This window comes from Impatiens glandulifera, chromosome 5 (assembly GCF_907164915.1).
Source record: "Impatiens glandulifera chromosome 5, dImpGla2.1, whole genome shotgun sequence".
In the NCBI taxonomy this organism is placed as follows: domain Eukaryota; kingdom Viridiplantae; phylum Streptophyta; class Magnoliopsida; order Ericales; family Balsaminaceae; genus Impatiens; species Impatiens glandulifera.
In genome coordinates this window covers 5,731,888-5,803,976 of record NC_061866.1, presented here as the reverse complement: position 1 = coordinate 5,803,976, position 72,089 = coordinate 5,731,888, and the positions used below count along the sequence as shown (strand labels likewise).

Sequence of the window (72,089 nt, the reverse complement as noted above, 5' to 3'; positions counted from 1 at the left end):
CACAAGTATAACTCTTGAGATAAAATCCTCCTTCTCTCTCAAAAACAAACATGAATACCAACCCCCTAACCAAGAAGATCCTATTGGCAGATTTTGAATCAATCTACCAATATGAGGATCATGAAGTAAAGGAAATGTTCATAGCCATTGAAAGGAGTGGGCTAAGAAGTTTTCTTGAAAACAGGTTCATCATCGACTACCTTGTAGTCGAAGAACTGTTTGAAACCGTGAAAGAGGTGCATCGAGATATACTCGTCGCACAGGTCTACGGTCAAAAATTCCTATTCAGCGAGACGGATTTCGCTGTATACTGCGGCTTACCCAATGAAGGGGTAACCGACCTAACCTATTCCCCGGTGACAATGGAAGAAATGTGTCGCCGGTTCTCTGGATCTGACATCCCGGTTAAACCCTGGGGTGCTAAGAGTCAACTTTCTCACAAGTACCAGATTCTCTACGAGATTCTGGGAAAATCTGTCTTGTGCAGAGAGAAAAGTTACTATTACACTCAAAGGGTCTTCGAGATGATGATCGCCGTAACGGTTGGGACACCGGTCAACTGGTCCTGGATCATCTTCAGCAACCTGAAGAAGATGATTCTCTCCAACAAAACCGGCTACGCTCCTCAGCTGAGCGGTTTCTGCGCAAGTCTGGAGATCCACTCCGGAGCCTTCGTCACTCTTCACCCAAGGCACGTGCTCACCAAAGAACGAGTACAAGAGATGATCGACCGGTGGGAAGCGATTAAAGCCAGAAGAATTCAAGCGGCTGAGGCTTCAAATGCTCAAGCGGCTGAGTCATCAAATGTCTAAACCTGTCTTTCCTATTTTCTTTTATCTTCTCTTTACAAAACCGGTACTTTTGCTGTACTACCGGTTTTGTACTTCAATTAATGAATCGGATTTCTTTCCTTTCCAAGTCAAAATCTACAATATTCAATGCGTCGTATAAAAAATGAATCATTTCACTCTTGGAAACATAAATTCTCATTATCAAGGAGCATGCCTGACTTGATTTGACAAGACTTGCCTTTATTCTCTTGGAAAATCACAAAAACATTAATGACTAAGCATAAACGGCTAGATTTTCAAATTCTCTCATTAAATGCTCTCATTCACTCCAGGCTATAAAAGGGGGTTCAACTTTCATTTTTCAAAACACGCCCTCAAGCATTACTCTCTCTAAAAACTCAAAAGCTCAAGAACTCTCTTAAATCTTCTTCATTCTTCATCATCATGTCTGCCGAGATAAGAAACACTCTGATCATTGATTTTGAAGACATCAAACACAGCTCTTACTATGAATGCATTTTTCAGCATATCATAGAGTGTGGCCTGAAAGGCTTTCTCAAGGGTTCGGACCTCATCCTCGTGGAGGAGGTGTGCGAATTCTACAACAACGGTCATGTCTTGGATGATGGCAGCATTCGCACCATCATCGACGGTCAGTTCCTCCAGTTTTCTGAGGAGGAATTTGCCACTTTCTTTCACCTTCCAACGGAAGGTTTCTCTGATTTTCCAACGCCGCATTTACCGGCTAAGGAAACCTTTTTCAAAATCTTCTCTTCCTCATACACTCCTATTAAGGACTTTGGGAAGAAAGAAGATCTCGCTCCCCACTACCAAGTCTTTCACGATTTGGTCCAAAGGTCTATCATAGGCGGAATGCCCAATCAGAACTACAGCCGGGAGGCATTCGACATTATGATAGCCATCATCCGTGAAACCGCCATCAACTGGGCGTCCTATCTTTTCAATAAGCTGAAACAGCTTATGACCGGTAAAAGAGGAAGGATCAGCTACGCTCCTCAGATCACCCGGTTTCTCATGTCCAAGCGTCGCAACCTTGGAAAAGGCGTTCCGGTTGGATCCTTCAACACCATCACTATAGATATGATCTATAACTGTGTGTTAAGAATTCAGGAACGGTCTCCTCAAAACACCATGGAGAAGTGGTATGAAAGGAGGTTGGAAGGAGGATGGTTTACTGAATAAATTCTCTTTCTTTTCGCTTTATTTCCGGTTTCTGGTCATTTTGCTGTACGACCAGAACCGCTCCTATGTTAATCATTTCCTCTCCCATATTAATGAAATATTTCAACTTTTAAAAAAGTCTCCGGTTTTTCATTTTCATTATTCCTTTCCGGTTTTTCAAACTTATACAAAAACTTAAAGTTAACTTAACTATCTCCGGTTAACAAGACTTCAAGAGAAACCGGAACTTCGAGCAAAGATAAAAATTTGAAAAATCTTAACCGCCCATGGTTTTACCTCTCAAAATTTACCGCCCATCGAATTTCCGCTTTTACCGCCGAAAGTTACGGCAGTAACTTTTTGGAGGGAAAGTTGGCGCCAAAACATTAAACTGACGGTTCATCTTCAAAACCGCTTGAAACCGCCATCTATATAAACTCAAATCAGCCCATTCAACACACGTGCTTTCTCTCTCTAAAATTTCCAGAACTTCAAAGATCTCCTCTCTCCGATCATCATCACTCTTCATCTTCTTCTCTTAAAACTATCATGGATCTAGGCAAAGCTCCATTTCAATGGATGTTGCAGGTAGATTTCGCAGATATTGACGAGCATGCTGACGACAAGAACAAGGCTGTTCTTCAACTTCTACGAGAATCTGGGTTGGAGAAGTTCCTCTCTGGTCCGTTCACCATTTATCCGGCGGCGGTGACGGAGTTCTTAGCGACGGCGACACTGTTGAAGAGAAAGATCTCGGCTACTGTCAACGGGAAGGCCGTCCTCATCACTGAAGAAATCTTTGCGGAAGCCCTTGGTCTGCCCAACACAGGTTCAAACCTAAAGTTCGACTTAACCGAAGCAGAATCAAATGCTGCCCGGTTGGTTGTATCTTTCTCAGGTCAGGATCTGGTGATCCACAACAGCCGGAAGATCAAGCTAAAACCGGAATACAGATGGCTAGTGACCGTCATCGCCAAATCGCTCCAAAGAAAGGGAGGTAATTTCGATAACCTCACAAAGTTTAAGCTCAGAATGTTGTTAGCCATTGTTCGCGGCGACAAGGTGGACTGGGGGTACGTCATCTATGAAGAATTCTGTCAGATGGTGATTAAGAAAGATGGCCGGGTGCAGGCCTATGCTATGCAAATCGTCAAAATTCTTGAGTTCCTTAATGTGGAACTAGGTGAAGGCATACCGCTTCCGATCTCCAACATTCTTGACTCTGAGTCAATGGCAGAAAAACCGGAGAAGACGATAAAGCCTAAAACCTCAAAGACTAAATCATCTAAGGGAGCTAGCTCATCGGTTCCAGTTGAAGAAGAAACAAGACAGAAGAAACCGTCAAGAAAAGCGGTTGAAGCAGAAGCTCCACCAGAACCGAAGAGGAGGAAGAAGGTATCAGCAAAGAAAAGCTCAAAGAAACCGGCGGACTCCGAGAAAACGCTTTCCTCGGACAATCCACCAGAAAGAACCGCAGATGTATTTCAGCCCATCCCAATCAACACCGTTATCCCAACTCCCATCCCATCCAGTTCTCCAAGGCAAACCGAATCTTCGGGGAGCAAGGAGAACAAGTCAAACTCAAAGGAGGAGGCAGAGGGAAATGTTCAATCTGCAACCTCCAAGTCACCCAGTAAGCAAGCCGAAGAGGTATTAGCCGATGTGGGCTTGAATGCCTCAGAAGCAATTCAGAATGTGGTCCAAGAGATCACAAGAGAAACCGAAGAGGACGATGTCTCAAGTCGTCGGAAGCCAGACAATCAGGCTGGAATACCTGATCAAACAGAAGTTCAACCGGTCGATGAGACGACCAAATCAACAGAAACTGCACCTCCGGCTCAGGAGGGAAATATTGAAGAACGGGAACCTTCCGGTTCCGCAGGAGGCAAGACAGCTCCAGAAGGTCCCACTCAGGTGGACAAAGGCAAAGGCATTCTTGTTGAAGAAACAACTGAAACCGGAACGGGCACGTTGCAAATCGACCCTCAAACTGAAGCCATAACCGGAGACGAGTTTCCATACACCATAGAGCAAGAAAATGAGCTATTTGAGGAATTTATTCAAGACATGAACAAAGGTGCAAGTGAAGCGTTAGCTCCATACATCCGGTGGGTGAAGCTCCGATGCGAAACCAAATTATCCGACATGCTTCCAGGTTTTAGTGGAAACAGACAGTGGGACAAACTCGTCCAGCTAGAAGAAAGGGCACTCGAGCTAGCTAACACCAATCTAATCCAACCGGCGTTCAACAAAGCTCCGGTAATCCTTGAAAATGTTCGGTTACAGGCAGTTGAGAATGCCTTTCAAGAAATCCAAGGAAAGACACTAGAACCGATTGAAATGAAGATGGCCGAACGATTTCTTGGGGTACGAGAACAGCTTGTGCGAAATTTCGATCGTCTTGACAAGCAATGGTGGAATAGTTGCCAACGTCAATTCAACAATCCTGAGTTATTTCAAAGTAAGCCCTTCTTTATAAGTGGTGAAACATCCGGCACCTCTGAAAACCTGGAACAAGAAGCCTCTCAACCGGTCAAAGCTCTGGACATAGATCAAATCAAGCAAGCAGTGGTGGAAACAGCTGATTCATGCCTTGGGAACTTTAAAGCAGTAACCGACGAAAGAATTTCAGTGGCTGAAGATAAAATGTTAAATTCTCTACAAACCATGATGGACACGTCCATGCAAACAACAGTTAAAGCCATGATTTACGAGTCCGTCAAAGCCGCAACCGCTCCACTTTTGGACATGTTGCAAGCAATGGCAATTCAAATCGGGGAAATGTCCAAGGTTCAAGTCGGCTCAACCCAAACTCAAATCGAAAAGGATGCTGAAACCGCACGGAAATTGCAAGAAGAAGAGATTGAAAGAGAACGGCTACAGAAGGAACTTGAAGATAAAGACCATGAGCTTGCCCAACAATGCAATGAAGAGGAGCAGGCCAACGTCCAGGAACAGGTACTGGGTCAATCATCCCACTCCATGAGTACAAGGAACAAGAACAAGAAGAAACGAAGTGCCGTTAAAAACGTGATGAAGCGGGCAGAACAGAAGACAGCCGCACCGGTTGCGATAAATGCGGAACCGCTTGATGAGGAAGAAGAAGAAGATCCGGAGGAACTTAACAGACGGAAAAGAAGGACAACCGGAGAATCCACAGCAACTCCAAGCTTCAGACCTTTGACTGTTCCACCTCATCCACCGCCAAAGCCAGTTTGCGCCAACTTCAACCTTAAGAAAAAGGTCACCGGTCATTCAAGTGTATGGGCCGGTGTGCTGATCGATGCCGACAGACGTGCCAGAGAACACAGAGCAAGGCAAGAAGAAGAAAGAAGACGGTTGGAAAAAGAGCTGGAAAAAGAGCAACACAAGGGGGATCATTCAAGCCCTAAACTCTACTTCTATAAATATTTTTGAACAATTATGTTTTACTGTGTTTCAGAACTTGGTTACTTCGCTATATCTTATGCTTTTCAAACATATCTTTTATGTTTTTCAAACATAGTTTTCTTAAAAATCTTACTTATTTTTCTTCAAAACATACATTTATCAAAAATCAAACTCATGTTTTTCAAACACGTTTCTCTCAAAGCAATTGAACTCATACTGTTAACCGGCCACACATTACAATTTTTGAATATTTATTCTAAATAATCAAAAAGGGAGAAATTGATAGAAAAATTAAGTAAGTTAATTTTCTTAAAACCGGCCACACATTACAATTTTTGAATATTTATTCTAAATAATCAAAAAGGGAGAAATTGATAGAAAAATTAAGTAGATTAATTTTTGAACCGGCCAAACAAACTAAACAGAGATTAATCTTCATGTGCAGGTACTTGACAAACCGGAACCGGTTGAGGCATCAAAAACCGGTTGCTAATACTTCAAAGAAACCAGCCTCAAGTGATCGAGTTAAAAGATCACAGGAACCGGTTTTACCTTCTCAAAGCGACCGGTTAACGAAGAACAAAAGATTACATTCCAACCGGATCATAATGCACAAGACACAGAAACCGGACAGTACAGATCAAAAGTCAGAAGATTCAAATCTCAAGAGTGACGTACTATGACGGAAGAAACGTGTCTCGAAAGAATAAAAGAAGATCGGATCCGATCAGAAGCATGCGAGGAAAGCAATGATGCTTTGTTGATCCGATGCTGACAACCGGAGGCGGATGTTCAACACGTGTTACAATCTGAAAAATCGGCTATGTCATCATATGCTCAGAGTCACCTGCATGAATGCCAGGTGTTGAGGAAGTTGAGGCGTGCAAGCAACCTTTCTGCAAACAAGCGTGATGACGATCAACCAATCCAGAAGAGAGAGAAGAAAGTAGTCGTTAGCTACTTTCAGCTATAAAAGGAAGACGGATCGTCTTCATTCAATGCAGATGCAAGTTACGAACGCAGTTCGAAGAAGTTCAGAAATAGTTAATGAGTTGTAAAAGCATTAAATTCTAGAGAGATAAAGTCTTATATTCTAAAACCGGTTTGCCTAAAACCGGAAGCCTTTGTGTGTTATTGAGTTGTGTTGTTGTATTACATCAAAGTGTGAGTTTGGTGTAACCGGCGAGTAGCGAAGTTGGGCTCGACCGGAAGTGTAATTGTAACTATAAAGAGTTAGTGGAGATCCTTCTCATAACCTGAGAAGAAGGGGTGACGTATGAGGGTTTGCTCCGAACATCCATAAACAAATCTTTGTCTCGTGTTCTTTCCTTCACTTTCATTTCCCGCTTTCTTAACGTAAACCGCAAACCAATCATACTTCCAAAACCGGTCACTCACCTCCATTAAACCGCCTCCTTCTTAAACATCATCTAAAGTCGCAAACGTTGCTTCAACCTGAAACAGACATTTCCGCCCTTGAACCCGGTTCAAGAGTTTGTGACAGGTTGTGTAGTGCTGAGAACGGTTTTAGTCTCTAACCGGACTATCACCAAAAGAGTTGTGTGTTGTTGTAAGCGGCCACCCTTACCGAAACCGGAAAAACACCCCGGTCCTCCAAGGGCGTCCCCGATCCTAACAGAATCACCATATGATGTCTTCTTAACACAATCTTTGTAGAGAACCTGTTCATTGAAGATAACATTTCTGCTACGAATGATCTTCCAATTTTGATTATCCCATAAATGATAACCAAACTCAATATCACCATAACCAATGAAAAAACATTTATTAGACTTTGGATCAAGCTTGATCCTATCACATTCATTAATATGAACATATGATAAACAACCAAACACTTTTAAATAAGAAAGGTTTACTTTTTTATTGCTCTAGGCTTCTTCAGGAATTCTGAATTCAAGAGGAACAGAGGGTCCCCTGTTCATCAAATAGACAAAAGTATTGATAGCTTCTGCCCAGAATGTTTTAGGCAGCCCTGCATGCAATCTCATGCTTCTAGCACGCTCGTTCAATGTTCGATTCATTCTTTCAGCTACTCCATTCTCTTGAGACGTTCGGGGAACAGTCTTCACCATACTGATCCCATTCTCAGCACAATACTCTTTGAAATCTGAATTGATATATTCACCTCCATTGTCGGATCTCAAGCACTTAACTTTCTGATTTGTTTCATTTTCAACCAAAGTCTTCCACTTCTTGAAAATAGCAAATACTTCAGACTTGTGCTTCATAAAATATACTCATATCTTTCTTGTCGAATCATCTATAAACGTCACGTAGTATTGTGATCCGCCAATAGAAGAAACAGGTGTAGGTCCCCACACATCAGTGTGTACCAACTCTAGCCTTTCTTTCTTGAGCTCCTTTCCAATCTTTAAGAAACTCACATGTTTCTGTTTTCCAAGAATGCAGTTTTCACATAACTGATGTTCAACAGACTTCAGTTCTGGAATCTGTCCATTCTTCAAAAGAATTTTCATCCTTTTTTCGCTCATATGGCCCAACCTGCAATGCCACAGCTCACTATTCTTCAAGTCATCAACTACAACAGCAACTGTTTCTCTACAAGTTGAATTCGTGTATAACGTTCCAGTTTTGTAACCTCGAGCAACAACTATTGCTCCTTTAGTCACCTTCCATGCACCATTTCCACAAATAAAATTGTGACCTTCTTCATCAAGCTGTGTAACAGAAATCAGATTGCGCATTAAACCTGGAATGTGTCTCACCTTATTAATCTTCCAAACAAAACCATTTGTCATCTTCAATTTGATGTCCCCCATGCCAATAATATCCAATGGCTCACCATCTGTGAGATAAATTTTCCCACAGTTTCCAGCCACATAATTCTCCATTAATTCTTTGTGAGTAGTGATGTGGAAAGACGCTCCTGAGTCCAAAACCCATGAATCTATCGGGTTATCAACAGACAGAAGTAACGCATCAGTGACAAATTCTGTAACAACGTTGGCTGCATCATTTTTATCATCACTGTTTTTCTTCGGTGCTTTGCATTTCCTCTTTAAGTGACCCTATTTACCACAATTCCAACACTCAAATGTCCGCCTAGACTTGGACTGACTCCTTCTGCTCCTTGACATAGATCTGCTCTTATCTCGGTTGAAATTTCTATCATTACCTCTACCCCTGTTTTCCACATTCAGAGTAGAACCTTTGAATTTTTCACCAGAATCAATTTTACGAACCTCTTCAGCAAAATACGATCTCTAACTTCAACAAATTTCAGTTTAGCATTTCCAACTGAATTACTAATTGTCGCCCCCATAGGTTCCCAACTATTTGGTAGAGATGCTAACAAAATTAGGGCACTAACTTCATCCCCAAAATCAATCTCAACAGATAGCAATTGATTCACAATTGCATTGAATTCATTCAAATGAGTAGTGACAGAAGTACCATCAACCATTCTTAAGTAAACGAGTCTTTTCATTAAGTGTACCTTGTTGTTAGCAGATGGTTTCTCATACATATCAGAAAGAGCTTTCATCAGATCCATGGTGGTCTTCTCCTTTTCTATATTGTGAGCAACCGTCCTGGTTAGCGTCAATCGGACAACTCCCAAAACCTGTCTATTAAGAAATTTCCATTCAGCTTCATCCAACTTCTCTGGTTTCTCACTCAAAGAAACATGAAACTTTTTTCCATAGAGATAATCTTCAATCTGCATTCTCTAGAAGGCATAATCTGTCCCATCAAATCTTCCAATCCCATGTCCTATACTGCTCTCACTTGCCATTGTTTCTAATGCTCAGATCTAGCCTAGCTGCTCTAATACCAGTTGTTAGGATTTGTATCTCCCAAATCCGACCAGCTTAAAACAATCTGTAAAAATGCAAGAAAGAAAAACACAAGAAGACACAAATTTATAGTGGTTCACTCAAATTGAGTTACGTCCACTTCAGCCACCACCAGATTTCACTATGAAGAAGAAGAAGGAATACAGAGTTTTTGGCTCACACTTTATCTCTCTAGAATTATGTCTTTTCAATGTAAACTCTTAATAATCACATATTTATAGGGTAAACATTCAGGTAATAAACCTAAATAACTCTTGGTCAGGCCCAAACCCAAAACCTAATACAAACCCAATAAACTCTAATTAACACTTGTAGAGTTTATTATAAGTGTAAACTCCATAACTCAACAAAACACAATCAGCTCAATCAGCACAGTTGGAACAACACAATCGACGACACAATCGACGACACAATCGACACGGTTGGCACAACACAATCGACGACACGATCGACACGAACAACATGATTGATACGAACGACGCGATTCGCGAAGTAAGTGTCGATAACCCTAAATTTCTCAGAATTTCGTTGGTAACTTTTCTGGATGTTTATTTCCTAATTGCGAGCGTTAGTGTGTTCTCTAATCTTTGGTGTTTTCAGAATGTTGTCTTTCAAAGCAATTTTGTCGCTAAATCTTTAGGGTTTCTAAGTTGCCATATTTATGCATTTACTCTACTTTATTATTGTGTTCTACTCTTGAACAATGGGGAAAAATAAAAGTAATAAAGTCAAGGAAGTCAAAGAGTTTGTTATGGAAGGTCTCAAGAAAATTATTGAAGAAGTCATTCAATAAAAATAGGACAAAAGCAAAGGAAAATCAAATATTTTGGAAAATTCTGAAAAAAATAATGTAGGAAAGTAGGGGAAGAAGGTTTTTGAAGAAAATAATGTAGGAAAGCAAAGAAAGAAAGAAAGAGTCTAGAAGGTTGGTTACAATGAAAGAGTCAATCTGTGTGGCCTTAAAAATCAAATCACCAAGTTTCTGATGCAACTAAAAAAAGAGAGATTGTTCTTAATAAGGAGAAAGTTGAACATATAACAATTCAACTCAATATTCATTATCTTCAAGACTGGAATTTGCTAAAAAAGGAAGAATATGAAGAGATAGTAAACTGGTTAGTGACTATAATAAAAGAGTTGATGAAGACCCCTAAACCGATGACCTATATTATCAAGAGTAACTCTACCTGGAAAGTAAATAAGGTATGAAATAAAAATGCAGAAAAGAAAACTGAAGACCATGCCTACAAAGGGAAAATTTTCTTGGGGGATGTTAAAACAAAAATGGAGGTACTTAATTCTCCTTTTGAATTTAAACTTCCAATGACGTAGAAGAAAAATGCATAAAGGAATGGGAAAATGTGGTGGTAGGGAATTATATTGGAAAAAATAGAGTATCATTCTTAATCACTAAAGAAGATTTAATGAAATAGTGGAAGGAAAATGGGTTGGAGAAGATTTCTGCAAATATTAATGATCTCTACTTTCTTCAATTCAAGAATGGGTCGAATCTGGATGAAATTCTGAAACATGGATATACATATATTGGATCCAACTACATGAAGTTGGAAAGATGGTCTGAATATTTGAACCTATTAAGTAAACCTAAGGAGACATCACATATATGGTTCAAGCTTTGGAATATCTCTACACACATGTACAAAGCAGAAGTCATTAGTCATTTTATAGGGTTATTGGAAAAATCATTATACATGGACTCAATAACATAAGAAGGAGAGCATCTATCTTTTGCTAGAATTAGCATAGAGGTGAATCCTAATAGCACATTGCCAAATAATATGACAGTGGTCGACATGAAAGGAAAATCTAATGTCATGGGAATCACTTATGAGTGAAGACTAGGCATGTGTGTATTTTGCAATACTTTCCAACATGCTAGCACAAAATATGCTCAAGCTATGGAAGAAAAGTAGAAGATATTGAAAGGACAATAAGCAAAAAATCATGAAAAAATAGGGGAGTCTAAAAGCAAAGAACAAAATGTGGAGGAAGAGAAAGAAGTAGAAATCAATGAGGACTCTAAAAATGAAGAAAGCAATTAAATTGAAGAAAAGATGTTAAAGGAATTTCTGTTGAAGAAGAGAATAAATGTAGCAATGAAACATAGAATGAAGAAGATGAATTAAGTTTATTCTCATAAAAGTCAAGCTGAAATATAGGAAACCAGAGAGGAAGATACTTATATAATCAAGCTGAAGTAGATGTTACCAAGGTTGTTGCAGATGATATCATAGATGAAGCTGAAGGAAACAAAGACTAGAATCATGAGACTAATCTAGAAATTCAAGTTAAGAACAACAAGGTGAAGAGCTTGAAAATCCTGAAAACTAATTATTTTTATCAAATCAGAACAGATTCATATAAAAAAAGAAATCAAAATGAGAATAAATAGTATTCATCAACTTCTTCAGTTCATACCCTTTCATTATAAGAGGAAAGGGAAGAGGAAGGACAAAGGGAAGAGGAAGACAACTTGTTGATACAACATATTGGTATGTAAATAAAAATCCTAATTGGGATAATTAGAATTTGATACCGTTTATAATCTTTATTTGTAATCTATGTTTGTATGTTTGATTATTACTAATCAGGTTCTTTAGGGTCGTTTAATTGTTATCCTTTAATCATAGATAATATCTGTCTAACTTTGATTCTTGACCTTCCCACTTTTGAAATTTAATTGAAATGTTTTAACCGTTTTCCTAAAATATTTAGGTAATCATTTATATAATTTATGTAATTAGTAAAGTAATGTATAATTTAATTATGTGCGATTTGAGATTAAACTCAAAAAATTCCAACTGAATAAGGTTAGTTATTAGACATATTTCTAATTTTTTTTTTTTTTTACAAATTAATATTTTGTAACAATTATATTGCACAATTGTGATTCATTAAAGTTTGTCTTATTTTTTTTTTCTTTTTATCTTAGGAAAATAAAATGATCCATAACTTTTCCCTCCATTCAAGATATTTTTAGTGGAAATTAAATTCGTCATAATTTTTTTATCATAATTAATATATTTTTTCTATTTGATACAATACTAATAAATCACGTTTCATCAAAATAAATAAATATTTTATTTCTAATTGATACAAGACTGGTGAATCGTGTTTTATATATATATATATATATATATGGTGCTGATGAATCTAATTTATCTTTATGTATTTCACTTCACATGCTTCACTTGAGCTAGTTCAAAGTCAAATCTTATATAGATCTCTTTTTCCTTTAATACAATTGTTTTGGAGGTCACTTTTTTTTGGAATTCAATTCTAAGCCAGTTTACCAATTTATATAAAGCTAGAACCACTTTTTTTTATTTAGCTTATTTCAAAAAATTAATTTTTATTTTGTATTTTTTTTCTTCATAATCAATATACATGACAGTATAAAAACGCGATTTAGTACGATAACTAAAATGATAACGCCACCTTAACTTAAAGTAATCTTATTGCAAATAATTTAACGTTATAAATAGAATTGAAGAAAAATATGCATTATTAAATATGTTTATAATACTCTTTTTAATTAAGTTATTAGTGTGGTTTTTCTTTTTAAAAAAAAGAATATTACTTATGTGAAAATAGACTATTCTTAAAAGAATGGATGGTCATTATTATCTTCTCAATATTGCTCATGGATATGTTTGATGCTTGCTTTACTCACATGCTTCTTGCATACTCTGAAATAGTATACATCACCAAGTAGTGCATTTCAAATTGATAATGACAAAAGTTAAATTGAGATATTTTACTACACATATAATATTTTATTTTAATTTCAAAAGAAGATTAGGGTTTTGATAATAGAAATTACAATTCAGAGAGTAATGAAAACAACAAAGATTAGTGTCATTTTACCTAGTCTAAAATGTTCACAAAGCCATAGAGCTCAAGGTTTAGAAATTGTTTTCAACATTTTCAAAGGTTTAATCAAAATTGAAAATAATTGACTGTGACAATATAATCTAAACATCATTAAAATGCCACACAACAAAACTATAGACTTTAATCTCAATAAATAAAAGAGTAATAATAGAGAGCGATAATTTTATGTCATGAATGATGTGACAACACGTGATTGAACTAGAAAATGAAATTTTTTTTTACTATTAGATTTAAGTTTAATCACGAGTTACCACATCATTTCTGACACCATTCATGACCAAATTTTTCTGTGTTGTATCATTACTCAAAACAAAATAGAGTTAATATAATTCAATAATATCATTTGACAATACATTTTCTAATCAACTACAATAACCAAATTTACTTTTTATGTGGAAGAAATGATAAGATATATGAATGACTAATTTATTTGAGTGCTTAGAAATTAGAACTCATTATTCTCAAAATATATATTCCTTTATGAAAGTTATATTAACAACATTATTTTGTCTAAATCTATTGCGATATTTTATCATTCAAATCCATCTAGAGAAAGAGTTTAGAATCGATCACATGACTTATTTCAAATCCATCTAGAGAAAAGGTTTAGAATCGATCACATGACTTGTTTCAAATTAATTAGTGAGACCCGCATGAGATTTGAGATATGTACTATAATGAAAGTAGCCATCAAATTTACTTCAAAGTTGAAACCACCTGCGTGAAAAATACTCCACCATTGCTTGAAAATGACAGATAGACAGCATTGCATATATAAATAAAGAGATGGATCATTGAAGTAACAATAGTTGATCATTATGGTGAACATAACGTCGATCAAGACGAGTTCGAATGGTATATGGCAAGGAGACAGTCCTCTCGACTACGCCTTCCCTTTGCTCATTCTCCAGACCATTTTAGTCGTCGTTCTCACCCGTTTCATCGCATTCCTACTCAAACCCCTGCGCCAACCAAAAGTCATAGCCGAAATCCTTGTAAGTAATTCTTTAACTCCATTGCCTCTTCTCTCAATTTCTAACTTTTTATGTATTCTTAGGGTGGAATTCTGCTTGGACCATCAGCGTTTGGAAGAAACAAACAATACTTCAACAACGTTTTCCCCACATGGAGCATCCCCATTCTCGAATCCGTCGCAAGCATAGGCCTCCTATTCTTCCTCTTCCTAGTCGGCCTCGAACTCGACCTCTCCTCCATACGTCGCACCGGCCGCCACGCCATTGCAATCGCCGCTGCTGGCATCTCCCTCCCATTCCTCTCCGCCATCGGAGTCGCCTCCATCCTCCGTTCATCCATTTCTGCCACCCATAAAGTAGGTTTTGGACAATTCGTCGTCTTCATGGGTGTCGCACTCTCCATAACAGCCTTCCCCGTGCTAGCTCGGATACTCGCGGAGCTCAAACTCCTTACCACGCGAGTAGGCGAGACCGCCATGGCAGCTGCAGCCTTTAACGACGTAGTGGCTTGGATTCTCCTTGCTCTCGCGGTTGCACTTGCCGGGAGTGGGACTCACGAGAGCCCGTTGGTGTCTTTGTGGGTCCTACTCTCGGGAGTGGCTTTTGTGTTATTCATGATGGTTGTAGTCCGACCGCTTATGAGCCGAGTGGCACGTCGTTGCTCCCCGGAGCACGACACCATCCACGAGCCCTACATATGTCTCGTGCTCGTCGGGGTGATGGCGTCCGGATTCGTAACGGATTTCATCGGGATTCATTCGATATTCGGCGCTTTCATATTTGGATTGACAATTCCAAAAGGAGAATTTGCAGACAGATTGATGGAGAGGATCGAGGATTTCGTGTCCGGGTTGTTGTTGCCCTTGTATTTCGCATCGAGCGGACTAAAGACCGACGTAGCCAAGATTAGAGGCGCGGAAGCTTGGGGACTTCTCGCACTTGTTATATCAACCGCATGCGCCGGAAAAGTCATAGGAACATTTGTAGTGGCCATGATGTGTAGGATTCCGGCGAGGGAGTCGATCACACTCGGTGTGTTGATGAATACGAAAGGCCTCGTGGAGCTTATCGTTCTCAATATCGGCAAGGAGAAGAAGGTCCTTAACGACGAAGTGTTTGCGATAATGGTCTTGATGGCGTTATTCACCACCTTCATAACCACTCCAACAGTCATGGCTATATATAAGCCCGCCCGTAGCAACTCGGCTCAGACCCACCGTCGCCTCCAATCCTCTTCCCCAACATCAGATAACACGAAAGACGAGCTTCGGATCCTCGCTTGCCTACACGGCCCGGGAAACGTTCCTTCTCTCATCAACCTCATTGAGTCTGCCAGGTCCACCAACAAGCTCGGCCGAGTGAAGCTCTACATCATGCACCTCATGGAGCTAAGTGAACGCTCCTCGTCCATCGCCATGTTCCAAAGGGCCCGTCAAAACGGCTTCCCTTCCTTCGTAGTGGGGCGACGAATTGGGCGAACCAGTAACTTAGGCAACGATCTTCGCGATCGAGTAGCCGTGTCCTTCCAAGCCTACGGGCAACTCGCTAGGGTAAGTGTTCGGCCCACCACTGCCGTATCCCCGTTATCCAACATGCACGTGGATATTTGTCATGTAGCAGAAGATAAGAGGGTGACGATGATCATCCTTCCTTTCCACAAACAATGGAGGAAAGGGGGGGAGTCGGGTGATGACTTGGAGGAGGAGAATGTAGGCCATGCTTGGAGGGGAGTCAACCAAAGAGTGATGAAGGAGGCTCCGTGTTCGGTTGGTTTACTCGTGGACCGCGGATATGGAAGTGGGTTCCAATCACAGACACCCGGTTCCACTCAAAGAGTGTGCTTCCTATTCTTTGGTGGACCGGATGACCGGGAGGCACTCGAGCTTGCCAGCAGAATGGCGGAGCATCCTGCGGTTAAGGTCAATGTGGTGAGGTTCGTAAGGAAAGAAGAGTTGGAACGTAACGACATCCAACTAAGACCGGCACCAAACAAATGTAGAGAAAAGAGTTACAGTTTCTCAACTGCCACTATGAACCGCGACCCTCAGAAGGAGAAGGTATCGTATACCGGTTCATCTATCGCATACACACAATTTCTAACGACTAATAAACATTTTTGCAGGAACTAGACGAAGAGACGATATCAGAGTTTCAAAAGAAATGGGAGGATGGTACAATTGATTACAAACAGAAGACATCGAGCAACATAATCGAGCAAGTTTTGACAATAGGTAGGAGCGGGGAACATGACCTAATAGTTGTGGGAAAGGGTCGGTTTCCTTCCACAATGGTGGCCGAATTGGCAGAACGACAAGCCGAGCACGCCGAATTAGGTCCCATAGGCGACGCTCTAGCGTCGTCCAACAGGAGAATCGTGTCATCGGTCCTAGTGATTCAACAACACGACATAGCCCATGTCGACGATGTCCCCGTGTCGAAGAACGAGAATAATTCGTCCGAGGTTTAACCTCGGTATAACTAATACCCTTTTAAACTCATGTAGCTATTAATAATACATATGCATATCAATTCCCAACTAAAGAAAAATAATCCTCGTTTCAATAAACATAGTACACACACGATCAATACTATTCTCAAGAATAATGTCAATTTACCACACCATTTAAAAAAATGAAAAAAGTTTGGATCAGATAGTATTGCATCTAACCTCAAAGAAATCCGCCTTCAGTCCATTTCACATTGGATTTGCCATTGTGATCTGTAATGCCATTCTTGGAAGATGTAGTATTGTTGTAACTATAGTCATCATCCTTTTGATCATCCCAGCCTCCCCATCCATCATCATCAACATTATTCTTTTTGGGTTCTTCTTTCCGATACCCATCGTTATCCCAATCATCCCAAGAGCTCGAGGAGTTTGTAGTAGTAGCAGCAGCAGCTGAAGACTTCTGATATCCTCCGGAATTAGAATTCCATCCTTTATTATTAGTAGAATCGTGAGAGAATGACTGATTATTATAACCGTTAGCTGCTGCAGTGGGAGTTTCTTTGGTGAACTCGTCCATCTTCTGGGTTGCCAATGACATGACTCCTTTCATGATTCCCCACGTTTTCTGTCCAATCTCTGTTGTTTTTGCAGTAACCACACTAGTATCGTATCCTCCCTCTTTCATCTGTACAAGAACAAACCATGTGGCCAATATACCATAAATCTTACAAAAACTGAAAGCATTGGAAACAAATCAATCAGAAAGAAAGAAAAGAAGCCAATGGATTTTGCTATAGAACTTGAAACATTGGAACCAATGTCTATAATAATGACTTCGTTTCTTAAATCTCTTCTATTTGTATCTGGATGCGAATAACAAGGCCTATCTGGACTAAGTTTAGATACAGCTTGTTTCCATACATAATCTCATATAGATCCACACCCAAATGAGAAAATTGGATCAAAATGGTGTCATAAAGAAACCATCAAATATGTTTATTTGGAACCCTTTTGTTTCTTCTGGATGTTGACCCAGATAAGATCACGTTCTTACAGTTTCTCGGCTAGATCCAGATCTAGATCGAGAAAACATTCAGAAGACAAGTAATGAAGCTGAAACAAGTAAACTATAAACTGATATACCTTGGAAGAGAACTCCATAGTGCCTACTTGAACAGCATTTGCAGCAGATTGAGCTGCAGAAGCTGCAACCATAGATAGCCTACCAAATCCCTTGAGGAAAATATGTTTGTTAATTGAAAATTCTTGTTAAGAACGAACAATGGAAACATAATCAATCTCACCTGAGTTACAACAGAAAGAACATCATCCTGTTGCGCATTCTTTCGAGGAACAGGAGCAGGGGTTGATCCAAATCCAACATACTTCCCACCTTGGGATGGAGCTAATCCTTCCGGCCGTGATTCATTCTCAGCCAATTTACGGGCGAAGAAGTTATCCTTATCCGCAGCCGACGCCTGCAATTGGTCTCTCGAATAAACATTATCAGTTGATTTCGATCGCGGTGGCATACCACCTCCATTTCCACCACTCCTGAAATCACTTACTGATTGATTCCTCCTTACATCAACCGAAGAAGATTTAGACCCACCATCATCAAAATTATCCCAACTATCCCAACCGCCGTCATTTCCACCTGAATTCCCACTCTTAGCACCACCACCAAGCGGCGGTTTCTTCTGATTTAACCCTAGATTCTCCTTCACTACAGGAGGATCCCGCCATGGCCGACCCTCAGCGATCGCTTGAATGCGATCGCGATAAACTGCGGCGGCACTTGTGTTGTATTTCTTTACAATATCCGTCTCCTTAGGAACACCATACGGTGAAAAGAATTCAATTAACCTATCGTTTCCACCGGCCTCCATCTTCTTCAACTGGATCTCAGACCAGGAATCCATTGTAACAGATCGAACGAAACTGATGTGAACACCGAGACCCCTATGCTTTCCAGAACATTCAAGACACATGAAGATTCCATATGAAACAGATGCCCATTGTGGGTTCTTTTGAGAACAATCGACACAAACCTTGTTACCAGATTTTGCTTGAAGATCCCTCAATCGTCTTGATGCCGCCATTTTTGCGATTGTGCCGCCAAATCAAGTTCAACAAAGAATTCACTCCTAACTTATCAAGAAAAGAAAAGAAAAATACTATCTATGAATTCGTCTATATCTTCCGATCGCAGATAGAAGAAATAAGAAGCGATCAGATCATCCACAGATTAGTGATTTATAGATCTAGAGAGAAGAGAGTTGTCTTCATTAGACTAGAAACCCAAATTGGTCCAAGTCTATATAACAAAGACCCTAAATCCAAATTCTGATGAAATATTTATTTTGTCCTTTAATAATTCCTTAAATCATAATTATTTTTTATTTTATTTTTTAAGTTAAAAGAGTCCAATTTTATTCTAAATAAATCAATGGAAAAATAATTGACCAATAACTTGTTTCCAAAATTATGAGATATTAACTTATTAACACTTAAAAAAAAAATTTAAGATAATCTTAATATAGTGTGGATCTACTTTCCTCTTCTAAATATTGAATCAAAGTCAATTATGAATCTTTGGAGATTCTTAATAATATATTCCATAGCTATATATGTTTCCAAGTTAATTTTATTTCTACCTTATAAGCGATAAGGATTCCTTTAAAGTTCGAGAGGCACACGCCCGACAAAACCCTTGTATAGCTTCTTAAATTTCTCGATAAAGAGAAAATACGACTAACCTTAGTTCGAATATATATAAAGAATTTATTTTCTTATACTTGTAAAAATTAACATTATTATTTACTTTTCAAATCTCAAATTTCTATATTGAAATATGATGGTTGATAATAAATACATGTTATTAGTTTTGGTTAGTTTAACATAATCTATATATATATATATATATAATGATGTTTAATTTTGAAAGTGTCTGAATTGCAGGGTCGAGAGTTGTGGTTAATTTGAATATATATGTGAGAGTAAATGGATACTTGGGTCGAATTGTGGGTTGACCCGCTCATAAACTTAAAAATATTAAAAATAAAATTAAAAATGTTATATGTATGTTTCGAATTTGCAACCTAACAAAAAAAAAGTATAATTTTTTAACTAACTAGGCTAATAACACATTATATTTTAAATTCAACACCAAATTTGATGAACGCGAGACATTTTTAACTAACTAATATATATATTATGTTTAATTTTGAAAGTGTTTGGATTTCCGGGTCGAGGTGTGTGGTTAATTTGGATATATATGTAAGAGTAAATGAATATTTGGGTCGAATTCTAGGTTGACCTGTCCATAAACATAAAACGGTTAAAAATAAAAATGTTATAGGTATGTTTCGAACTCAGACCCAAACAAAATAATTACAATTATTTAACCAACTATGCTAATAACACTTTATATTTTAAATTTAATACCGCATTTGATGAACGCGGGACGATATAACAATATATTTTTATCGTGTGCATCACAAGAGGATCTTCCTAGTTTTGTTAATATTCTTTACCAAAAATAAATGCCTTAACCCTTTTATCTAATATTTTTTTTAAGAATATTATATTAAATTATTTTAACTTTCTAAACTAAAAATATATATATTAACATTAAAAAGAAACAATTGTAATAAGTTTTATATCAAAATGAGTATGATTAATGATGCATATACATAAGAAGAAAACTTACTTATTATACAAAATTCTGTCAAAAGATAATGTTATTCAAATAAAAAATAGAGAATAATCTTTTCTAAATAGGCTCAATAATAATATATCAACATAGGTGAAAGTTTTAGTTTAAAATCGGGTTGCTCAAAATAGTCGAAAATCCAAGCCAAACCAAAACCCGAAATTCATCGATAACCTCTATAGGTTTGTTGCCGGCTCGTCAATAATCCCCCAAGAATACCCAAACCATCTTGAAATTTCCTAATCTTAAGAAAACCTCTGATCATCGTCTTATCGTCCTCAAACAACTTCGCTTTCACCATAATCGACTCGACCAGCTTAACCAAAGTATCCTCCATTGCTAAAGCCAAAAGCCCTTCGGCCAACATAGAAAACGACGAGAATTCAGGTACAAATCCTTTCCCAATCATTTCCTCCACGAAATCAACGGCCTCTCCAATAGGTCCCCCACCCGAACATATCCCACGAAGGACCACTTTATAAGTGAACGCATCGGGCGAAGGACTCCCTTTCTCCTCCATCTCCCTGAAGAACCTAACCGCTTCTCGAGTCCTTTTCCTCTTAAACAACGATTGTATAACCGGATTATAAGCTTGAGGAGTTATAACCATACCTTTCATTTCAATAGTTCTCAATAGTCTAGTGGCAACCTCGGTCCTACCCGCTTTACATAGCCCTTGAATTAAGGTACCGTAAGTTACAATATCGGGTTCGCAGCCGTTCGATGTCATCGTTTGAACAACATCGGCAGCCTTCTTAATATTACCCGCTCTACAAAAATGTAGGAGGATCGAGTTATATGTGAACTTATCGGGCTTCAAGCCTTCGAATATCATCTGGTCGATCATCTGAGAAGCTTCCTCCAATCGATTACTCTTGGAAAGACCGTCGATAAGCGAGTTATACGTGACTACGTTTCTCGAAACTCCTAAAACCTCCATTTGATCGAAAATTTCCTCAGCTTCTTCAACCTTCCTGTTTTTACATAAACCGTCGATTAACGTGTTGTAAGTGATCACGCTTCTTGAACAACCGCTGGATTCCATTTCTTTCAAGATACCCATAGCCCCGTCGAGCTTCCCCGTCGAACATAAACAATCGATCAACATGTTGTAAGTGAACTCGTCCGGTTTACACCCTTTGGTCTTCATTTCGTCAAATAATTCCATCGCGGAGATGAGATTTCGGTTCAAGCATAGACCCTGTATGAGGGAATTGAACGTGCATACGTCCGGGAGAAACCCTTTTTCTGTTAGGAGTCGAACAAGGTTCATCGCTCGTTCGACTTGATTCTCTTTACACAAAGTGCTGATTAGGGTGTTGTAAGTGACAGTATTAGTGGAAACCATCCGATCTAGAATTTCAACAGCTTCTTCAATTTCTCCCCTTTTGCATAAACCCGAGATCAATGTGTTGTAAGTGAAGATATCAGGGTCGAAACCTTCGCCTCTCATTAAATCCAAGATCTCGACAGCGTGAGTAACATGGCCTGCCTTAACCAAACCATTAATCAATGCATTGAACGTGAATTGATCAGGGTAAAAACCTTCTTGTGTCATCTCTTGAACAAAATCCAAAGCTTTCTCAATTCGACCTTCTTTGCAGAACCCGTTAACCAAAACATTAACAGTTATGTTCGTCGATCTGCATCGAGACGCGACCATTTGGTCTCGAATTCTCAATGCCCCATCAAGATTTCCTTCCTCTATATAACCTTGCATTATAGTTGTATAAGTTTTCTCATCCGGTGTCAATCCATACTTAGCCATATCTTCCATTAACAAAATTGCAGGTCTAATCTGATGAGCTTTACAAAGAGCCTTAATCAAGATATTAAAGGTTGAAACATCAGGTTTAATTCCAATAGAAGACATCCTAGAGTGAACATTTTCAACTAATCTCAGCTTATTTCCATCAACAAGAACATTCAGCAAGAAATTATAAGTAAAAGTGCCTGGTTTCAAACCAAACTCATTTTCCATCAAATCAAGTACGTTGATAGATTCATCATACAAGTCGAATTTGGAGTAATTCTCAATTAAAATCCAGAAAGTTCCTTCTCTTACCTCACAACATTTCGAAACCTTCAATTCCTCCAGGATTTGCTTCATGGAATCAAATGATCCTGTTTGCCCTAGCTTTTTCAGAACTTCTTCGTATATCGACAAAGTCGGTACAAAACTAGGCTGATTTTTAGCCCAATCGAAGATCCGAACCGCGGAGGGTTCATCCTCTTGGCTGCGAATTGCTTCCAAGAGCTGCTTGGATGTGAAATCTGGCGGGAGTTTGTTCAAGGAAGGGAGTGAATCATTGGTTAGAGAAACTGAGGATGCGGAAACTACAGAGATTCGCCGATGAAGACGACGATTGGTGAAGGAAAGGAAGTTAAAGGAGTTGGATGTGGTAGAAATCGGCGTCGTTGCGTAGTTTACTGAGGATATGGTCCATGGATGGCATCCGAGATAAGAAGAGAACACCATTGATGCAATTACCAATGAACATATGAAGAATTCCAAATCACAGATTCTGAGTTTTACTTCCAATCTAGAGAAGGGGTTTTAGCAGTGAAGGGTTTCCAAAGCCGATAAGACGCCGCCTTCTTGTTCTTATATTTGTTTTTAAAAATCAATTAAAAACTGAATTATAATTTTGGGCAATGACTAAGGTTTGATGTAAAATTTTTTTTTTTTTTTAATTTAGCTTAAAATAAACAAAATATATTTAAGATACCTTAATAAAACAATTAAAGTTTTTATTTTAAAGTTTTTTTTAATATATTTTATAATTTTTATATCCCTTCAGGGAAAAATGCTAGTGTTGGAAAATCTTTTTTTCTAGTTAGGGGTAGGTTTTGGTTTGAGCCGAAAACTCGAGAGGGTGACAGTAAAAATAATAATATAGTTAATTAGTTACTAATTAAAATAGTTAATTAATTTGAATAGTTTGTTAGATAGTTTTATGAATTATAATTAGTATCGAAACTCATAACAAGGGAAAGATGTAATATTTGAATAATAACTTTCTTAATACAATTTCAGTTTACACTTTTTTTTGCGGTAACACGTCACTCTTCCTTTTTTCTTTTATGTCTTGGCGCTATCTGAATTCAATTCATAAACTCGAAACTTCTTATAAAATGATTAACACTAAGAAAAGAACCTCAGATATATTTTACTTAATAACCTTCCATTCTATTTCGATTTTAGAAAATTTATGTGAAACATCGAATATATATTATAAATGGGAGTGGTCACAGACAATGGTCTAATTTGCCACAGCCTACATCGTTTTACAATAAAAATGACAAGGGATAGAAATATTATGACAAGAAAGTTTACATGATCAATAGAATGATCAGGATTTTGCTATTAAAGAAGGAGGTCTTGTCAAGCGCACTAATCTAGATGTTCCTGCAGGAAAGGGTATGCTAAGGTGTGTGGTCGAGGGTTAGGAGTATCAATTGATGGAAAATGGGCTCTAAGCGATCACGAGCAATCTGCAGTACGCCTATGTAATCTCTATTGGCTCGGCTGAACTGTGCCATTCTTTTAATGAATTAAAAATTTTGAAAATTTTATCACCTATAAATCTTCAATAATTTTTAAATAGTTTTATGAATTGTAATTAGTATGAAAACTCCTATATAAGAGAACATGTAATGTTTAAATAATAAATTTCTTAATACAATTTCATTTCAGTTTACATTTATTTTTCAAGATTTTAACCTTTGGAATCATTCGCGGTAACGCGTCACTCTTCCTTTTTTTTATGTCTTGGCGCTATCCAAATTCCATCGATAAACTGGAAACTTCTTATAAAATGATTAACGCTAAGAAAAGAACATCGAATATATTTTACTTACTAACCTTTCATTCTATTTCCATTTTAGAAAATTTATGTGAAACATCGAAATATATCATAAATGGGAGTGGTTAAGTAACCTTTCATTCTATTTCCATTTTAGAAAATTTATGTGAAACATCGAAATATATCATAAATGGGAGTGGTCATTCATAAATGGGAATGGTCATAGACAATGGTCTAATTTGCCACACCCTACATCGTTTTCCAATAGAAATGACAAAGGATAGAAATATTATGATAAGAAAGTTTACATGATCGATAGAATGATCAGGTTGGGATTGTTGTTTTTGATAGTGATTATGCTATTAAAGAAGAAAGTCTTGTAAAGCGCATCGATCTATTGTGGATGTTCATGCGGGAAAGACTATGCTAAGGCATGTGGTCGACGGGTTAGGAGTATCAATTAATGGAAAAGGGGCTCTAAGCGATCACGAGCGATATGCAGTACTGAGCTACGAAAAGTCTATCGAAAGGACCAAAGCAAAGGCAACTACGGCTATAACTGGCCCGCCTATGGAATCTATTGGCTCGGCTGAACCGTGCCATTCTTTTAATGAATTAAAAATTCTTAAAATTTTATCACCTATAAATCTTCAATAATTTTTCAATCTAGTTAAAGAATGATAAATAATTTCTGTCAACTTTCTTTTCTATATTATAACCTTCCCCTATCATTTCTTGCTTTAAAAATACTTAGGTCAATCTGAATCTAAATGAAAAAAAAGTCTACATATTTTCAAACATGACCCATCTAAACATACATACAAATGAGATACTTGCAAAATATATTTTTTCCAAATTGAAAAGTGTCATAAAATATCTATTTTGAATACCAACCAATCTCTTATTTCATTAAGATTTTTCATCTAAGTGTTGATCCAAAATGAGGCTCAATCAGATCAAAACAAGAGTAAGTATTCAATATAAGCAAAAGCAAGAAATTCAATTGAGATAATATGTTAAAATTAGAATTCATTTCCAATAGAATCTCATACATATACCACCCCACACCAAACTCATATAAAAGTAGCATGTAGACAAAGAAACCGACCAATTACAAGTGATGTTTGTAATCAGTTCTACAAATAATAAGCATAACATTCTGGAACAAACAAAAACAAACAAAAAAACAGCAATCATTCTCCCAAAATAAAATATAACATAACAGTAACAACACCTTGAACAATAATGAATAAGAGATTATGACCTCTACCCAAGTTTTACCATCCTCTATTAACTATAGACATGAATGAACACCTTACAGTGGGGACGAGGAGGAGGAGGAAGAGGAGGAGCTTAAGCATATCTTCAGATGACACGGCCCTTAATCACATCAAGACCCATCTCAGTTGGATCCGTAGCTTGCAGTTCTATCTGAATTCCATCAAGTTCCCTCTTAAATCTGTCCTTTGAGCTGGCGTAAATCATCTTGTTTCTCACCCTTGCTGTATCAGGTGACCTAGATTCAACAAAGCACACAGCAGTTTTAGTTTAGTTTATAGGTGATGATTAAAAGTAAATCGAGATCATGATTATGAGTTTGTTTAAGATTACCATGCAATGAAGAAGATCCTGCTTTTTGGGACATTCTCAGGAGTCATGAAATCGAAATCAAAGACTGTATAACGACACTCATTTTCAGGAAGACAGGCAGTGAAGTCTTCGTAGCTTTGATCGGGAACACCAACCTTTTCCACTATAACTTGTTTCAGTTTCTCCTCGATCTTGTAAATTATATATCGGTATGTCCTTTTTGTCTTCAGTTCCATAAACTTCAACTTGCACTCATCATCCACAGCCATACCAGAAGCTGCATTTGCCTTGAAATCAAATCAATAATCATATTAATATTTCCTCTTTATTGAAACAATCCTTCAGCAATGAAAGTTTAAGAATTACAAATTCTCAATGAGACAAACCAATCATGCTTCATGTTTATTACTAACCAAACAGGCATGAGCAATTCTCAAATTGAGCTGATCTAAGGCTGTATATCAATACAGTGCCAAATAACATCAAGTTAGCATTTTGATACTAAATTTGAATTGCAGGTCTACGGATCAATAACAAAAACGCAAATAAATGTAAAAAATGCATCTCAAATCTCAAACAACCACGATCCGCAAGTCTATCTCCGGAATATAATCAAACAGACATCCGATATCAAATTCAGGTAAAAGCATTTTAAAACATCAAAGAGCTTGATCCGTTCAAACTCGAATCAACAAGCGATAATATACATGATCAAGCCGAAATGATCTGAAACAGAGGTGTTAATTAGATGTTAAACAACCGATCGGAAAATTTCAACGATGAACACTTGAGCTAAGCAGATGTAGTGAAAGTCAGATCGGTGGAAGATCGAGCAATAAATCGAAGAATTATTCAAACATAAACAGGATCAAAGAATAGCAGATTGATTATACATTGAAATAGATTCTCACCATTTTTGCTAAATTAGCTTGATGCAAAGAGAAAGATCGAAGGAGAATTTCAAGGAGAGAATTTAGAGAGAGGAAACCCTTGCGTAGATATTAAAAGATGAGATTGTAATGCACTTTATTTGATGCGCCTTTTACGGTCCGATCCGGTTTAGATTTGGACCGCGCATCGTATTTATAAAGCGGTCCGATGGAAATCTATCTAGTTAGTGGCCGCCACATATGGGTCAGTTGCTTGATTATATTTATTTATTTTTTTGTTTAAGTTTTAAAACAAATAAATATTTTGTACAAATAATTCACATTCATAATAATAAAAAAAACAAAACCTAAGAAAAATGTTTAGTTCAGAGAAAAGTAAAACACATTTTATTAAGCAAAATCTGACTAACTTTTTAACATTTTCTTGACCAAGCAAATTCACTTTTTTGTTAATTTCTTATTATTTATTTTAATATAGTATTTAACTTAGTAGGCAACTAATTACTCTTACATTCTTCATGGTGACTAATTTTTGGTGTCTTTTGTGCATTATTATTAAGATTTATTGGGTGATGCTTCAGTCTTTATGTAATTGTTGAGAAATTTAGATTGATACGGTTAATATGGCAGACTTGCATAATTGAGTTATCATCCTAATTTGTTTATTTTTGAGTATCTGGTTTGAGAGAAATCGTCGAATTTTCATTGATCGTAGTCGTTCGATGCGTATCATTCGTAATGCTATTATTATGATATTTTCTAAGATTCATTCTGGAAATCTGGTAGAGTCCGTCGGAGAGTTTAATGTTCTTCTTGAGGACTTACGAGCTCGATAACTTATTGAGTAACGTTTTTTTTTCATGTCATGTTTTTGTCGTTGTGCTCAAACGATTTTCATCATTCTTAATATATATAGACTTTTTTAAAAAAAAAATAAAGAGTATTTAAATTATTGAAATAGCTAATGGTATTTTTGATATATTTAATCTTTTGTTTATGCATTATATTTGTTTAATTTTATTATAATTATTCGTAAAATTTAATGTAATAATTTATTAAGTAATAATGATTTATTCGTAATTATATGTCAAATCAAAATAAACACTAAATATTATGTTGTTTCATTTGAAAAAGATAGACATCTATTGTCATTTACCCAATAACTAGATTTTTGTATAGAAATTTAACAATATGATGAAATTTCATAAATACTTATCCTGGGAAAATGTAGGGTAGAGAGAGTTTGAAATATTTTATGTCTCTTTTTTAAACATGTTATGTTATGATTCAGAATAATATGGATTCGCCCAACTGTCATCTAATAATATGTTTTGTCATTGAGATTGAAGAGAGGAGCATAACTTGCCAATGATCTTTGCATTTTAAGACATATTTTATTGAATCTCTTTCATGTCCAAGAAGAAGTTATTATTGATTGTTGCCTTGATCACTTTCCAAAAATAATAATTTGGGAAGTATAATTAAACCTTTTCAGCATGTTTGGCCAATGTACCCTTTTTTTTTTCTCTTGTGAATGAGAAAATGGTGGGAAATTATTAGGAAATAAAGAGGAACAAGTGCAACTAAATGAAAATCAAGAAAGTTCAAAACATGTGGACCAAGATCTTGGCAATGGGTTTGGACTACACAATCCAACACTTGATAAGGAACAATTTACCCATTTAATACATCCTTCTCAAAAGATGCGCAATTTTTTGAATTTTAAAAATAAATATAATTTTTTTTTTCAAAATTTTGAAATAAAATAAATTAAATCATATCGAAAATTTTATTAAAATTCAGTTTGTTGTGACCGTTTAATTTTTCCCACAAATTTTGGAAAAGTAATTTTTTTCTTGTAAACAATAATGGCATCCGAAAAGATTCAATATTTTGGTACACATGAGAAAAATTATCGAAATCATCTCTACTTTTATAACTTTTGTCATTTTTTTGAAATATTTTATACTTATTTTAATCTTTTTATTACTTGTCTATTCTGGTCTAAATTATTTAGACCTATACTTTATGGGCTAAAACTAATCTAAAAGTGATAGTTATTAAATAAAATAATGCTTTTAAGGATTATAATTATTATTTATATTAATTAAAACTATTGTCTCCATTAGCTTCAGTAGCATTGGCAGCTTTCGAACCCGAGGAAATGAGAAAATGTTTTAAAAAGTTCATAAATTGATTTTATAAGTATAAATAAATCAACTTACAGAATTTTAGAGTTATTATAATATACTTATGGACACAAAAAAGAAAATTAAAAATTAAAATTGAGTCAAACAGACCCTAAGGAAAATAAAATTTTGTTTTTGTTAAAAATAAAAATAATTTTCATAATTTTTAATTTTTTATAAATTATTTAAGGCATTTGAAATGTTAAAATAAAAAAATAAACTAAACTAAGTAAATAAAGAAATCAAATAAGACATTGGGCTGTGTTGGGCTAGTTGTCCATAAGATGGATCAATTTGTTTTATTTAAATAAATTCATTTATATAGCACAACAAATTAATAAGTTTTTACACAATTAAAAAATATATTTTACTTAGTTTGAATTCAGTGATCCAAAATTTATAAATATATTATTTTTAACACTTTTAATGTTAAGATATTATATACATTTACATTTTATATTAAAAATATTAGTAATCAAGTGTCTGCAGGCTAGTGGACATCTAGGTAATGGGCCTGATTTTTATCAGGAAGCTTAGGCTTTTAATATAGAGCCATTCCAGAATATATAACTTATTATTTATATATTGACTTTTTTTTTTCCTGTTTCTAAAATATCAAAAAATAATTATCACTCATTAATAATAAATTAATTATTTAAATTTAACCTATATATCAACTTATTTATTAAAAATGGTCGGTTAAATATTATTTTAGGATCTAATCGATATGGAATCTCTAAAATAATTTTATTTTATAATTCTCGTACAATTAGCCCGTATTGATTTTAAAAATATTTTTATAGGTTTGAATTATTTAAAAACAAATGGAAAGGAGAAAATAAGTATCTACACAATGCCACTGAACAAAGTTTGAAGGATTTTGATTTTAGTAAAGAGCATATTAAGCTTGTCTAATAGACACTTCATTTAATCTTCATAATTTATGATTTTTCTCGGACTTGTTTTATTAATGAAAATAATTAAAATATAGAGATAAAACTTGATGTCTTGATGATGTCTATGTTTACGATATTTTCAACCTGATGCACGTTTGGCGTTTGTTGGAGGACTCAGATTGCAATGACTATTAATTTGGTTATTACCTCATTGTCATTGTTTTAAAACGGTGATGTCGAGCAAGCACTCGTGTGATTCTAGACATGACATGTCTTGATAATCATACATAGCCAATGACTAAATACTTAACGTTTTAATACTCATACATTACCGATGACTATCGAAATACTCAATATTTTAACACTCATACATTATCGATGATTATCAATCGTTTTTAATAGTCATACATTGTTATTGACTATCAATCATTATTAATAGTCATACATTGTCGATGATTATAAGAGATAACGTTGAATTGATTGCTCGAAATGTTTAGTGTCTTAATAGTCATACATTGTCAATGCTATCCGGGATAGGGCTGCAAATGAGTCAAGTCGCTCGCAAACTGCTCGGTCAAAGCTCGACTTGAGCTTGACTTTGACCGAGTTCGAGTCGAGCTCGAGCCGACTCGTTTATTATTCGAGTCGAACTCGAGCTCATATAAAGTTTGTTCGATGGTTTGTCAAGCTTTTTCGAGCCTCAAAATAATTAAATATTTTTTATTTATTTAATATTAAAATTTTACAAAATATTTTTTTTTATTTCCCTATCTGTTCAAAGCCCAATATGAAGGCCTATAATTCCTAAAATAAACCCTAATTTCTACTGTATAGTTCATTCATCATATTCTAACTTCACTTTTTATCTTTTTTTCTTCATCAGTTACTCTTCATCTTCTTCATCAGTTACTCTTCATCTTCTTCATCAATTATTCTTCTTGTTCAAGTTACTCTTCATCTTCTTCATTGTTCAAGTTACTCTTCATTTTCTTCATCAGTTACTCTTCTTCTTCAGTTATTCTTCTTCTTCAGTTATTCTTCTTCTTCAGTTATTCTTTTTCTTCAATAACTTTTATCTCCTATTCTTTAGTTTTTCTTTCTTCTTTAGTTATTCTTTTCTTATTCGTTAGTTATTATTCTTCTTCGTCACTCTTATCTCTTCTTCTTTAGTTTTTATATACTTCTTATTCAGTTTTCACAATTTCTTTTACTCTTCTTTTTATTTTTCTTTGTTCAATCTTCACATCTCATTAATTCACAAAATCCTATTGATAATTAAATTTGTTTTAACTTCTTTTATAGTTATTGTTTTTGCTTTTAGATAATTTCTTCATGTATTAGGAGAAACTTATGTTTATATAGATTGAGTTGAATAAATATAAAAAACACTGATTTTCAATTGATTGAGAATAGAAAAAAGTTGACAAACAATATCAGGGATTTATGATAAAAAAATATTAATATATTATATATATAATAAAAGTATATTATAAATAATAATGAAAGAGATATATTATATAATAAAAATAAATATTATGATATAATAACTAATATGTTAGGTATAATATTAAAAAGATAAAAAATATATATTAATATAATATATATATATATAATAAAAGTAAATACTAAAGAAGTAATAATGAGTATATTGTATATAATATTGAAAAAGATAAAAAAAAGTTATTGTATTATATATAATAAAAGTATATAATATATATAATATTAAAAAATATATAAAAATTTAATTTATTATATATAATTCAATTTTGGTTCAAGTTTTCGAGTCGAGTCGAACTCGAGTTCAAATTTATAAGCTCGTTCGAGCTTGAGTTCGAGTCGAGCTAATAAAAACTTAATCGAGTCGAGCTCGAGCTCCAACAAGCTTGAGCTTGGCTCGACTCATTTGCAGCCTTAATCCGGGATAACATTTCCGCGTACTATATCGTTTAATTTTAGTTGTTAAGTCAAGCTTAATGAAATGGGTAACCCTTTTATCATTTTTCTTTCAATAAAAATGTCACTAGTGTAGTTTTTATTTCATTATCACTCGTTTGTCAAGCACATTTGAGAAATGGAATTTAGACCTTCTTAATCCTTTAGGTATTTAGCGTTTATGTCCTTTCACGTTTGGTGACGTTGAATCAAAATATCTTCAAGAATTAGTTCAATGCATTGTCTCTTCGACTGTTCAGAATGAGACTTATCGTAATTGCATTTTTTTCGATATAGAGTTTATCACTTATGAATTCAAACTCTAATATAAACGATAACGTCGAATTATCTTGAGGGATCTTTTTGTGCTCGAACATCAATATTTGAAGTTCACGTTAAACATAATATTTCAACCACATACATTTCGCTTCTCTTTTTGAAAGTTATGTGCTTAAAACTCTAGGTCTAAAAGTTATTTTCTTCCGTTTGCACTATAGACATACTTGAGATATATCTGATAGAATCGATACATTTTTGTCTTTTGTTTAGTAAACCGGACAACCTAGGCGAAAAAGAAGTGTTGATTTTAATATATCAACCACTATGAGTCTCTTTTTTCGTTTTTTTCTTGTGACTGATGTATATCTAATAGAATTAATACACTTTTATTTTGGATTTAACAATTTCGATAAAGGTTTAAGCCTTAAGGTGAACAACTAGTGATGATTGTTATCTCAACCTACATAGTCTTGTTTGATGCAAATTCTCATATTTTCCCATTTCTTTTTTATAGCCTTGAGTTTTCATACATAACCTTCCATCGGAGAGGTGCATTCTTTGACAACAATAGTTCTGATATTGTCATTTTATTTTACTAAAAAAAATACTAATTTTAAGTATAATTTGTTATGTTATCATTTTTATTTCAATAAAAAAAACTTAATTTTAAATAGAATTTGTAGATATCATTTTTTTAATAAAAATGTTTTCTGATTATAATTAAGGTTTCATCATTTTTATTTAAAAAATATATTTTCCTATTTTTTTTTTTTGTTAGAATTTTGGAAATCATCATTTTCATTTTAATAGATATATTTTCTAATTTTATTTAAGATTCTTAGAATCATCATTTTTATTTTAATAAAAATATTACTTAATTTTATATAGAATTATTGGATATATTATTTTCATTTCATAAAAATATTTCCTAATTTAGTTAGAATTGTCATTTTCATTTTAATAAAAATATTTTCTAGTTTTAATTATGTAATTGGAATCATCATTTTATTTTAACAAAAATGTTTTCTAATTTTATTTAGGACTTTTGAAATTATCATTTTTATTTAAATAAAAGTATTTTCTAATTTTAATTAGGGTTCTTGGAATCATCATTCTATTTTAAAAAAAATGTTTTCTAATTTTAATTAGGATTTTTGGAAATATTATTTTTACTTTAATAAAAAAAATTAATTTTATTTTAATTAGACTCAGAATTTAATTTTTGTTTTAATAAAAATGTCCATAATTTTAATTAGGGTTTGAAATTGTTAATTTTATTTTAATAAAATAGACTTGTATTAATCTAATATTGATGAAAGAAGGATTATATTATAAGTTGTTTTTTTTCTTCTAAATATTTTTTAATGCATTTTAAAATAGTATAAATAACATATAATAATATTTATATTTTTCTTAGTAATAAAATAATGATTTAATATATGGTGACAAAGAAAATTCACAATATACTTTCTAGACATATATGTTTTTTCTAAAATTTATTATTTTCATTTTAGAACAGTTTAAATGAATGAAATTATATTTCTATTTTATTTGTTAAAAATAAAATAATGATCTAATATTTAGAGAAGAAAAACTTCCATAATATATATATATATATATATATATGAAATAACTAGACGTAAAAAATTGAAGCGGTTATAATCGTATTTATTTCACTTAAAAGATTGCACTTATTAATGATTACTTATTAAATTCAATTTTCTAATTTAAATTCATAATTTTGTAATATAAATTTATAAGTCATATCTCATTGCTAATAACTATTAAATTATGAATGGGAGTCTTTATAATTAGTCTTTAAGAAAGTTTCATGTACATAGAAAAGATTTATAAATCCCAGTACATGTATTAATAGTAACGGTTTATTAAGTATTAGTAAGGGCGTTCGAGCGCCGTTACTAGCCGTCGTTACAAAAGACCTTTTTTCTACTAGTGACATCTATTGTCAGATAGCTGCCAAGAAGAACAAGCCAGAAAAAATTGAATAATAAACTCACCCAGTAACACATAATAGTCGACTTAAGAGATAAAAAAGTCACGGGTTTCGATTTAATCGACTTAAGAGATAAAAAAGTCACGGATTTCGATTCATTTTAAAAGCGTTTTGAATTGAAACGGGATCATGACCGTGGGTTGTAATGCTAGTTCTCCCAAATTAAAAAATATTGAATAATAAAATTTAATATTATATATTAATGTAGTTTATTATAGAGAAATTGTGCAAATGTATTTTTTTTATTTTAGAAACACCCAATAATTAAAATTTAGACAAGATTTTATTAATATTTTATAATTATATAAATAAAAAATAATTATAAGAGCTTAAATGAAAATAAAATTAGTTAGCCTAGGGTATAGACTAGTTTCCTATATTTAAACAAATTAATTATTTTAAGAGACTTTTTTAAAACTAATAAAGTTATAATAAAAAATATACAAATGCATGAAATTTCTATAGAATATTAGTTTATTTTAAAATGGTAATAAAAATTTAAGATTATTTATTAAATTCATTTTCAAAAATTATAATATTATACATTAATATAAATGAATAATCGACTTGTTTTACATAAGTTTTGTACCCTTTTATGAATATATAGATATATATTAATTTAAAAGATTATTCTTTATCAATTAAATAAATATTATATATAAAGACAAGTTGGATTGTCACATGTTCACACTTTAATGGGAATTATTTGAAATTAGTAAAAAGAATGAATTAAAATTGAGTAAATTTTTAATTGAATTTGACTAAGTTTTTAATTTATTTTAAAAAGGACAATCAGTACTTACTACTAGAATTTTAGGCTTATTTATTAACTTCATTCTAACTGACATTAATAAATAACTAAGACCAATATTATATATTAATGTACACCACTATAAGTACATATATATATAGACATAAATCAATTATATGAGATTTGATTCTTTATTAAATAAAAGATGTTAAATTGAAAAAACTATTTTCTATAAATGTATGTTACAAAAACAAAATTTATAATTTAAAAGTAAATAGTTTATATATATACTAAAATAAGAATACTTTAGAATTAAAGAAACTAATAAAAAAAGAAAATTTTGAAATGAATTAGAATTGAGTAAATCTCCAATTATTATTTTTCTATAATTTAAATTTATTTATAAGAATTAATATTATATATATATATAATTGTTAATATAAAATTAATATATGATCCAAATATATAGTTTTTTAATAACTTTTTACATTGACTAAAATTTAGAAAAGATTATGTAAAGTTTATAATATAGATATAAACTAATTATAAAAGATTTGATTCCTTATTAAATAAATAAAATTAATGGAAAAAAATTTAGGATATATAATAAGAGATTATATATATCTATAGTGTGATTTCTCAATCTGAGAACTATTTAAATGGGCATTCCATAGAGACCAAGAGAGAAAAAAAAAACATCATAATTATGGGTTACTCTTACTTTTTCAAATTGAGTGTTCTTTTTCTATTGTCAATTTTTTTTACTTTCTCATTTGCATTGCCTCCATTAAAACCAGACTCTTTAGTTGCTCAAGTTTGTGCAAGATCTTTAAATCCTATCTTATGCAATAGACTTTTTTTCTTTTACCCGGGGGCTGCCACATCCGATCTAAAGGGTCTATGCTACATATCAATAGATATAGCCAAAACCAAAGCCAATAGCACATATCAATACCTTGAGTCTCTTATTTATAAATACCCCCCTATCGCTCTCAATGTTAGGTATATAACATGCGCTCAACGCTATCGTAACACCGTCAGCTACCTTGAGCAAATAAAGACATCGTTGGATAATGGAGAATTTGTGAGAATTGTTCAGTATTATGGATTGGGTGCATTATATGGGGCTGTCGAATGCCAAAAGACTTTTGCTCAAGGACCACCAGATGCACCAAAAGAACTAGTTGATGACAACTTGAGGATGGAAGCTCTCAATAGCATTGTTTTGGTAATTATATCTAAATATTTGAAACTTCATGGTTATGTATGATAAGAAAATATAATCGATATTTCTTTTACTTTTAATTGGTATAAACGCACTAAGGTTGCTTGAGTAGTACGAGTGATTTTTAAAAGTTTAAATGTAATGAGTTCGATTCTCATTTAGAAAGTTTTAAGTTCAAATAAAGTCATAATTGTGGAGGTAATTGTAGACAATAATTTTTACATCTTCAATATAAAAATTGCGCAAACGACCACTTTTTATTTTTCGGACAAAAATACTCTGTCTCGCGACGGCACACTCGACGAATTAAGGTTACGAGACAGATATTTTTGTCCAAAAAATAAGAAGTAGTCATTTATGCAATTTTTATTAGGCGTTATTCATTTGTCCAATTAAGGCAATTATTATGGTCATTTCATCAAATTTCCCAACTAAATAGGCGTAGGCCAATTGACCAGACCCCACACTAACAAGAACTTTCTCGTTCAACTTCTCAAACTAAACTACTTGGTTCATTTATTCTCAAACTAACATACTTTACTATTCAAACTCAGTTTTTTTTTTATTATTTATATTTAAACTTATTATTAAATATATTTATATAAATTATTATTTTTATTAAAATATTTAAATTATTATTTTTAAAAATTTGATTATTTATATTTTTAAACATATATTTAAATTAATATTTTTATAAATTCAATTATTTATATTTTAATATATATATTATTGTTAATTATTATTTTATATAACATTTTATTTTTATTTCAAAAAGTTTAATCCAATATTATATAAATGAGAATTGTTTGAATATAATGACAAAAACATTATAAAAAATACGATTGTTCAAAGTGTCACCAAATAAAGTGGAAAATAACGAAATTAAACATTTGAGAAACAGTAAGTAAAAAATGTTTATTAACGAACAAACCTAACATAAAATATAGTGTTAACGATTTCAGATATATTCAAGAAAATCGATATTGGACGTTCTCAATAGCACATGATTGAAAAAAATATAATAATTTTATTCTAAATGAAATTTTGAGAAAAAAGAAAAACTAACGAAGTCAAACCATTGTATTCGAATTGAATTGGATAACTCACGAAAGACTAATGGGAGATGTGACCAAGAAGGTTATATGAAACGTAGTCAAAGATGTTTTTGAGTAAAGTTGTCAAATTAGTTTTATAAATTATTAAATTATTATTTATGGTTATGGTTATGATTAAAATATTTTAAATATATCAGTATTTATTAATTATTTATCAGAATGATAAAGTGAATATTTATTATATTATATAAATAATAATTGAAATGTAAATATATATATTAAAATTATAAAATTTATAAAAATAATAATTTAAAATATATATATCAAAATATAAATAATCTAATTTATAAAAGTAATAATTTAAATATTTTAATAAAAAATAATAATTTAAATATATATATATTTAATAATAAGTTTAAATATAATAAAATAAATTAATTAAAATATGAAAACTGATTTTGAATAATAAAATAGGTTAGATCGAGATTGAATAAATAAAATATATTACTTTAAAAAGTTGAACGTTTGTCCCTTAACAATAGGCTTTGAATGTAAAATAAAACAAACAAAGAGGCAACAACCTCTTTGCAACAAAGGAAGGAGACGGGACCTTTGCGTACTACTAAAGAGGGAAGAAGACGTCCCCTTTCCCCCCCAAAAAAACATAGCACTTCTTAAACGAATACTACATTGTCTTCTTCCTTGTGTAGGTTGTCGACGTTAACAAAGCTATGGATCGTTAGAAAAGAGGCATCCATCATATCGACATCATGCCCCTAGCCCTAAGAAGCCGAAATCGAAGACCATAGAAGATATGTTTCAACCGAAATAGAGGACCTGATGCGAATATCTGAAGTCGGGATGTCTATAAAAGGACATTCATGTCACAAGAAAAGTGCAGGGAGAAAAATAGATGAAGAAAAAAAAAGAGATAGAAGGTCCTTATTTTTGTTTATGAAAATAATTTGTAATCATCAATCACTACCTCTTTTCTATTTGAAGTTGGAAGTTGAAACAGTTAATATAAGTTTGTTTGAGTGATTTAAATTCAGTTTTTCTTATAATTAGCTAATTCAATCTTAGTTTCTTAATTTCAGGTCATTTTGCTTAAGATAAAAGACCGGTGTATTTTCGATCACTGCATGAAGATTTCAATAATTGTTTCTTTTGGTTAATAAACAAGTACAAATGATAGATCTATGTTTATTTTCATGTATAGGTCAGGTTAACCGCCCATTTTTTACTAAAACTATTTGGTTTAAATGGAACATTTTCCTGGTCGAATGATACATTAAGAAGATATTATAAATGACACTAGAACTATTGGAAGCTTCTCAAGCCCTTGGATAAAAGGATTCGGACCCCAAACGAACACTTCAAAACCTATAGTTTTGATGTTCTTGAAAACTAAGAAACCTAGCCCCGGTTTAGTCAGGACCGATAAAAGTTAGCCAAAGGCTAACCTAGGACCGAACATTCTCATCACCCAAGACTAATAAAAGTTAGCCCAAGGCTAACCCAGTACCGAGTGTTCTTCATGCCAAGGACCGAGACAAGTTGGCCCAAGGCTAACCTACGATCGAGAATTCCCACACCCGACCGAGGGACTCTACACCCCGACCGAGGATTTCCGCATATGACCGAGGGACTTCAACACCCAGACCAAGGGGCTCCAACACCCCGACCGAGGGTTTTAGCCCCGACTAATGGAAATTGCACACAAGACCGAGAACACCAAACCTAGGGTCTGTTTGGTTCCATTTTTAATATTCCAAATTATTTTTATAATTTTGGGATCTTAAAACATTTTCTAAACATAAAAATAAAAATAATAAACGATTTCAAAATATTTTTAGAATGATTTCATAAAAAAATAATTTGATAAGGGCTTGTTTATGATTTATTTTTAAACTCTAATGACTTTAAACTAATGTTTTTTTAAGTACATTCCTCCATAGTCATCATCATGAGCTACATGTACCAACGTTTAAATATTGTTGTTACAATGTTTAAATACCAATGAAAAACATGTGCATGTTTAGGATTCGAAGAATAATTGGTTAAAATAAAACGTTATACAACCTGTAAACACTACAAATCTACACACCAATCTATAAAATTAAAATAATTATTTTGATTTATTTTTGAATAAATAAAATCAAAATAATTAACCACGTGACCAAAACTCAATTAAAACAATTAATAATTATTTTGATAATTAAAGCCTAATTAATTAAGGAAAATGGTCAAAATAAAAAAAATTGGGGTAAATATTGTATTCATTTATCTTAACATTATTTTAGTAAAAAATCAAGGGATTAAAATAAATAATTTAGGATGAAATGAGGTTACACATTTCATCCCTCAAAATTATTTATTTAACCCTAAAATATGCAAAAATAAATAAAATAAATTGGTAAAATATTTGCCATATTTATTTAATATTTTTTGTATTGAAAAAAACAAAATTAAAGCAAAAAGGGTGAAATCATATAGGAAAACCTTAAAGTTTTAAAATAAAAATAAATTGTAATCGGGTGTAGCCGAAATCCTAGAGGAAGACTACAGCCGAAACTGCATCCATCGAATGGACATTGGAATCTCATCCAATGCCATGAAGTGTCTGTGTAGCCCGCTGTAGCCAGAGACACGCATGCCCAAGAAGCAGACGATCGACTAACGCCCATTAACTGGATCACTAACGGAACGCCCAAACACCAACGATGTTGGACGGACCGTTGACGGAACGCCTAAATGCACATGAAACGACGACGTTTCATGTACCACCTTTTTCGTTATCGCGATCACTAGAGGGATTAACATCAAAGACCCGTATTTAATTTGCAAATATGGAACTTTCTCCACCGTCCATCTTTGCGGTTGATTCAAAAGCTGAAATGATTACCCTACTTTTCTAATCATTTATGTTACTTTATTCATCCCTATTTTGCCAAGTTGGCTCAAGAACAACCAAAACGTCAATAATGACGTTTTGGCTGATTCGATCCACTTGAATCCTCCACCAATTCAGGGATGCTATAAATACTCCCTTTGAGACATTTCAAAGGCAAAAGATCCACTCTCCACATTCAAAAAGAAGAAAATAAAAAATCCACCAATAAAGATTTAAGCTTTTGGATTTTTCGAATTTTCTGTTTAAGGCCTTAAAGTTTGAATCTGAGCATCCCAAAAGCTTCCTTAAAGATCAAGTAGTGTTCTCCAATCCTTGGTAATGTTTCAATCACCCTATAATTCATATTTACAGTTTCAATTTGAATTATTTATATTTCAAATTGCATAAGCTTGTATGCTTGTTGTTTATGATGTTTTATGGTTGGAAATCATTCATAAGATCATTTATAAGCTTTCTAGATAGGTTAGAGATAATCAATCTACCTAAAATAGAAAAACTCAAATTTGAATTTTAAAAATCAAAAAACGTATTTGTTGTTCTTGGGTTAATTCTCTTGAATCACGACCTAGAAAGCATCTCAACATGATTTTAATCATGTTGGGTAACTTTTTGGATCATGTTTGATCCACCCCGATCATTTTTGATCAAAATTAAAAATTTCAAAATAATTGAAATTTTCGAGTTCTTGATTTGGTCAAAACGAACAACCATTATTCTTGTTTTGGTACCAATATAGTATATGATATATAAGGAAGCTATTGGATAACTCATTTATCCTCAAAACAGCTTTAAAATCAAAAATTCATTTTTGGTCACAAATTGTTTTGAACGGTTTGATCATCATCTAGGTTCATTGATACCTTAAAATGATGATCAACATGTTCCTGATAACTTTATGAAGCTACCCAAACTCTTGGATCAAAAAATTCAAGCTTAAATCAAAATTAAAAAATCTGCAACCTTTGTGTTCTCGAGGACTGAGAGGTCCGACCGACAATCATCGATCCGGACTGAGTCCTAGGACCGAGAAATTCGAACCTAAGACCAAGAGGTTCGACCAACATTCTTGAGTTAGGACCGAGAGGTCCGACCGATGATTTGTATATCTAGGACCGAGAAGTCTAAACCTATGACCGAAGAATCTTGACCCTAATCGAGAATTTCAGAACCTAGGACCGATAAACTTAGCTAGAGCTAGACCAAGACCGGTGAGTTTATACACACAGACTGATGATTTCAGCCAAGGACTAAGAGTCCTTAGCACCTAGACCGAGGGACTTTGACACTCCGACCGAAGATCCCGAGTCTCAACTGAAAGGCTCTTCGACCTAGACCGAGGGTTTTTAGAACCTAACCGATAAAAACGAACCCAAGGCTTAGGACTCCGGTCCTAAGGCCTTTTTGGTTCATTTTTTAAAACCTAAAATTATTTTTGTAATTTTATAAACCCAAAATATTTTCTAAAAATTCTGAAAAAATAGAAAATGATTTCAAAATATTTTTGGGATATTTCCACAAATTTTTTTTTGACTAAGGCATGTTTGGTGTTTATTTTTAAACCCTAACACCCTTAAAAATGACTAATGTTCTTCAGGTATTTCCTCCCTAAGTCAACGTCATCAGCAATAGGTACAAACATTTAAATATTATCGTTATAATATTTTAAATAACGCACAAACTTTATGCATGCTTAGGACCGAAAGAATAATCGATAAAAAAAACGTGATACAACCGGTTTTCAAAAGCCAAATTTATAAGTAGAGATCGTTTTTAAAACAGGTACAAAGGATGAAGTACGAAAGTCTTTTCCCGAGTATCACCAAACTACTAAAAGAAACTCTGGCCAATACGTTTGTACACGTATACCAACTTTTATTGATTTTCAAAAATTAATTGGCGACTTTATTTCAAATAAATAATCTTTTAAATGAATTATATTTAATTAATTTAAACTCAAGAATTTCTAAAAAATTAAATTGTGATTTGATTACATTAAATCCTCGAATTATTTAAAATTGAATCCGGAAATTAATTATTTTTTAATTAATTTCAAAAGTTTTAAGGGATCATTCAAAAACCTTTTAAATGATATTTTATTTTAAAAGAAGATTCCTGACATGAAAATCGATGTTGAAATTTCTCGAACTTTGAGCTATTCCGCAAATTCAAATTAAAGGGTTTTTTCGGGTGTTACATAACCAATTTTTAAAAGCTAAAATTTTATAAAGTAGAGATTGTTTTTAACGGGCACGAAGGATGTAGCGTGAAAACTCTTTCCCAAGTATCACCAAATTACGAACCAAAATGAAACTCTAGTTAAAAATACGTTTATACGTATATTTTTATTGATTTTAAAAATTAATTGGTGAGTCTTTATCAAATTAATAATCTTTTAAGTTAATTATTTTTAATTAATTTAAGTAAATATTTCTTTAATCAAATTTTTATTTGATTATTTCAAATCTAAAAGATTATTTAAAATTTGATAAAAAAAAAATTAATGTCAGAACATATTTCTATAAATATTTTAAAATAATATTTTATTTAAAAGATGTCTAACACGTAAACCGAAGTTAAGATTTCTCGAACCTCGAGCTTTTTTCAAAACAAAATTTTTCTAAGAGGTAAAACTTTCAAGCGGTTTTGCTGGGTATTAAATTGTTTAACTTAAAAACATAAACTTGACTTTTGAAAAAGATTTATATTACGTTTTCAATTTAATAAACACATCTCAAAGGTATAATACCTAATAAATGCATAGGCTTTATCCTAATAACTATCTAGGCCTACAATGGTACATAACCCTAACCTTGCTTTAGAAGTACACGATAGGAATCCGTATTTTTACAAATTACATGTGCAAAGATTGTCGATGAGGGATGACAGCTTGTTACAAAATGAGTTATGTTGCGAGAGGAAAAACTTGTTAAAATTCTCGAACTCGTTGACGTTAGTTTTTATATTTATTCGTTGGTGAACATTTTTTGCTTATATCTTCATTATTGTTCCCAAATAGTTAATATCATTGTGTTTCGTGTATGTTTAATGACACTTTAGACACTTGTGCTTTTATATTTATTTTGTCGTTATGTTTAATCAACTCTCATTTATGGAGAAATTTGACGAAATGACCCCAATAATGATCGGTTTTGGGGAAATGACTCAAGCCCTCATAATGTTTGTATAAATGACTTTTTAAATACGATTTAAAAAGTTTTTCTTATGTATAACTACAAAGTAACAAAACTGAGTAGATCATTTGTCAATCATTCATTGAATGATAAATTACTACAAGTGAGGGGGATACGCGATTTAAATAACGGAAAATCCAATATTTTAAAATTGTATCTAGAATTACTGGAAAGGTGGAAACAAGACCAGATAGAATTTGATCGTTATGAACAAATCCAAAATCTTTGTAGACAGAACCGATCATTAGTTCCCACCCATGGGGGGAATGAAATCCGATGCATAAATCAGTTAATAAAAGAATAGAAAAAGCTTTTATTGTATCACTTAAGTTATATACGAATTCTTGGACAAGCATGTACAAAGTCCAAATTAAATACCCCTTCGCGTCACGCGAAACATGTATTCTCGTGACACGAAGATGTAGCTTGTGAAATGTCCATAATGCCCTTAATATTTAATAAATTTCCCCCCATTTTTTCTTGCCCCTCTTCTTCCCTATTCTCTCTCTTCTCGGTCTTCTCCCCATTCTCTCTAAACCTAAACCATAAACCGTAAGTGACTCCCTCTCCCTAAACCCTAAACCGTAAGCAGCGAACACAACAACAAACACAACGACTTGTACGCGAAGACAACCATCATAAATTTTTTCCCTTTTGAGTCTCTTCACATTCTTTGCATTCGTATTCACATTCTCCCTAAGATGAGCAGCTAGAGAGAGACGAGAAGACAAGATATAAATATTATAACACAAGGAAGGGACGCGTCACGAGATGAGGGACTTATAAATAGAGTTTGTCGCATGTTGAAATGCGTGCAGCCTCTTCTCCTTCCACACTTCGCGTGACGCGACCAAATCTCATGTGACGCAATCGTGTGATGCGACCAACTTTCGCGTGACGCGATCGCATTATGCGACCAACTTTCGCGTGACGCGACGCACTTTTATTGTGCATTTTTATGTTATTTATGTTTCAAAGTATGTTTAGATGTGCATTTTTTATGTGATTTATATTTCAAAGTATGTTTAGGTGTGCATTTTTTATGTGAATTATGTTTCAAAGTATGTTTAAATAGTATTAAATGTGCATTTTTATGTAATTTATGTTTCAATGTTTAAATGCGCATTTTTATGTAATTTTTTATTTGATTTATGTTTCAATGGGTATTGGTCGTGACGTGAATGTTTTAATAAACAAAACATAATAAACATAATATGCTAAACCAAACATAATATGCTAAGAATATCAATTATCATACTAAAATATGTCGTTAATAAACCATGTTGAAGCTCAACAAAGCAAACAAAAACATACATATACATATAGCATTAATAAACAAAGTAGAAGACTTTAAACTCTTCTTGGTATTCTTGCTATGACTTCCTTGCTTGCATTTCAGTCTGGAAGTGACTCGAAGACTGTTTATCTTCCAATGGAGGCACATATGGTACCAAATACTCCATCTCTGCAATGAAAGACTGCATCGCTCACCGGATCTGGGAAAAGACTTCATCTCTCCAACCAAGGACTTCATCGCTCACCGGATCTTACAAAAAATCGCTCAAAATTTTGATAAAATAGATCTTATGGGGCTATGGAATCCTCATATAAATTGTTCAGATCTATTGCATATAATAATTAGATTTTCAAGGCCCCTTAAGATTTATTTAATCAAACTTTTGAGCAATTTTTTGTAAGATTCCTATTGAAAACTGCTCAGAAGTAAGGTAGAATGAGTTCGTGTTCTACCATAGTTGAGCAGTTTCTTAGTAGAGTTTCATGAAAATTTCTCGACAATATTTGCAAGACGGATTTTCCATGAAACTCTACAAAAAACTGCTCCACTAAGGTAGAATGAGTCCGTGAATAAATAAAATTCTATCGAAAAGACTCCATCGTTTAATAGGAAAACTGCAGGTAGAATGAAAACCTAACAGACTTGTTTATATTAGAGTTTGGCGTGAAGACATGCTCGCCTACTTATTCGCGACACGAACATTCATTCTTCGCGTGACGCGAAAGGGTATTTTTAAGGGCATTGTGGATATTTCATAAGCTATCTCGCGTCACAAGAATACATATTTCACGTGACGCGAATGCGTATTTTGAACTTTGTAAATGCCAAAAATTTCATTTATGCAAATATTACAAGTCATTTTTCAAAATCAACCATCAATGGGTCATTTTGTCAAATTTCTCCATTTATGTCATATTATATATATAAAAATACCTCAATAATTGTTAGACAAATTATTATTATTGAAATTTTATGTAGCATAAGTTAAAATTTTATTTTTTTTTTTTTTCCATTTAGTTATTCACAAAATTTATATCTAATTCAATTATATTAATGAATTTGAAGCTCATTATAGTTACATCTTTCTTGGATTTGAAACTATTTAAAAACTTATTCCAAACCAAACAAACACAAATCACACACGTGTCATCTATTAATTGGTTGAAAAGAAAGGACTTGGATCGTAAGAAGCAAACTCAACGTCGTCGATTAGATTCCGATCCAGCACCAAAATCAAGGCCGCTTTACCACCGTATATGAGTGGGCACATTTGGTCTCCGTATTCTACGCTCGTAAGCAGAGAAAGGAAACAGATCTCTTCTTTCACCGCTAGCTCTGTGTTTCTCCCCAAAAATATTCCATTCTCATCTCTTTCTTTCTTATCTGTACCTTAGATTTCTTTTTATCCTCTCCGGTGAGAAATGGAGGCTGGTTCTAAGTCGAAGAAAGGTGCCGGTGGCAGAAAGGGCGGCGGCCCAAAGAAGAAGCCGGTGTCTAGGTCCGTCAAGGCAGGTTTACAGTTTCCCGTCGGTAGGATCGGTCGTTACTTGAAGAAAGGACGATACTCTCAGCGTATTGGAACCGGTGCTCCTGTTTACCTCGCCGCTGTTCTCGAGTATCTTGCTGCTGAGGTACTATTCTATCTCTATTTTCTCTCTAATATGATTAAAGATCTCATTCTGCAAACACCCAAAATCATTTGACGTGTAGATTGATATTAGGGTTTGATAATTCAGCTTTAAATCAGATGATTCTAGACTGTTTGATGCAATTTTAGTAGGTTTAAATAATAGGGTTTGTGAAGAATCCATGGATAATAGGTTTCAATCATGTTAATTCAGCCTGATTATAATTGAAATAATACGATTGTGTTAGGTTCTTGAATTGGCTGGGAATGCAGCAAGGGACAATAAGAAGAACAGGATCATTCCCAGGCATGTTCTTCTGGCTGTGAGAAATGATGAAGAACTTGGAAAGCTGCTTGCAGGTGTGACAATTGCTCATGGTGGTGTATTACCCAATATTAACCCAGTTCTTCTTCCTAAGAAGAGTGAAAAGGCAGCTGTAAAAGAGCCTAAATCCCCATCCAAGGCTACCAAATCTCCTAGAAAGGCTTAACTTTACTTCATTCCTTCCTTCATTAATAAGTTTATTGTTCTTCTCAATCCCCTTTTCTGCAGTTCTAGTTGTATGCATGTATGTAATTTCTTTTTTAGTAATCCATGTTGTCTTGTGGGTAGGCAGCTAAACTTTCTTTCAACCCTAATTGTCTATTTTAGTTGTATGTTTGCTAATGAATATCACTCAACAATTGTGTTTGATGTAAAAATTGCTTATTTGATTTATAACTTTTGTTTCTAGTGTTTCTAATATAAATGTTCACATTTGCCTTATTTGTAACACTTTTTTTTATGGATCTAATTGACTAGAAACATTGGAAAGTTGTGTTCCAATGTTGTTTATCCTACTTTGTTTTATAAGAGCTTGGTTTAAGATGCATCTTGGTTGGACAAATATTTGAATAGTTGTTAATTGCGGATCAACATTCTTGAATGTCAAGTTTGGTAATTGCGGATCTTTTTGGTAGTGTTTTCACTTGAGAGCAATAACTTCTTTTTATAAATGGTTTGGGTTTGGGTGTGAAAATTCAAATTCATACATTGAGTAATGTACCTTCTCGATGGATCAGTATATCAATTTTTTTCCTTGTTGCAACACAATGAGCTGATAGTCTCTTCATATTCCTGTTAAGAAATTGAGATTATTTTACATATAAATCAAGGTATTTTGAAAAGGATGGAATTACATGCCAACTGAAGTGATCAAAGTTCAATCTTAAACAACTGAAGTAAGGAAACAAGAAGATTTTCGGTCTGGGGTTTCATAAAGGGTGGTTGGAAGAGTAATGGTTTGGTCATACATAAGATTTAAGAGAATGTTTTTATTCTCTGGTTACAAAGGAAACAGTTTTCAATCATGATAGTCAATCTATGGAGTGATGATGAATTAGTTCAAGATATTGATTTCTTCACAAGTTTAATTATATCAACATGTAAGGCAAGTTGGGTCTGTGGATTGCTTCAGATATGAGAAAATTGGTTAATATGTACTATTTCAACTTAAAGCAAGATAGGTTATTTTAACTTAAAAGCATTCTTAATAAAAATTGAACCTGAAACTTTTGGTATATAAGACTTTTTTTTTTTCATTTAAATTACTACAGGTGAGTTAAAATTTAATTTTGTTTTTGTTTGAAACATAAGATAAAGTGCAATTATTCCTTATGTTAAGGAAAATCTTGTTGTTTAACAAGTATTGAACAAATGGATAATAATACAAGTAAAACAGGCCAGCCTAAGCTATAATGTAAGACATGTAACCAATTAAGCCTTGTAAATTAATTGACTTGGTACCTACTCGTCTATAAAAAGAAATAATGAATATTCAAACAAGTATGAATTGTAATACTTAAAAGAGAAGGAAGAGAAAAAACTTCTTTCATTATAGACCAAGACATATCTCAATAATCTTATTGATATCGTTTTTGGTTTTTTTCTCCAATTTGGATTAGACAATTTGTTTTTGTTTGTAACCCTAGATCAGTCAATTATTAATGTTTTGATTTGTGATTCAATATAAGAACTTACACATTGATCACTATTTCATCCTCAACTATCTTGAACCGTGAAGAGACATCATATTTCCATGTTGTCTTGTGGATAGGCAACCAACCTTTCTTTCAGCCCTAATTGTCTATTTTAGTTGTATGTTTGCTAATGAATATCACTGAACAACTGTGTTTGTTGTAAAAATTGCTTATTTGAACACCCTTTTATTTTACAACTTTTGCTTCTAGTGTTTTCTAATATAAATGTTCACAAATTGCCTTATTTGTAACACTTTAATTTATGGATCTAGTTTACAAGAAACATTGAAAAATTGTGTTCCAATGTTGATTATCCTACTTTGTTTTATGAGAGTTGGTGATTCCCAATTTTGATGAGCTTGGTTGAAAATGCATATTGATTAGAGTTAGACAGATGTTGGTAATCGCGAATCAGCATTCTTGAATGTCAAGGTTGGTAATCGTAGATCATCATTCTTGAATGTCAAGGTTGGTAATGATCTTTTTGGTTTGGGTGTGAAAATTCTAACTAATGACACCGAGCTAGAGGTATTTACTCGATGGAGCAGTAGCTCATTTTTTTTTTCTTCTTGTATAAACACATTGAAATAATAGTCTCTTCATATTCCTGTTAAGAAAATGAGATAATTTTACATATAAATCAAGGTATCTTGAAAAGGATGTAATTACATGCCAACTAGAGTGATCAGAGTTCAATCTTAAACAATGTGGGCAAAGTTTTTACAAGTAAAGAAACAAGAAGATTTTCGGTTTGGGGTTTCATAAAGGGCGGTTGGAAGAGTAATGGAAGACAATAATACAAGCAAAAGAGGCCAGCCTACATAAAGCAATAATGTAAGACATGTAACTAATTAAGCCTTGTAAATTAATTGACCTATGTAGCTAACTAAGACATGTAAATTAGTTGACCTAATACCTCCTCTTCTAGAAAATAAACCATGAATATTCAAACAAGTATGAATTGCAATACTTAGAGAGAAGGAAGAAAGAAATCTTCTTTCATGATTATCAAAGTAAACATATTGAATTTTGTGTATTTTATTTTCCTTTCCATTTGATAATCACATTATTTAAAATTATCTAGAGACTATACTAACCATGTATTTTATACTATTTCCTGTACTACTTAAACATAGAACAAGATATATCTCAATAATCTTACACTATTGTTGGTTGTTTTATCCAATTTGGATTAGACAACAAAAAAAAAAGAAAAGAATTCCTTGTAACCCTAGTCCACTCAATTATTAATTTTTGATTTGTACACATTGATCATTGTAGGATATTTTCATATTTTGATCATATCAATTATCTTGTCTAAAGAGACATTATGTACTGTATTTTTTTTTTATAAATTATCTTTCAATAACTTAAGAAAATATAATGTTATTACAAAAAGTTTTTTTTAAGTAGTATTGAAACATAAAAGAAAAATGAAAGCGGAAAATAAAATTTTCAACATTGTTTTGCTATCAAATCAAATTTGCGAGTTTATTAGCATTGCGAGAGATGAATTAAACTTTAAAATTGTGGTAAGACATCATTTATTTAATGTCTTGTAAAACATATTATAGTGACTCTAGCGGTGTTCAACCGACCGGTTAACCAGTTAAACAGTTCTGGTTAATACCGGTTTTGGCTTTTATTTTACAAATCGGTTAACCGGCCGTTAAAGGTATCGGTTTTACCGGTTCTGGTTCTACCGATTTTGGTCGGTTCTGGCCGGTTAACCGGGTTTAACCAGAAACCGATAATTCAATTTTTTTAAATTAAGTAATAAATTTATAAAATATATTTTTTTAAATTATTGTTTGCACTTTCCTATTATAGAATTCTCTATCTTTTTTTCTCTATTATAATATATTATATTATTATTATAATATAATATAAATATATTATATTATAATAAAATATTTTAATTGATATATTTAGGATTACGTTATAATATATAATTTTATTGTAACAATATAATATATTTTATAGCTATTCTGTTAGGTTTTTATATGTTTCTTGAGAAAATTCAAATTCATTATGTCGATTAGTCTTTGACCAACCAAGTATAAGCGAATATGATAGAATCCCCTTCTCAACCGATAGAATGAGAAGTAAAATCGGTAAATTATAATTTATAACTTTGATTTTATGTGTTTCAGTATTGGACGTGCTTGAGAGAAAGTTAAAAACATAAAGTTAAGGTTGAACTTTGAAAACATCAAATTTTAATTTGCTTAACTATTTTAATTTTGTTAATTTATAATTCTAAAAACAATTTTACATATTTTAATAAAATTATTTTAATTTATTTTTAATTTATTTTTGTAAAATTTTATATAGATTATAATGTTTTTTAAAAATTATTCTATAAAAATTATTTATAAAATAACTAATACAAATTATAAAATATAAAAACATATAATTAAATTATTACCGGTTTACCGGTTAAACCGTTAGAAAAATAAGGAAACCGAAAACCGAACCGTTTAACCGGTAAAAAATCGATTAACCGGAACCGCTAGAACCGGTTAACCAATAAACTGTTAAAATGAAACCGGTTAACTATCGGTTCGGTTGGGTTACCGGTTTTTCGGTTTTTTTACACAGCCCTAAGTGACTCTAATGACTTCTTTTGGTGCATAAAAAAATGACCGAGACTACAATTTTAACATCCGATTCGAAAATGATATTGTGATTGATTGTTCACATCACACTATATTGTTTGACAATTTTTTTAATTAAAGAGAACTAGTATGACACCCCATAATTATGTCCCGCTTTCAACTCAAAGCACTTTCAGATGAAATCGAATTCGTATTTGACGAATTGTTATGATTAATGAACAAATATTTTGACAATACTGTCCTTTTATTCAATCTATATGTTTGTGGTTGTTAGGATTGAATAATTAATTTTGTTATGGTTTTTATATGTATGCAATTTAGGTTTTTTTTTTCTTCTTAATTTAAGGTTTTTTTCCTTCTTAATTTAAGATTTTATTTTATTGAGTAGAAATGACAAAATTATCGGACAATGTAATCTTGATTTTAGAAAAAAAAGGGATTACGGTGGTTGATAAATCATTCAAAAGGCATCATCAGATTTGATCTCTTTTTCAATCCATCGGGCCAGTCGAGAGAGAGGTTCGAGAGAGGACGCGCATGCATCCATCGCAGACTTGACTCTCGCGCCGCGTAAAGCAAATCTTCAACGGCCGACCGGTGCTGACGACTCCAACTCTCCTTTTCCCCTTTCCATTTCCATTTCCATTTCCTCCCTATATAGTGCTCTCTATAAAAGTCTTCCATTTGCGTGTCTATTTCTTCTTCTCAAGACAACCCATATCCCTACCATTCTTCGTGCATTCACGCATCGATTGTCACATAAACCCGGTTATCAATTTTTCTCATTGCTCCACGATTCCCTTTAATTGTGCTTCCTCGATTTCTAGGGTTTCTTCATCTCTCACTTCAAATGGCCGCTCCTCCAGCGAGAGCTCGAGCAGATTACGATCACCTCATCAAACTGCTTTTGATCGGTGACAGCGGTAATATACTCTTCCTTGTATCTATCTATATATAAGAATTATTAGGTGGGTTCGATGAAATGTATGATATTTCCTTAGTTCTATGAGATTAATGGAAATGAAGCTAAAAATAAAAACCTAAAATGATGAGAGTTGATCTTTATCTGAAAGAGAGTAGAGACAATGCATGATGTAAGTGATTATTTATGTATTCACAAGACATATCACATATCATGATGCTTTCATGATAGTCAACACATATTGTTCTTGAACAAAACCTGTTAGCAACACTTGAGAGAGCCCTTGAGAGTGGAGGACGAGCTGCTTTTGGTGCTTGCATTTCTGGGTGTCTTGTCTTGACAAGTTTATAAATCTTCTGTTCTCATCAGCAGACTAACATTCCTTGCAAAATGACATTGAGAGGAAGTGTGGTTTCAATTTTGTTTTTGATGTCTTAGATATGAATTGAAAGGAAGTGTTCATATGGGAATGTTTTCCTGAGAAATTACATCGACCTGCGATAATCTGAACGCAGATGGAGTAAAGGATAGTATCAGCTATTTTCTTCTTTTTCCTCATTACAAGATCTGATCGAGTAACTAATATATTTTTTTGCTGTAAAAGCTGTTCTTATCTTGTCTTTTTTTGTTTTCTATATCATGTTTGGTAAGGGCTTACAGTACATGCTTATTGTTTAGGACAGAAAAAACATATTCATCTTGATAAAAAAAAGAAGCAAAAATGAACATTGAGGAATGTTGAAGATATTATATTTCTGTTTTTTTTTTCTTACAGGAATTACCTTAATCTTGATATCTGTTATTTAGACATTGTTTGTTTATCTGAATCTGGCAGGTGTGGGTAAAAGTTGCCTTCTCTTGCGTTTCTCAGATGGTTCCTTCACAACTAGTTTCATCACGACCATTGGGTAACTATCTCTTCTAATATTCAGAAGCCTCTGTACCGATCACATATGTTATAGTATATAATAATGCTGAAATCTTGTCAAGATTGTCATATTATGGAGGCCTTGATCCAAGTTTCTTAAACTCTAGGCGCACCCTTGTTAAATTTGGATGTCCTTCACCTTATGCTGCTAACAAATAGTAGTTACATGACATATGATGGAAGTCTAGACCAATGGGACCTAGCCTAACATTACTTAATCAGTGTGCATCTCATACATAGGTTGGAATTAAAGATATTCCAGTGTTTGCTGTCATGTTCTTATCTCTTCTTTGTTTCCCACTTCTTGCAAATATGCCTTCTCCACTTTCTAGAGCCAGAGGGGGGCATCTTTCTAGAGTCAACTAGAAAAATGTGCAGATAACTGCTAAAATAGATTATCACAATGCCTCACATTTAGAAACTTGGATTCTTGTTGATAATATACCTGTGTTACTATTGATGGCACTGCTAATGTTACAATATCTAATGATAGGGGAAATAATGGTTGTGAAATTATGGGTTATTACTCAAAAGAGCAGAATAACAATAAGTTTGCTTATGTTTTCTTGTGTCGGTTCTGGCTGTGTGTGTATGGGAAAAGGTATGGTGGTGTGATAATTGTAAGAAGTCTTACCTTCTTTTTTGGTCCTTATGGTGGGCTGTGTTAAGCTGTTGGTTTTGTAGTGGGTGTTTGTGCCTACTATCTGCTCTAGTGTTGGATTCCTCCAAATGGAAATAGTTAGGTCTTGTTTAATGCGGGTGATTTGGGATTATCTTCAAATAACCCACTACATAATCTACCATCACATCGTTCAAATTATCTACCAAAATACCCTCCATTAAAAAAAATATGATTCATTATAATGTCTTTTACTCAACTAACAATAAATAGCCTAATTTTTTATACACTACATCAAACGGGATATTGAAAAATTACCAGCTGGTTATTAATTAACCTTCTTTTTAAACTACATCAAAAGAGCAGAATAACAATAAGGTTTGCTTATGTTTTCTTGTGTTGGTTCTGGCTGTTTGTGTATGGGAAGAGGTATGGTGGTGTGATAATTATAAGAAGTCTTACCTTCTTGTTTGGTCCTTATGGTGGGTTGTGTTAAGCTGTTGGATTTGGAGTGGGTGTTTGTGCCTACTATCTGCTCTAGTGTTGGATTCCTCCAAATGGAAATAGTTAGGTCTTGTTTGATGAGGGTGATTTGGGATTATCTCCAAATAACCCACTACATAATCTACCATCACATCGTTCAAATCATCTACCAAAATACCCTCCATTTAAAAAATATATGTTTCATTATAATGTCTTTTACTCAACTAACAATAAATAGCCTAATTTTTTATACACTACATCAAACGGGATATTTGAAAATTACCAGCTGGCTATTAAATAACCTTCTTCTTTTTAAACTACATCAAACGAGATAATTTCAAAATAACCAGGTGGTTATTAAAATAACCCCAGATCGAACAAGGCCTAATGTAAAAATACATTAATGTTCTTTTGTCAATGTTTAATTTTTAGATCAATGTAGCTGGTAATAATGTAAAAGGTAGATGGTTTAATGTTCTTTAATCAATGTTTAGTGGTTGATGTAGGGATGATTAACCTATTTCCTAGCCAGATGGTTTGTTGTTTACTAGAATAAATTCTCTATAAGGTCTTTTTGTAATCTGTAGAATCCCAAGGTGTTATGTTCATGACCACATTTTTTGTTTTTAAAATTTTTCCTCAGTATTGACTTTAAGATAAGGACAGTGGAGCTTGATGGGAAACGAATCAAACTGCAAATTTGGGATACTGCAGGACAGGAAAGGTTTCGAACAATTACAACTGGTGAGTGATATGGATTTACATAAGATCCCACATCTGCAAAATATTCAGGCTAATACATGAACGTTTTAACCAATGACCCAAAGTAAAACCATTAAGCATGAGATGAACACATATTTCTATAGATGGGCTTCATTAGCAAGGACAATATAAGCTCTTTATGATGACTTGGGCAGCTTTTTGATGTAGTAGGTTTAGCATTGTTTTCTGCATCTTTTGTTCTCTTTTTCTGTAAAATCTCTCTCTTCTTTGAAGCTTACTACCGTGGGGCCATGGGTATTTTGCTTGTCTATGATGTAACTGATGAGGCTTCTTTCAACAGTAAGTGCCTCCACTCTTTCCATTAAATCTTTTTGTGAACTTCAAATATGTTCCACATTTTCCCATTCAAGTATAATCAGTCTCATTCTTTAATCTATTATTCATATATTTCTTATTAATTCTTTCTCATGTTCAGACATTAAGAATTGGATTAAAAACATTGAACAACATGCCTCTGACAATGTTAACAAAATATTGGTTGGTAACAAGGCAGACATGGATGAAAGCAAACGGGTTTGTTTGTTTGTTCTTTCCTCTTGTTTCATTTAAATATCTCTATATTAATATGTATATAATGATCAAAATCAACCTCTGTCCAGGCTGTTCCCACCTCAAGGGGACAAGCACTTGCTGATGAATGTGGCATCAAGTTCTTTGAGACTGTAAGTGGAATTCTTCTTGATAAAAAAATAAGAAAAGGATTTTGTGTCATTTCCTCACTAACAATATTTATATATCTATATAGAGTGCAAAAACAAATCTGAACGTGGAAGAGGTTTTCTTTTCAATAGCAAAGGACATTAAACAGAGATTGACGGAAGCTGATTCCAAGGTTGAGGTATGAATTTCTGAAACTCGTCATAACAGACTCATTTTGTTCGGTGGGGATTGGAATGAGGATTGAAATTGTACGTAAATGATTTTTCATTCACTATGTGTAATCGGGGTTATTCAGGGCTCTCTTTTTGTAATTGAATGAACTTTTTCAAAACACAAAAAAAGAAAGAGAAAATCTTTCAGTTTCTTCATCCTTCACACTTCGATATTGCAATTATATGGTTCTCCAAACATAAGAATCAAATTGAAATTAAGGTGTCATCTGACTTTACTACTACAATGTCTTTTCTTTTACTACATTTCGAATTCACTTCAGGTTCTACTGTGTAATGAGATCTGGAACACAACTACACAATCGATGACTAGTTTTTATTCAGTTTTTATGGTTAAAGCATATACTCTTTTGTGATTGAAGATTAAGTTGTGGTTTTGAAATTGCAGCCTCAGACCATCAGGATTAACCAGTCAGATCAAGGCGCCGGAACATCTGAAACGGCACAAAAATCAGCATGCTGCGGGTAATAAGAAAACTATATTAACTTTTTACAATAATCGACCATGTAATCGCATGTAGGAGACAATCGTTTTGGCCGACAAAACTAGCCCTTACTAGGATGGTTATTTCCATTTGTTTTATTGGGGAAGTCCTACAAATTAATTTTATGAGTTGTTCCTTGTATTTGCATTTGGTTTTTTAATATTGTTTCAAATGGAGGATTGAATTTCAGATTTTATATTAAATATTCTGCTTGGTATGAAAAATTTCAGCTTGAAGGAGTTACATTCTTATCCATACATAACCACTATTGAATCCCCACTGTCTTAAGTTTGGTTAAAGAAATGGAATACTATTGAATATATCAATAAAGTAAAGATACAGATTTACTTTAATTAACAAATTGTCTCCCATCTCTATCACATTGAAAATGATTTGTCTGTGGTGATGAAGTGGATTGGTTCTTTTATTTTTTTAATTGGTTATTTTTCTAATATAATTTTATTGAGTCACTTTTTAGGCTATTATTTTACCCCAACTTTACCATAAAGCCTATGTTGTAAACAAATATTTTCTCTATTTCTAGTTTTGAGATAATTGTTTCTAAATATATTAACCCATTTATGCACTATCATTTTTCTTAAGAAAAAAATGGAGTTGGATTTCAATTTTCAGGAAAAATTATTAAAGTTAAATGTGTAGTTGTGATCAATGACCTATGTATTATGAAAATGAGGATAGTTTAAGCATAGTGAATTAAATAACATCATAAAAAACATTGTATGAAAATTAAGAGATCAACGGAAAAGATGGTGGTCAATAATATAACTAAGTAATGTAAATTTGGATATTGATATCAAAATTTATGATACTCAGATGGCTTAGTATCAACACTTCATGTGTTAGAAACAACTAGAGAAACAAATATACAATTAACTTATTTGAATATTAAGTATTTTCTGTAAATAAGATAGATAGTTTCATAAAATAAAATACAAAATAAGATGAAAAAAAGAGAGTGGAAACCACCCTGGAAAAGCAGAGAGAATAAGATTTTATCCTCAATGGAAAATTGTTTATTTAAATTATATTTTTTTATAAAAATAAAATAAGAATATTAGAGAGAATTTATAAATTTTTTTTCTAAAAAACCCAAATCAAACTAACTCATAAAAATAAAGTTGTCTCCCATCACAACTCACTCATGAAATGATTTGTGTTGGTGATAGAAGTGGGAAGTCCACCACCTTCATGTCTATTTTGTAATTTAATTTTATGAATTTCTCCAAATAATTGCCCCCATTTAAAAACAATAGTTGGATATGAATGAAAAAGTAAGAAATAATCTAGATACATTTCATATGAAAATTTTGTGACTATAATATATATATATATATATAATATTTAGTATTTTAATTTCTTGCTTTCTCTTATTACATTCATCTTGGTTAGATTTTTGGTTTTATCATTATGCCTTTTTAATTGATGTATTTGACATTTTAAAAACATTTTAAAATGTTTTTAGTTGGATCAATGATATCTTTTATTTGGTAATGACAAATATTTAATTTTGCACTTTATGTATGACACTAGTATATTTTAATAGTTAATGAATTTGGGCTCTAACCAATACAATAAAAAAAAATTGGATCACATATTTTGTTTCCAAATAGAGAAAATCTATAGTCAATGGCATTTTTTTTATAATTTCTTTTTTAAAATCTAGTGAGTAAAAACAATTAGAGAAACTAAGATACACCAAGTTTCTTAATATATATATATGCCAATATTTTTATAAAAATTCGTAACAATCTATCCACCGAAATCAAACTATGACTTTAATCATTTAAAATTAGTTTTAATTTTTTAAACTATCATAAATCAAACTTATGATATATATATAGATAGATATAAATATAAATATAAATATATAGATATAAATATAGATATAGATATAGATATAGATATAGATATAGATATGTAGATATATATAAATATATTGATATATAAATATATAAATAAATAAATAAATAAATATATAAATATATATATATATATAATTTTACTCCATATATAAAATTAGAATTTAGATTGATTTTTATAAAATAAATTAGAAGTTGGATTTATTTTTATAAAATAAATTAAATGGACTAAGTAGATTTAAAAACATTATGATCTATTTAATTATTTTGGTGTTTATCTTTGTTTTTGCAGATTAAAGAGAAATATTTATATGTCAAATTAAACGGCCTGGCAGAAAAGGGTACCCAAAGCATCAAACAAAAAATACTGTGAAAATCGAAAATTTACGTAAAATCGTTATTAAGTTGTAAACTCGTAAAATTTAGATTTTACTTAAAATTAAACTGGTAAGAGTTTAATTTAAAAAAATAATAGTTATATATTTTTATTATTATTATTTATATATATAATTAAGTATTTTATATTCAGACAATTTTAATAATTTATATATTTAAATATAAAATTAATTAAAAAATAATAATAAGTAATAATAATACTATAAAAAAATTATACTTACAAAATTAATTTATTTAAATAAATAATAACTTTATTTTTTAATTTTAAATATAAATTTATTTTTAAATGTAAAATTGTAAAGAATAGTAAAATAAAAATTATTTATAAATTCGTAAAATTATACTCGTTAACCTCGTATAAAATCGTAAAATTATAAGATTTTAATATTCAACTAAAAAATTTAACCGTGTTAAAACCAATCATCACCACCAACACCGAAGGATGTATAACATAATCCCCATTTACCCAACACCACCAAAGGATGAACATCAGAATCCCCATTTACCCTTCTTGATCAGCTCAATACTTCCCTCTCCGATGAACATCAAACAAGAGGCACAGAAACTCCTCGGGAAAAGACAAAGTTGCTGAATCGCTGGGCCAAATGATCAGAGGGACATGTGACCCCTTAGAGCCCAGTGCACAGAGGCTCCCAGTGACCATGACCCTTCAACCGTACGTTGCAGGAAAGAAAACAAATGACCCACGAGAAAACGGCTATAAAAAGGAAATTGAAGCTACACTAGGAGGGAGGACGGAGAAAAAAAGAGTAAGAAAAAAAAACAGAGAGCTGAAGAAAACACAAAGGCATTGAGTGGTTTTCAAATCGAAGTTGGGGAGAAGGTTGCAACATTGATAAAAGATCGAACGATTCCAACCGCTCGACTTTTCAGAAAGGATCTGTAAGTACTTAGCCTCACACTCTTTTAAGAAATCCAACAGTGAATGAATGAGACTCATGTTCTCCAAGTTACTCCTCAGATAGATATTGCATGATAAGATCTGTATTAATTTTCCTATGAATCTGAAGTGAATTGAAAAAATTGTCATTGTGAAAGTGCTAAGATTTTGATTGTACATTGTTAATTTCTCACATGTTTAATGCTGTCCCATTGTTTTAAATGATGTGAATGCATGCCTATTAGAATTGAGAATACATATTGTTTGGTTTGTATATTGAAAGTTGCAGTTGGTATTTGTATGTTAGTTTGAACTTGCACAGGTTTTGGTTCGATTTTGGAAGTGAAAGGGTTTGATGAGCGAACTGTAAAAAAGAAAAAAATATTATATACACTCTGCCAATGCATATATTATTTTTATAAATATTATATCTAATATCAAACAACATCCCACGAAACCAAAAAACCAAAAATAATAAACTGCTCCCCCTTCGCAAAAGTGAAATCCCGAAGGCAAACCAACCAGTATTTAACCTGTTCCATTGCCTTATGTCCTTAAAGTCAATTTGTTTCTCAATCTTTAATTTTCTCTTTAAATATTCTAATTAATATCTAAGACCTAAATAAATATATAAAAAAAACTTGAAAATAATAATATTTTCAACCAAAAAAACCAAAAAAATCAAAAAATATTTTCGTTTAGGACCTGTTTGATCCATTTCTTTATCTTCTCATTTCCTTTATTTTTATTAACAAAACTAAAAATATATATATAAAAAAATAATTTCTAATAAAAAAAATAAAATATATTTAAATAATGACTCAAATTAAGATTTGTTTGGATTTTATCTTTCTTCAAACTAACATTTAAACTTTCTTTTGTAGGTACTATTTTCGAGCCTCACTTCCCGCTCATAACTCACAGGTACTAACATTTTATTTTATTTTATTTATATTTAAATTTAAATTTAGGACCATGACATAAATGCATTCTATAGCTACGTTTTGGTAGGAGTTATAAGAATAACTATATCTATATTAAATTTAAAATATTGTTTGGTTAATTATTATTTATATCTACCTGATTATTTAGGTATAATTTATACTTTCAATCAAATATAATTTAGTAACTATTTCTATTAGTTATAAGTCTGCATAAGTTTTAATATTTATCTTTTATATTTTAGTTTTATAAAATTATTAAAAGTTTAATTTATTTATTATATTATAAAATATAATAATATAAAATTATAACTAAATACTTATTTATATTTATCTATATTTAATGTTCTAATTTAAATAATAATAATAAATAAATATGTAATTATTTATTTTCTTTGATTTTTATTTTTTATATATTTTATTTATCTATGTAAAAAATGAAAAAAATATTTTTTAATCATAAAAAATTAAATGTGAAAATTTTATATATAGTTAAATATAATAATTATTTAAAAACAATAATAATATTAATTAAAAAATAATATTCATATATAAAATTAATTTATAAAATAAAATTGTATTTATAATTATTCATATACAAAATTAATTTATAAAGTTATTAATAAATGATATTTATAATTAATTATATAAATTAGTGATATTATTATTAATTAATACAACTTATATCTATATAATTTATTTTTAAAACTAATTTATAATCATACTATTCTAATTTCAAATATTATTTTATAATATTATTATTATTAATATTATATTATACAAACAATTAATATTTTTTATATATACAAATATTTAAAATAATACATAAATTTGAAAAATAAGATATATATTAAAAAAAATTAATAATACAAACTACCCATAAGATAAATATTAAAATAAAAATAAAAATTATATAAATATAAGGATAAAATAGTCTTTCTAAATTTTGTACTACTTTCTTATATCACCAGCCAAATACAAAATAATAAAACCTATATAATTTATACATATTTTATATTTCATACCAAACACTAATAACCTATATAATTTATACATCGTAATATATACCTCCTTACAATTTATACCCCTTACAATTTATACTTATATAACTAATACCACGTACCAAACGCTACCTATATGAACAGAATGATACAAAATTAGACACATGTTTATGCTTGAATTACTTTTAGACGCATGTCATAGGATCAGATAAATAAATAAGATTTATAATAATATTCTTTTAAATGGTCAAAAGTTTAAAATAGAGACAGTCGTATAATAGGTACATTAAACATAGTGCGAGAGCCCTTTCTAACGTGTAATCAAGCACCGAACCAAGAATATAATCTGTAAAATGCGTTTAAACATGCAAGATATTTTTTCTTTCATAATTTATTAATTAGTAAATTAGGTGACGACTCTAAAAAATTAAAACTGTCTAAATCGATGTTTTTAAATGCACTATAGTCAAGCCTATCATTTTGATTCCTCGTCTCACTCGAGACTCGAGACTCAAGAGGAATGTAAGTTATGGTGCGCGACTATCGAGTAACAAAAACTTCTTCTCGAGAAGGATCGATTTTTGACCTAACAAGTAGATTATTTATTCATTTTATTTAGAACTAATTTGATCATATTTATAGTATAGTCTTGATAAATACTTTTTAAGGATATAATGAATATAAATTTAGTATTGCAACTAACTAGGTTATATCTTATGTTCAATTTTCACTCATTTTTAAAGTTATCGTAATAACATTGTTTTAGAGAATAAACTATGATTTTAAAAAGTAGTTTTTGCTTAAAATTGCACCAGAGATGGAATTTCTCTATGACCCACTTTCCCTTTATTAGAAATTTATTGATAATTTATGAACTAGATTCGAAATTAAAAGTTTTTACAAATATAATATTATACTTATCCAATAGACACAACACTTTAATTAACAAAAGTACTTTGAACCTTAAAATAAAAATAGAACCTGCAGGAATATATAGCTAATTAATGGAACATCTAGTCAATAATAACCCAAAAGATGCTCTTTCTTTGAATCAATCTCTCTATGTGGGAGAGACGTCACAAATCCATTCAATTTATTGGCAGTTACATGTATAATGATTTGAGTATGGGCTAAGTAAGGTATGGATCATGTTTCATTTTTTCATTTTTATTAATATTTGTGATAATAATTTGTTATACTAATTTTAAATAATAATTAAGTTAACCTACAAAATTATAATAAACATATTTTATAACATAAAATAATAATCTCAGCAATTTTTTCTCAATCATCATATTTTTTAATTGTTTTTATTCATTTTCTCTCCTCCTTTTATTATTATTTAATTATATACAATTATTAAATTAATTATAACCTAAAACTTATGACAAATAATAAGGAAATTAACAAACAATGCTTTATATATTTTTATAATTCTATAATTGTTAAAATAAATTAATATATTAAATTTTAATTTTTTTATAGTGAATAAATTAAATAATACATACACAAATAATATAAGAAAATAAAAAATAATTATTTCTTATTTTATTTACTTACTTACTTACTTATTTTATTATATTTTATTTTAATTAAAATTTAAAATTATATATGAATAAAAACTAATGTATTCATATAATGTTTTTTTTTAAATTTAAGTAATTTATTAATATTTAATATTAAGTTAATAAAAAATTCAAATTATATTAAATAAAAAATATTAAGTTTATAAATATATAATTAAATAGTGAGTTATATATTATTAATCATTTATAAAAAAATATTAATAAAATGATATAAAATGGCATATATATAATATTAATTATTAAATATTATTACAAATATTAAAAATAAAATATTGAACTTGTAAGATTAATTCAAATAAGCTAGAATATTATTTATTAAACATATATAAGAATAAGTCAATCAAACTAACCTTTAGATTTTGGTGGTGATGCTCTCAATCACTCATAGATAATAATAATAAAAAAATAAGAAGGGATACAACACATGAATATCATTCATTTCCCTCGAGGATCATACCTTAAACTTTCCTTCTTCATAATAATAAATAATCCTCTCTATTGATCAATGTAACACAAAAATAAATTTTTTAGATCGTTAATAAATTTCGACCAAAGAAGAAGAACAAATTCACACTGGAAAGTCTTGTCGTCGCCGGCCTCATCATCGTATAACAAGGTCTGTTTCGACAGTGATAAAAAAACATGAGCATCTTTTCATATTTAATTTATAATGGTTTAACACCAAACTATACCTAAAAAGAGTGAGCCATCAATTCTTGATATCCCAAATATAATCTTTTTTTCCTTGTTGTGTCTTTTCAATCCAATTCAACTAAACAGATGCTCTGGATTCCAGTATATAAAAATTTCTCTATTGAGGAGAAATTGGAGTTAGGTAGATGAATCATATTCTTTAATCCCCACTAAAATAAACCATTACTTCTTGGCCTAAGGAAACATTTATTTTTTAATAATTGATCTTAATTAGTACTATGTATGTAAATATAAATGGGTTCATTATGATTGTAGACTTTGTGCTATTTTTTTAATATTCTATGTTAATAAACCGAGAAAATCAATAGTAACAAAAACTAACCGATAAAAAAATGTCAACCTGCATAAACATATTATGTTTTTAAAGAAAGCGACAGCCATATATGTTGCTAATTGGCATATCTTTTACTGTTTTAAATGGGCCATGTCTTAGGTTATTGGAAACACACACTAAATAAAAAAACATAATGGTTTCTGAATCATAGATCAGTTACCTAGTGTCAATGCATATTATTAGACACAGTGGGATTGTCATGGTTTGAAGATTTGCAATCAAACAGCAAAAACAATGACAAAATATTAATACTTACAACTTATTAATCAATACTAAAAATTTAACTATATAATTGTTATATGAGAAATTGACATGTTTCTAAACGTGATCTCATATGTTTGTTTTATTTTTTTTGCCCCTGAACTCACTTATGAATCTGACTTTACCCGTAGCTAAAAGAAATTAAAAACCGATATCATCACACTATCATGTCTTTCATTGCTAGATGTTATTTGTTTCTTTCGGGCGACGGTTATAGGGGTAAAAACAAATATTTCAAAAGTTCCATTGAAAATGTAAAATAGAAAGAAAGTTTAAGGAGGCAAACAATCAAATTCTGTTTATTTTGTTAGCCAAAATACATCAGCAGAATATGGGAATGCACCATGATGTAATGTTTCTTAAGCATTATGTTGGCAGACCACAACTAGCACATTAGATTACCAAATTATATCTGATTCTTGCCAGTTTCATGACCTCAGTGGCTTATAAAGATTGAAGAGTAATTTTACTTCTATAGTCTCAAATAGTGATAAACTGAGTAAAGTGAAACGACTCTTATAAATTAGAGCAATTTGATCAGATTTTATTTACAATTCATTTGCCACAGCTGGACAAATCATACAAAAGAAGGAGAAGATGATGACCCAACAACAACAGGATCAGAGTAAAAGCAAATTCTTTCACAAAGCTAAACCTTTCTTTGCAGTCATTTTCCTGCAATTTGGGCTAGCCGGAATGGATATCCTTTCAAAGGCAGCACTTAATGAAGGAATGAGCAACTACGTGTTTGTTGTTTATCGACATGCGATAGCAACAATTGCTTTTGCACCATTTGCCTTCTTTCTTGAAAAGTCAGTCTCAATTTCTCTCCCTTTCCATGCAAAAGTTAAATCAAGATTTAATGTTTTCATCATGTTTTGTTCAACAGGAAAACAAGACCAAAGATGACAGTTTCTATCTTCATTAAGCTAATGCTACTCAGTATACTCGAGTAAATCAATCTCCTTAATTAGTTATCAATAGCCAAATGAATGTGTTGATCAAGTCCTAATTCTGCCTCTCTTTTCAGGCCAGTGATTGATCAAAACTTGTACATACTGGGAATGAAGAACACAACAGCAACATTTGCAGCTGCAATGTGTAACGTTCTCCCTGCCATAACCTTTGTCATGGCTTGCATATTCAAGTAAGCCACATAAATCTGAGTTTTTTTACTGAAAAAAGAGGCAATTTTTATGAATACTTTCTGTTGCAGGCTTGAAAATATAAGAATTAATAGCACCCATAGCCAAGCTAAGGTTATAGGAACCATAACAACAGTTGCAGGAGCTATGCTAATGACAGTGATAAAAGGTCCAGTCATTCATTTGTTCTGGACAAAAGCAACTAGTAATATTCCCATAGAAGGCAACAATATAGATCTTCAACATTCAATAAAAGGAGCAGTTATGATAACAATCGGGTGTTTCAGTTGGGCTTCATTCATGATCCTCCAAGTAAGCAACACTTTGATTCCCATTAAGAATAATACAATTTTCTAATTTAATACTTTTCCTTCTTTGGATTTATCCAGGCTATCACTCTAAATACATATCCAGCTGAACTCTCACTCACTGCGTGGATTTGCTTCTTGGGAACTGCTAATGGCACAATTGTGGCACTTGTAATGGAAAGGGGGAATCCTGCAGCATGGGCTGTACATTGGGACACTAAATTCCTAGCTGCTTTCTATAGTGTAAGAACATACAACTTTAACATATCTTTTCTTTTCCTTGGCTAATATTTAGCTTAAAAACATTGTGCAGGGAATAGTATGTTCAGGTCTGGCTTATTATATTCAAGGAATAGTAATGAAAGTGAGAGGGCCTGTTTTTGTAACAGCCTTCAATCCCCTTTCCATGGTAATAGTGGCCATTATGAGCACCTTTATTCTGGCAGAGAAGATGTTCTTAGGAAGGTAAAAAAACCACCATTTTCATTAAAAAAAAATACTTAGAACAAGCACATGACTTAACAAGTCTAAATCCGTCATTTGCAGAGTAATTGGTGCAATAGTCATAGTTGGTGGACTCTATCTTGTTATTTGGGGAAAAAGTAAAGACTACAAATCTTCAGGCCAATTGGTTGATGAAGAAATGTCATCAAGTAAACAAATAACATATGAAAGCAACAGTGGAGAGGAAGCAACAGATCATGAGAAGACAGGAAGAAAAGATCAACAAAACTATGATGCCAAAAACAGTACTATGGTCTAGGATGTTTCAAGTTTAGATGTGTTTGAAAACAATAAAACTCAGAAGTTATCCTTAGATGTGAATTAGAATTAGAAAATGGTGCGAAGACAAAGATTATGAGGCAAGAGCTGATCATAAATGTATTGTGGAAGAAATGTAAGAATACTTGTCAATCATTTTGTAACAAGAGAAGGCACCTAAGCTTGACCAAGAACTGTCAATTAAGGTATTTGGGCTTAGAAAAAACCCTTAAAATTAGACCGAAACTATCTATTTTATTCTATGCAAAACTGAATCAGGTAAAGTTATTTGTGAATCATACCTTATTGTACTTAGAGTTGTTGATTTTATTTAAGTTGTATTGTAACAAGTAACAATTCAATTATGGTGTTTATGACAAATAATAATATAAATGACAGTCGAAGTAGAGGACTTGTTTCAAAAAGAGCTGATAAATTATATTTGGTGACAAACAAGTTAAAGAGAAAAGAAAAGAAGCTATTATTGAGCATATTGATACTCAAATAAAGATACTTGATTGATTTTATTTAAGTTCTAATTTAACAAGTAACAACTCAATTATGGTGTTTATGACAAATAATAATATAAATGACAGTAGAAGTAGAGGACTTACTTCAAAAATAGCTAATAAATTATATTTGGTGACAAACAAGTTAAAGAGAAAAGAAGCTATTATTGAGCATATTGATACTCAAATAAAGATACTTGATTAATTTTATTTAAGTTGTATTGTAACAAGTAACAACTCAATTATGGTGTTTATGACAAATAATAATATAAATGACAGTCAAAGTAGATGACTTACTTCAAAAAGAGCTAATAAATTATATTTGGTGACAAACAAGTTAAAGAGAAAAGAAGCTATTATTGAGCATATTGATATTCAAATAAAGATATTTGATTAATTTTATTTAAGTTGTATTGTAACAAGTAACAACTCAATTATGGTGTTTATGACAAACAATAATATAATTGACAGTCGAAATAGAGAACTTACTTCAAAAAGAGCTAATAAATTATATTTGGTGACAAACAAGTTAAAGAGAGAAAAGAAGCTATTATTGAACATATTGATACTCAAATAAAGATATTTGATTGATTATTTAACTAAAGTCATGTCACTAACTTGAAAGTCAACTTATAGTTTGAATGAGATTTATTGTTTCCAATAATCATTAAGTTTGCACTCAGAATAATTAATTGTCCACTTCTTACCAAATTTTACTATAGTTGTGCAAATTTAACTTAAGTTTATGCATCCTACATCAACTATTTATAGTCACTTAAAATACTTATAATGTTAACATAGTTGGGGTAAATATATGGGGAAATTTAACAAAATAACTCAATAATTATTTTTTTTTTTATGAGAAATGACCAAGGCCGGATAAAGTTTGCAAAAGCGATCTTTTTGGTCTGTCTCACGACGAAAATACCCATATGCGTCACGCGGCGCAATCATCGCGTGCCGCGAAGAAATGACCTGATAATATTTGCAAAATTGACCTCGCGTGATACGATGGGTGCGTCGCGTCACGCGAGGTCATTTTTGCAAACATTATCACGTCACACGAGGTCATTTTTTAAACATTATCAGACCATCCCTTTGCGTCACACGATGTCATTTTTACAAACATTATCACGTCACACGAGATCATTTTTGCAAACATTATCATACCATACTATCCCTTCGCGTCACGTGATGAATGTTTCTTGTGACATTAAGAGGTATTTTCGTCTGAAAAGTCATATTTACAAATTTTATGATGTCATTATTAGGGTCATTTCCCCTAGTATATATATAGCCTTATACAATGTAAACTCTGATTAACACAAATAATAAGACAAACACATGACAAAATTTCGGGTTTCAAATTTTTTTAAAGATGGTTTGTTTTACTATTATTATTCTTTTGTAAATTTAAACTGAATTTTTCAAAGAATATTTTTTTATAAATGAACACTTTTTACAAGATTTTTTTTTTTTATAAATTAACAAATTTTAAATTAGATTGTACGATTAATCAAATAATATTGTGCTCATACTATTATTTCGGTTAACTAATATATCTGACTTTGATAGGAAAAAAATAAAAATAAATAAAATGACTATATTGAAAAAAATATGTTTTTAAAAAGTTAAACTTTTGGTTCCTAATTTACATTTAATCGGTAACTAGGTCACATTTGTCATGCCTAAACAAGATAAGTTGAAAGAAAATATTTAGAAACATTTTAAAAGTTACAAGACTATAAAAACATTAAAATTTAAAAGATTTGAGAATGTTTACAATTCTGCATTTGATTTAAATATTAATATTTTTTTTGAATAATATTTAAATATATTCAATTAGTTCTCTAACAAATGAATGATAATTATTTGGAGTTTTGTGCAAAAGATAAATTCCATAGCAAATCCTCATTTTGTTGTGGCACAAAAATGGTGTAGTAACACCTATCATGTGACTATTAATAGAAAAGGTAACAAATAAATTAAGTGACCAGCTAATACTATCTTTTTATTTTCATGGGAATATAAACAAGCATACTAAAACTAATTAATATTTGAGATATGCTCAAAGCATTTATTGTCTGCAACATATATGTAAAAATCCAAAATACAAATTAAGAGAACAAATTTAGAGGAACAAAGTAAGTGTCTCTTACAAATTATATTACAATTACATGATAAATCATACATAAGAAGAAGACAATGACCCAATAACAACATCAAACTAAAGGAAAATGTTGTCATAGAGCAAATCCTTTGATTGCAGTTATTTTCTGGCAATTTGGACTATCCGGGATTATAGGTAGGCATCCTGTCTAAACAGTCATATTTGACTTGAACTATTCATGCCAGACTTTTAATCGCGTTGTGCCGTGTCGAAATCCATTCTCATCAGTGTCATATCGTGCCTTGATCCGCTCAAAATATCACGATCTATGAGCTCATTCGTGTCGTGCTAACTCGTGTCAATATGCTTATTCGTGTCGTGTTAACTCATATTTACACTCGTGTGTCGTGTTGTGTTAACTAGAGTTGATCATCGTGTCGACACAATCATGTTGTGTCTATTAATCAAACTAAGTCATCTCGATCCTCTTCCTTCTATTCCTCCTCCTCCTTCTCTTCCTCAATCTTCAACTCCTCCTTCTCTTCCTCAATCTTCAACTTCTCCTCATTCTTCTCTCTAAAGATTCAAACTATCACTTCACTATGAAAGATTATTGATAAAGATTTAGGGTTAATAAAGAGAAGCATGAGAATGAAACACAAAAGTGATAACTCATATTAGGTCACATCCCGTTTATTAAAATGAGTGGTAAAAGTTTAATATAGTTCTTACACATCCGTTATAATTACAAAATGATATCAAATTTAACATTAACTTATGAATATGCTAATTCTTTCAAAGTTTAACCTTCTAAGTTTTATAGTTAAATTATAAATAAATTATTACAACTCGATACATAGACATTCCTATGTTTACAACTCGATAAATGGGCATTCCCATGATACATAACTTATTTTAACACTCCCAACATCCTTGAGGTTCAACTTGGACAAGAAATCTTAAAATCTACCACAATCCAATGCCTTGGTGAAAAAAATCAGCAATCTGAAATTGAGTATAAATATGTTTGGGCATAATAAAATCCTCTTTAAATTTATCTCTTGTAATATGATAATTGATTTCTAGATGTCTTTCATGAAAAATTGGATTTTCGGTGAAATGAATTGTAGCTTGATTGTCACACCACATCGTGATCACTAGCTGCACATTTTCTTTAAAATCTGTTAGAATATAACTCATCCAAACAAGTTCATATACTAATGAAGCAAGACTACGATAATTTGCTTCTACAGTTGATCTTGATACCGTAGTCTATTTTTTTTTTGTTTTTCAAGAAAGAATTAAATTTCTTAATTTAATGCAGAATTCAGTTAAAGATCTGCGACTATCTGAAAAATTTGCCCAGTCGGCATTAGAAAAACACTCAACAATTTTATCAAATTTATAAAGATAAAAAAGACCAAGAGAAGGATTACCTTTTAGATAACTCAATACCCTTAAAGTCGACTGCCAATGTAATGTATTTGGTTGATGCATATACAGACTAAGTTGCTGAACAAAAAATGCAATATCTAGTCTTGTAAAATTAAGGTAAATAAGTTTACCTATGAGTCTTCGATATTTTTCTGGATCTTTTAACAATTCATGACCAGATTCTTCCAATTTAAGACATTTCAACATTGGAATTTTTTCAGGTTTAGAACTAAGAAGTCCTGTCTCGCTAAGAATTTCAAGAATATTGTTAGGATTGAGATCGCCGAAGGAGACTGGGGGCCTTGCTAGGGTGAATGCTTACACACACGCCGATTGATAATAACCATGTTAGAGGTTGATTATCGGTTTCTATTCTTCGCAAGTTGTCACAAACTCTTGAACTAAGTTCAAGTGCAAAAGTGTTTGTTTCAACTTGAAGCAACGAATAATCGGTTTGGAAGATTTAGAAAGTAAAGAAGACAAGACACAAGAGATTTTATGGATGTTCGGAGCAAACTCTCCTACGTCACTCCTTCTTCTTAACCTCGAGAAAGATACTCTTCTCAACCTTGAGAAGAGTATTCACTAGAAGATTTGGTTAAATACAACACACTTGTACACAACCCAGTTGAACAGTTATGACTTAATTATTGTCTACTTTCGAACTCCTAGCACACACACCACTTGTTGATAGATACTCTATCAACTTACAAAGAACTTGATACAATGATTTTCGGTATGAAGATACTCTCTCACACACAAAATACGCTGAAACAAAAGTTTATAGAGAGTTTTTATTAACAAGAGAGCTCTGATCTTCAAGGTTCTGCTTCTCTATTCTTCAAGTCTCTTGTTATATATCCAAAGCACACAACAACAGTCATATTTTCTCTAATGGACATGTAACAGTCAAATTTGCTTCATAGGACACTAGTCTTTGTTTGATTGGCTGAGTTTCAGAATTGGTATAGCAGAGAAGATCTTCTTTGATCTTGTCTGTTCTTGATAAGAGAAATCCATTTAATGGAGCCTGTTGTACTAAAACTTTTTTTGCAGAGATTTTGACATTAATCTTGGCATGTGACAGTCTGTCTCTGCTGCATCTGCTCCCAAGAAGTCTTCATCAGACTTGCACTAAAATGACAACAAATGAGTCTGAGATTATAAAAGCTGCTTTGCCAGACTACTCATAACGAGAGCTTAATTTTGAGCTGAGATTGATCAGGTAAAGGAAAACATTTATTCAGATGCTTTATTTGATCAATAATCGGTCCTAATTTAAATACTGAAGACATTTAATACCGATCTTATTAAATACTGAACATACTCCATTAAATACCAAAGTAATTAAATACCGATTTCATTTAAGTACTGAAGTTATTTAATACTGTCGAAGTTATTTAATACCGGAGCCTCATTAAATACCGGAGACATTTAATATTGAAGGCTTTTAATACCGGAGCTCATTTAATACCAGACTTGCATTTAATTCCGAAATCATTTAATAATCGGAGCCTCATATAATACTGAAGTGATATAAAAACCGATTCCACTTCCTTAGGAAAAGCCGAGCATAAAACCAATTACATTACCGAAGATATAACCGAACGCGCCGTCTTTATAAGACTGAAGTATAAAACCGATTTTACTGAATAGCCGACCATTTTACCGATGATAAAACCGATCGCGCAACCTTTATAGAACCGAGTATAAAATCAGTTTTTCTTAAATAGCCGAAGATAAGACCGATTTGCGCCAATTTTATAGAACCATTCATAAGACCGATCCCGCCTACCAGTTTTACCCATTTGAAAACCGATCTGAAAAGCAATTTCGGTATTTTCTTAGCTTCCCTTAAATAACAAAACTTTAATTATTATTTGCAGCTGGTGAGATTCGACTCCTGATCACCCGTGTGACAAATAGAAGTGCTTACCACTGCATTACAACACCTTGTTGTTATCTTTAAAACAATTAATATACTTGATATGACTTAGCAATTATACATATATATAGTTTAACTTATATATTTAATTGAACTTAGTTTTATCCATTCATTATTAAAACTTTTCATAAATTCTAACAGTTATATTCTAACAAATATATTTGCGTTGATTAACAAAAACTCCCTATTTTGTTCTGCTTATTTCCA

The 72,089-nt window shown here is 32.0% G+C and overlaps 7 protein-coding genes across 7 annotated transcripts; 4 read left to right on the top strand and 3 right to left on the bottom strand.

Annotated features, from left to right (window-relative positions):
• The first annotated feature begins 13,904 nt into the window (after positions 1-13,904).
• On the top strand, positions 13,905-16,629 carry LOC124939951 (cation/H(+) antiporter 20). Its single transcript, XM_047480416.1, has 3 exons — positions 13,905-14,109; positions 14,172-16,145; positions 16,211-16,629. The coding sequence occupies exons 1-3, from the start codon at positions 13,933-13,935 to the stop codon at positions 16,553-16,555; spliced, it is 2,496 nt and encodes an 831-aa protein (XP_047336372.1). The 5' UTR covers positions 13,905-13,932; the 3' UTR covers positions 16,556-16,629.
• LOC124939953 (probable ADP-ribosylation factor GTPase-activating protein AGD6) lies at positions 16,589-18,846 on the bottom strand. Its single transcript, XM_047480417.1, has 3 exons — positions 17,842-18,846; positions 17,681-17,770; positions 16,589-17,222 (listed from the first exon to the last, which is right to left on the bottom strand). Exons 1-3 carry the CDS (start codon positions 18,637-18,639, stop codon positions 16,758-16,760), a joined length of 1,353 nt encoding a protein of 450 aa, XP_047336373.1. The 5' UTR covers positions 18,640-18,846; the 3' UTR covers positions 16,589-16,757.
• Positions 18,847-20,284: 1,438 nt separating this feature from the next.
• LOC124937586 (pentatricopeptide repeat-containing protein At3g53700, chloroplastic) lies at positions 20,285-22,840 on the bottom strand. The gene has a single exon (XM_047477872.1). The coding sequence runs from the start codon at positions 22,729-22,731 to the stop codon at positions 20,416-20,418; it is 2,316 nt and encodes a 771-aa protein (XP_047333828.1). The 5' UTR covers positions 22,732-22,840; the 3' UTR covers positions 20,285-20,415.
• Positions 22,841-25,056: 2,216 nt separating this feature from the next.
• Positions 25,057-26,700, bottom strand: LOC124940390 (actin-depolymerizing factor 7-like). Its single transcript, XM_047480904.1, has 3 exons — positions 26,560-26,700; positions 25,670-25,935; positions 25,057-25,574 (listed from the first exon to the last, which is right to left on the bottom strand). Exons 1-3 carry the CDS (start codon positions 26,560-26,562, stop codon positions 25,424-25,426), a joined length of 420 nt encoding a protein of 139 aa, XP_047336860.1. The 5' UTR covers positions 26,563-26,700; the 3' UTR covers positions 25,057-25,423.
• An 18,813-nt stretch (positions 26,701-45,513) lies between these two features.
• On the top strand, positions 45,514-46,622 carry LOC124940116 (histone H2A). The gene is made up of 2 exons (XM_047480601.1): positions 45,514-45,912; positions 46,157-46,622. The coding sequence occupies exons 1-2, from the start codon at positions 45,703-45,705 to the stop codon at positions 46,397-46,399; spliced, it is 453 nt and encodes a 150-aa protein (XP_047336557.1). The 5' UTR covers positions 45,514-45,702; the 3' UTR covers positions 46,400-46,622.
• A 4,400-nt stretch (positions 46,623-51,022) lies between these two features.
• LOC124939947 (ras-related protein RABE1a-like) lies at positions 51,023-55,858 on the top strand. The gene is made up of 8 exons (XM_047480411.1): positions 51,023-51,468; positions 52,303-52,375; positions 54,141-54,241; positions 54,494-54,559; positions 54,696-54,793; positions 54,880-54,942; positions 55,026-55,118; positions 55,559-55,858. Exons 1-8 carry the CDS (start codon positions 51,396-51,398, stop codon positions 55,637-55,639), a joined length of 648 nt encoding a protein of 215 aa, XP_047336367.1. The 5' UTR covers positions 51,023-51,395; the 3' UTR covers positions 55,640-55,858.
• An 8,360-nt stretch (positions 55,859-64,218) lies between these two features.
• Positions 64,219-66,158, top strand: LOC124939840 (WAT1-related protein At2g37460-like). The gene is made up of 7 exons (XM_047480294.1): positions 64,219-64,481; positions 64,559-64,621; positions 64,700-64,816; positions 64,886-65,126; positions 65,204-65,365; positions 65,436-65,587; positions 65,669-66,158. The coding sequence occupies exons 1-7, from the start codon at positions 64,267-64,269 to the stop codon at positions 65,883-65,885; spliced, it is 1,167 nt and encodes a 388-aa protein (XP_047336250.1). The 5' UTR covers positions 64,219-64,266; the 3' UTR covers positions 65,886-66,158.
• Positions 66,159-72,089: the final 5,931 nt, after the last annotated feature.

Excerpts from the sequence above, each read along its gene's own strand:
- LOC124939951 (XM_047480416.1), top strand. The coding sequence starts at position 13,933 with ATGGTGAACATAACGTCGATCAAGACGAGTTCGAATGGTATATGGCAA. Across the intron at positions 14,110-14,171 it reads AAGTCATAGCCGAAATCCTT|GGTGGAATTCTGCTTGGACC; the intron begins GTAAGTAATTCT and ends ATGTATTCTTAG. Across the intron at positions 16,146-16,210 it reads GCGACCCTCAGAAGGAGAAG|GAACTAGACGAAGAGACGAT; the intron begins GTATCGTATACC and ends ACATTTTTGCAG.
- LOC124939953 (XM_047480417.1), bottom strand. The coding sequence starts at position 18,639 with ATGGCGGCATCAAGACGATTGAGGGATCTTCAAGCAAAATCTGGTAAC. Across the intron at positions 17,771-17,841 it reads TTCTTTCTGTTGTAACTCAG|GGATTTGGTAGGCTATCTAT; the intron begins GTGAGATTGATT and ends ATTTTCCTCAAG. Across the intron at positions 17,223-17,680 it reads CTATGGAGTTCTCTTCCAAG|ATGAAAGAGGGAGGATACGA; the intron begins GTATATCAGTTT and ends GTTCTTGTACAG.
- LOC124937586 (XM_047477872.1), bottom strand. The coding sequence starts at position 22,731 with ATGGTGTTCTCTTCTTATCTCGGATGCCATCCATGGACCATATCCTCA.
- LOC124940390 (XM_047480904.1), bottom strand. Across the intron at positions 25,575-25,669 it reads AGGATCTTCTTCATTGCATG|GTCACCTGATACAGCAAGGG; the intron begins GTAATCTTAAAC and ends TGTTGAATCTAG.
- LOC124940116 (XM_047480601.1), top strand. The coding sequence starts at position 45,703 with ATGGAGGCTGGTTCTAAGTCGAAGAAAGGTGCCGGTGGCAGAAAGGGC. Across the intron at positions 45,913-46,156 it reads TCGAGTATCTTGCTGCTGAG|GTTCTTGAATTGGCTGGGAA; the intron begins GTACTATTCTAT and ends CGATTGTGTTAG.
- LOC124939947 (XM_047480411.1), top strand. The coding sequence starts at position 51,396 with ATGGCCGCTCCTCCAGCGAGAGCTCGAGCAGATTACGATCACCTCATC. Across the intron at positions 51,469-52,302 it reads GCTTTTGATCGGTGACAGCG|GTGTGGGTAAAAGTTGCCTT; the intron begins GTAATATACTCT and ends TGAATCTGGCAG. Across the intron at positions 54,943-55,025 it reads GCATCAAGTTCTTTGAGACT|AGTGCAAAAACAAATCTGAA; the intron begins GTAAGTGGAATT and ends ATATCTATATAG.
- LOC124939840 (XM_047480294.1), top strand. The coding sequence starts at position 64,267 with ATGATGACCCAACAACAACAGGATCAGAGTAAAAGCAAATTCTTTCAC. Across the intron at positions 64,817-64,885 it reads GTCATGGCTTGCATATTCAA|GCTTGAAAATATAAGAATTA; the intron begins GTAAGCCACATA and ends TTTCTGTTGCAG. Across the intron at positions 65,366-65,435 it reads TCCTAGCTGCTTTCTATAGT|GGAATAGTATGTTCAGGTCT; the intron begins GTAAGAACATAC and ends AACATTGTGCAG.